The 72,089-nt window shown below is 42.1% G+C and overlaps 1 protein-coding gene across 2 annotated transcripts; it reads right to left on the bottom strand.

The window, feature by feature from the left end:
• Positions 1–25,208: 25,208 nt before the first annotated feature.
• Positions 25,209–62,973, bottom strand: LOC126162277 (uncharacterized). Of its 2 annotated transcripts, XR_007535048.1 has the most exons (4): positions 62,836–62,973; positions 58,499–58,723; positions 47,165–47,281; positions 25,209–25,290 (listed from the first exon to the last, which is right to left on the bottom strand). XR_007535048.1 is itself a non-coding variant. In XM_049918683.1 (3 exons), exons 1-3 carry the CDS (start codon positions 62,861–62,863, stop codon positions 47,220–47,222), a joined length of 315 nt encoding a protein of 104 aa, XP_049774640.1. In that variant the 5' UTR covers positions 62,864–62,973; the 3' UTR covers positions 46,862–47,219. The 2 variants fall into 2 exon arrangements, 1 of the variants encoding a protein (XP_049774640.1); XM_049918683.1 differs by lacking the exon at positions 25,209–25,290 and having other exon boundaries at positions 46,862–47,281.
• Between the last annotated feature and the right edge of the window lie 9,116 nt (positions 62,974–72,089).

Below are 72,089 nucleotides of genomic sequence, written 5' to 3'. Positions count from 1 at the left end.
GATCGTCGAGGGGACACTGAATAGTGCACGGTACATCCAAACCGTCATCGAACCCATCGTTCTACCATTCCTAGACCGGCAAGGGCACTTGCTGTTCCAACAGGACAATGCACGTCCGCATGTATCCCGTGCCACCCAACGTGCTCTATAAGGTGTAAGTCAACTACCCTGGCCGGCAAGATCTCCGGATCTGTCCCCCATTGAGCATGTTTGGGACTGGATGAAGCGTCGTCTCACGCGGTCTGCACGTCCAGCACGAACGCTGGTCCAACTGAGGCGCCAGGTGGAAATGGCATGGCAAGCCGTTCCACAGGACTACATCCAGCATCTCTACGATCGTCTCCATGGGAGAATAGCAGCCTGCATTGCTGCGAAAGGTCGATATACACTGTACTAGTGCCGACATTGTGCATGCTCTGTTGCCTGTGTCTATGTGCCTGTGGTTCTGTCAGTGTGATCATGTGATGTATCTGACCCCAGGAATGTGTCAATAAAGTTTCCCCTTCCTGGGACAATGAATTCACGGTGTTCTTATTTCAATTTCCAGGAGTGTATTTTTAAGCTTAATCTTCAAATGTTTATTCACATCCTCCTCTTTTAGCCTTTTCAGATCTACTCTTTGAGTTCTTTTACTACTGTTGTCCTTACTTGGTGATTTTGGTAGCGATTGTTTCATTTTTAATAGCACTAGACAATGGTCTGATCCTATCTCAGCCCCTCTCACTGTTGTAACATCTGTTACTGCCTTTTTATGTTTTTTCTCTATCAAAACATGGTCTGTTTGATTCCTAGTTAATCCATGTGGTGAGGTCCACGTTGCTTTATGTAGGTCTTTATGGGGGAATTATATACTTGCTATTTTCATGTTTCTAGCTGTGGCGAAGTTGATAAGCATTATACCATTACCATTGGTTTCAGTGCGAAGACTGAACATGCCTATATGTGGTTGCCATTTCTGTTCTTGTCCTATTTTGGTATTTCAGTCTCCCACCACATTTTTGATGTCATACTGTGGTAATCTGGAGTACATCTGGTCTAAGGTATCATAGAATTCGACTTTTATGTCTTCCTCCTTGTCCTCAGTTGGAGCATGGACACTTACTAATGAGATATTTCTATATTTTCCTTTGATTCTGATATGTCATATTATTTCACTGACATTTTCTAGGGCCATCACATTGGCCACTATTTTATTATGAAGCTCAGATCCTGTCCCAAATATGTGGTGATCATGCTTGTTTCCCCCCTGCGGGTTCGGGGGTTAGAATAGGCCCGCGGTATTCCTGCCTGTCGTAAGAGGCGACTAAAAGGAGTCTCACATGTTTCGGCCTTATGTGATGGTCCCCTCTCGGGTTTGACCTCCATCTTTCTAAATTATTCCGAAGAGCGAGCCAATTGGGGAAGGGCGCCTTACGTGGTGCACTGTATCCGTCGTGCATTGAGACCTTTAGCCGGCTTTTTCGTCGTTGCAATGGTGTCCCGCTCGTTTTCCAACTCTTGGGCGAGGATACGTCCCTGGGTGCGATTCCCACGCTGCACTATGCAGTGTTTCTTTTAACTGCGACGACGACCTTGGACAGTTTTGCACCTAATATCCAGCACGGTAGCCAGTCCGTTGTGGTGGGGCCGCCATGTACCCTCTTGGTTGTAGCCCCCTGACAACACAGGGATCGCTCTACTGATGCCTGCGCCGTTAACTCCCCACGTATGCCAAGGAGTAGATGCCCGTCTCCCTGGGGCATCAGGACTCCCGGCAATGGACATCCTGCCAGGTGGCTTTTGCTGCGGCTGGGTGGCGCCCGTGGGGAGGGCCCTTGGTCGGAGTAGGTGGCATCAGGGCGGATGACCCGCAATGAAGCGTGGTACATCATCTCTCGCTGGCGGCCAGCCGCCAGCAGTCTCTAAGCGTTCTCGGGCTCAATTTAATGCTGAAAAGTACAATCCGAAAACGTTCCCCTCTCTGGCCACGCCGTGGGAGGAGCGTAAGTCTCAGGATGGAGGTAATAGTTATTCGCCCCGATTCTTAGTTTGTACGAGAGCTGATGGGGAGTCTTTTCTCTCCACAAAGCCTCAGTTCTTCGTCGAGCATTTAGAGGACAAGTTTGGGGAGGTGGAGGGCTTGTCAAAAATGCGCTCTGGATCGGTCCTGATCCAAACGGCATCCTCTGCCCAGTCACGACGGTTGCTTGCTTGTGACAAGTTGGGGGATGTTGCTGTTACGATCACGCCGCATAAGAGTTTAAATATGGTTCAGGGAGTTATTTACCATAAGGACCTTCTTTTGCAGTCTGATGACGAGCTGCGCGCCAACTTAGAGCGCAGGGGTGTACATTTCGTCCGGCGCGTTCATCGGGGTCCGAAGGAAAATCAGATAGCTACCGGTGCCTTCATCTTGGCCTTCGAGGGTGATACGTTACCGGAAAAGGTCAAGGTGATGGTCTACCGATGTGACGTCAGGCCCTATATTCCTCCCCCGATGCGGTGCTTCAAGTGCTGGAAGTTCGGCCATATGTCTTCCCGCTGCACTTCCAGCCTCACATGTCCAGATTGCGGACGCCCGTCTCATCCCGATACTCCATGTGCCCCGCCTCCCATCTGTGTCAACTGCGGGGAGCACCATTCACCTTGCTCGCCTGACTGCAAAGTCTTTCAGAAAGAGCGCAAAATTATGGAATATAAGACCCTGGACCGGCTGAGCTATACTGAGGCCAAAAGGAAATATGACAGACTCCATCCTGTGAGAATGACATCTTCTTATGCAGCTGCTACGACAACTGTGCTAGCCCCATCAGTTTCGAGACTTCCAGCCAGCTCGATAAGCAGTACGACTCCTCCTGCCCCCTTGCCTGTGGGGGGCTCTACCCAACCGGTTGCTCCTGCACCACCTACCTCAGGAGCAACCTCCTCCCACCCGTCGGGGACGTCCGTCCCCGCTTCTCAGCCGGAGAAGCGTCTAACTTCTTCGGCTCCTCTCGCCCGTAAGAGTTCCCTTGGGACCCTCCCTTCCCAGGGTTCCACCAGCGGGAAGGATGACGGCCGCCAGTGGCATAAGTCCTCACCAGCGGCCGGGCGTAGGGCTTCACGATCCTCCTCTGTCCCGGAGACTGAATCGGTGAAGCCTTCCCAGCCGGTGCAACCCAAGGTTCAGCGAGAGAAGTTCAAGAGAAAGACCTCTAAGGCCAAAGAACTTGCGGTGGCGCCAACCCCACCGCACCTTTCGCGCTCTGCGTCTGAGGATGCAGTCGAGATTCTAGCGTCCGCTGAGGACCTTGATCTCGCTGGTCCCTCAGCCGCCATGGATGCCTCTCGTACGGGTACTGAATCAGTGGCAGTGAGTGAACAAGCGGCGTAAATTGCCTTCCCAGTCCTTTCACGCCTTTCTCAGCCATGGACAATATCATCCTCCAGTGGAACTGCGGCGGTTTTTTCCACCATCTAGCTGAGCTCCAACAACTTATCAGCCGTCACCCTTTCTTCTGCATTGCTCTTCAGGAAACTTGGTTTCCAGCAATGCGAACCCCCGCCCTCCGTGGCTATCGGGGTTATTATAAGAACAGGGCAGCATATGAAAGGGTGTCGGGTGGCGTCTGCCTCTATGTCCTTCACACTCTGCACAGCGAGTCTGTCCCTCTCCACACACCTTTAGAGGCTGTCGCTGTTCGGGTGTGGACGCCACAGGCTGTTACCGTCTGCAGTCTTTACCTTCCACCGGATGGTGATGTCTCGCAGCATGTCCTGGCTGCGCTGATAGCCCAATTGCCGCCACCTTTCTTGCTATTGGGCGACTTCAACGCCCATAACCCTCTGTGGGGTGGGTCAGTGGCAACAGGTCGAGGCGCCATCGTTGAGCATTTATTGTCGCAGCTCGATCTCTCGATTTTAAATGATGGTGCCTTCACACACTTCAGTGTGGCGCATGGCACATACTCCGCCATTGACCTTTCAATATGTAGCCCTAGCCTCTTACCGTCTCTCCAATGGAGTGTGCATGACGACCTGTGTGGTAGTGACCACTTTCCGATCTTTCTGTCACTACCACAGCGTCACTCTTCTGGGCGCCCTAGCAGATGGACTATGAATAAGGCTGACTGGGACTTGTTCTCCTCCACTGCCGCTCTTGAGTCTCTCTCTAATGACGACATTGATGCGGTGGTTCAATCGGTCACCACCGGCATCGTTACTGCCGCCGAATCTGCCATTCCCCGTTCTTCTGGGTCCCCTCGGCGGAATGCTGTGCCTTGGTGGTCGCCTGAGATCGCTGAAGCGATTAAAGATCGCCGGCGGGCGCTCCAGCGTCACAAGCGACATCCCTCCTTAGACCACCTTATCGCCTTCAAACGGCTGCGTGCGCGGGCCCGCCTCCTTATCCGCCAAGGCAAGAAGGAGTGCTGGGAGCGGTATGTGTCCACCATTGGCCTCCATGTCACTCCTTCGCAGGTCTGGGCCAAGATTCGACGAGTCTACGGCTATCGGACCCCTGCCAGCGTCCCTGCGCTCTCACTGAATGGAGCAGTTTGTACTGACTCCGACGTCATTGCCAATCGCTTAGCAGAGCATTTTGCTATGAGTTCCGCTTCTGCGAATTACCCCCAGGCCTTCCGCTCCATTAAAGAGCGGATGGAACGTCGGAGCCTTTCGTTTCGCACCAACCACCCAGAATCTTACAGTGCTCCATTCAGTGAGTGGGAATTTCGCAGTGCCCTAGCTGCTTGCCCTGATACCGCTCCTGGGCCAGATGGCATCCACTGTCAGATGCTGAAACACCTTTCAGTGGACTGCCAGCGGCGCCTTCTCGATCTTTACAACCGTCTTTGGGTCGAGGGGGTGTTTCCGTCGCAATGGCGGGAAGGCGTTGTCATCCCCGTTTTGAAACCTGGAAAGACCCCTCTGGAGGTGGACAGCTACCGCCCCATTAGCCTCACCGACGTTCTTTGTAAGCTTCTCGAACGGATGGTGAGCCGGTGCTTAAATTGGGTACTGGAGTCTCGGGGCCTTCTGGCTCCGTCTCAGGGTGGGTTCCGGAAAGGCCGCTCCGCCGCCGACAATCTGGTGAGCCTGGAGTCGGCCATCCGTACTGCCTTTGCCCGCCGTCAGCACCTGGTCGCTGTCTTTTTCGACATGCGGAAGGCGTACGATACGACATGGCGTCATCACATCCTTTCTACGCTTCATGGATGGGGTCTTCGGGGCCCTCTGCCGATCTTTATCCGCAATTTCCTGTCGTATCGTACCTTCCGCGTGCAAGTCGCAGGCCTCCTATAGTTCCACCCACGTCCAGGAGAACGGTGTGCCACAGGGTTCTGTTTTAAGTGTCTGCCTGTTTTTAATAGCCATTAACGGGCTCGCTGCGGCCGTGGGAAATTCTGTCTCTGCTTCCCTGTATGCTGACGACTTCTGCCTTTATTACAGCTCTACTGGCATTGCAGCTGTTGAACGTCAGCTACAGGGCGCTATCCGTAAGGCGCAGTCTTGGGCTGTAGCGCATGGGTTTCAGTTTTCGGCAGCCAAGACCCGCGTTATGCATTTCTGCCGGCGCCGAACAGTCCATCCTGAGCCGCGGCTTTATCTTGGCGACAAACTCCTTGCTGTGGTGGAAACCCACAGGTTTTTGGGGTGGTTTTCGATGCCCGGTTGACTTGGCTGCCTCATATCCGGCAGCTTAAACAGACGTGTTGGCGGCATCTAAACGCTCTGAGATGCTTGAGCCACACCCGCTGGGGCGCCGACCGCTCTACCCTGTTGCGGCTCTACCAGGCGTTAATCCAGTCCCGTCTGGATTATGGGAGCCTGGCTTATGGCTCAGCATCCCCATCTGCGTTACGGGTGCTGGACCCAATTCTCCACAGCGGGATACGCCTTGCCACTGGTGCTTTCCGCACCAGCCCTGTGGACAGTGTACTAGTGGAGGCAGGTGTACCTCCACTGCGGTTCCGGCGCCAACGTTTGCTGGCCGCTTATGCTGCCCATGTTCTAAGCTTGCCCGGGCATCCAAATTATCGTGTCCTGTTCCCGCAGTCAGTCGTCCATCTGCCAGACCGTCAGCCCCGGTCGGGTTGTCCGATCGCCGTACGCATCAAGGAGCTTCTCTGTGGGCTTGGGGTTTTCCCTGTTCCTCCTCCTTTCCGGGCGCCTCTGCGTACACCCCCGTGGTGTGTTCCTCGCCCTTGCCTTCGGCTCGACTTGGCACAGGGCTCGAAGGACTCGGTCCCTCCAGAGGCCTTCCGCCGCCGCTTTTATTCCATCCTGGCCACGTATCAGGGCTCTGGAATTGTTTACACCGACGGTTCGATGGTTGCTGGTCGTGTCGGGTATGCGCTAACTCTCGGGGACCATTCCGAACAACGGTCCTTGGCGGCTGGCTGCAGCGTTTACACTGCTGAGCTAGTCGCCATCTTTAGAGCCCTAGAGTATATCCGCTCCTGCTCAGGTGAGTCCTTCGTTCTCTGTAGCGATTCCCTGAGCGGTTTACGAGCTCTCGACCAGTGTTTTCCTCGTTCTCATCTGGTGATGGCTATCCATGAGTCCCTGCATACTCTTGCGCGTTGCGGCCGCTCTGTGGTCTTTGTGTGGACCCCCGGTCATGTCGGTATCCCGGGCAATGAACATGTTGACCGCCTGGCGAAAGAGGCCACGAGTAAACCATCTCTGGATGTTGGCCTCCCAGAGGCTGATTTGCGGGCAGTCCTCCTCCGAAAAGTTTTTGCGCTTTGGGACGCTGAATGGCGCGATCGGATTACACCCAATAAACTCCGTGCCATTAAGGAGACGACGACTGTGTGGCGGTCCTCCATGCGAGCCAACCGCAGGGACTCAGTCGTCCTTTGTCGGCTCCGCATTGGCCACTCCCGGCTAACACACGGTTATTTACTGCGCCGGGAGGACCCTCCTGTCTGTCGCTGCGGGGCGGCTTTGACGGTGGCCCACATTCTGTTGGCCTGCCCCCTTTTAGCTGTGGTCAGGCAGACATTTGCGCTGCCTGATACGCTCCCTGCCGTTTTATCCGATGACCCTGTTATGGCTGCCTTAGTTTTACGTTTTATTAGGGCAGGGAGTTTTTATTCTTTTATCTGAGTGTTTCTGTTTTATTTTATTTTTTGTTTTGATTCTGGCCTTTGGCCTATGATTTTAAACTGATCTTTTAATGTGTTTCTAAGTAGTTGGCTTTTCCTTTTTTATTTCTATGGTCGGCCAACCACTGTCACACTCTGTGTGGTTTTAGTTCGTTTTTGTCTTGTCCTTGTCTCCGTTTCTCTTGTTCTGTATCGTCTGTGATCTATTCTGTTCCTCGTTTTTATTCTCTGTGGGTGTTCTTTGTCTTTGGAAAAAGGGACCGATGACCGTAGCAGTTTGGTCCCTTTCATCCCCCAAACCAACCAACCAACCATGCTTGTTTCCGCTGTATATGATCGTGTAGCTTTTTCTCTGTGCATATCTTGTCCAGTCCATCTTATCTCCTGCAGAGCTGTAATATCCATCTTGTATTCTGTTACTTCTGCGTCAAGTATCTTTGTCTGTCCTGCAGTTTACAGTGTTTATACGTTCCATGTACCTATTCATAGTCCTAGGGTCATTTTCCGTTAGATCCATTCCAATCCGACGCTAGTTGTGAGAGTATAGGAATGCGTCAGTTTTTTTACAGTGTTGGATAGTTATCCCAACAAATTATGTTATGTAATTCCCCTGGAACGATTTCTGTCCTTGACACTACACTACCGATTTTATTTGACTGTATTGACCCACTATATTTTATTGTATTCTGTAGCCTGATAGATGTTATCTTCTTTTACACGTAGTTGCCCACTTTCTAATGAACCCAAGTTAATTATGGAAGTCTGCTGACTCGTCCAGCTGTTACATATTGTAGACCCCCTTTTTAGGTGCAAGGGTAGAAGACATGGTTCTTAACATTCCTGCAACTCTAAGCATCTTTCTTTACAATACTCCATAGAATGAGTAAGTCGCATGTTTTTATTACTTGGCAGCCTCTGATCATTTGTAAGCCTGTTCTCAACTAAGGTAGGATTTTCCTTATGATAGTGATGTCTATTTGAGATTTAAAACTGTGAAGTGGTTGTTGTTCCCCTACGCTTTGATTTGCGGTAATCAATTTCTTTGCATGCATTTTTTAGCCTGGTGCATTTTTAGATCTAAATTAACATATTTCCCAGTTCATAGTTGATGTATTTGGGTTTCTTTGTTTGCGTCTCATTAGTTGGGTTTCGATTTGTTTAGTATAGTTGTAGCTGTGTGACCCTTACTTCACCATATACGTTATGGAGAAATTTATGGTTGTGTTCTTACCATATACACTGAAAGGTGGCTACACTGAGCCACAGCGCCAGAGATCGCGCTAGAAAGTTTTGTTCCGCCACCTCCACTAGCAGTGATTATTGAGAAGTTGCGGTGGGCAGTGCTTGCTGAGATGTCGTAGTGAAGAGTTCTTGTCGAGAGGTCGTAGTATGGAGTGCCTGTGGAGATGATGTAGTAATGAGTGCTTGTTCCATGTTTTATGCAGTTGTTTGACGGGCTAGACAGCAGATGTTGTTCTAATGAAGATATTGTAATGATTAGAGTGCTTTTCATCAATATATATGAAGGTAACAAACTCGCTTTTTTTCATTATTTCAGTGTCTTGAATAATGCGTCATTACAGGTTCAGTCAACAAAGCATCTGGCTCGTGTTCTTGTATTAGAGTGTAATTCTGGTTTTCTTGCGTACCTATAGTATTTCTATTTTTTTTAATTACTTCAGTATAAATGGTATTTAAAATTTCTTGTCTTGTTGAAGAAGAAGCGTGCCATATGTGTACGTTGAGTCATACTTCACACACAGAACAGCTACACTTGTGTTTTGGTTTCGTAGGTTTTATAGTTGCTGGGGACTTAATTAATTAATTGTGTTAACGAAAATTTTCATTTCATTCTTTGTTGTTGTTCTATGCAGTCAGATTGCGTACAAAAACTAGTCAGGGCCAACCGTTTACGAGACTGCGTAACCGGACAGACAGTAAAAATATTTTCATAAAAATTTAAGTAAGCCCCCATGCACGTGGCGACCGCTGCTTCGGATCGTCCCTTGGAATCTTCTGATTGTAAAAATAGTAGACAGTAGTATTGTTATAGTAATTTGTAGTTTAGTAGTTGTAGTCTATATTGCATGTGTAGATTTGGTAATTGGGATTCTTCTAATGGTATTTTGCAAAATTTAATTTCTGTTGTCTTGTCTATGGGTTTGACAATTTAGTGCAATTATTTCAATAGTTCGATTAATCGTGTTTGAGGGAAACATTTCGTGTGAATGGTATTGTTGGAGATAGTCATTGTGTGTAATTATCATATAGTGACGAGTTTTGAATATTTTGTAAATGATTACGCGTTCGATGAAAAAGGCAAAAATGATGGATAGTCAGAATGACGAAATTGTTGACATGGCGAACTCGCCAACACAGGAGAACAGTATGTTGAATAATGAAGTGGAAAACAATTTAATAAGTCGGGAAAATAGTCCGGAACCATTTCAAAATTTTTCTCAATCAGAAAATTCACAGAATCCGAGATTAACGACAGAAGATTCTGGAATAGTATCGAACTCAGATAGCTTTACAGCTATGACGAAGGAAACTGGTTTTGCGGGAAATGTTAGGGGTGAAAAGAATTTCGAACCGGCTAATATGGAGCAGTTGATGGGTGCAATATTAAATCTGGGATCACAAATAGGAACAATTAAAACTGAAATGGGAACAATGGGAACACGGTTAAACTCACTGGGATTACAGATGGGAACAATGGAAACACAGTTAGACTCACTGGGATCACAGTTAGGATCTGAATTAAAAACAGTGGGATCACAGTTACGATCTGAATTAAAAACTGATATAGGAACAATGGAAATACGGTTGGACTCACAAATAGGAACAATCAGAACTGAGATGGGAACACTGGAAACACGGTTAGATTCACGAATAGGGACATGTTTCAAAAATATGAAAGATGAATTAAAGAAAGAAATCAGAGAAGAAGTACAACCGATTTTGAATTCTCACAATAATAGATTAATTGCAGTAGAGATTAGACAAAGGGAACAGGATAGAGAACAGGAAGAAAGAGATCGCGTGATAGTACAAAAATTTTCATAGTTAAATTTACAACGCGTACACGATACGGAGGAAATATTTGAGAGAATCGAGGAATCCGTACCAAATGACAGAATAAATAATCTAACACAACAATATGAACAGTTAACTAATAAATGCGTCAATACTGAAACGCGAGTTGCGACACTTACAGAAGACCTAAATAAACAGAAAGAACAAATAGGTGATTTATCGGAAAGAGTTGAGGAGATTGCAGATAAATTGACAAGTCTTAATTTAAATGGGGACAGAGATTCAGATGATACAGTTCCATTTGCCATTTTCAGAAACCGAAGAGTACCAGAACATAAATAAGCATGTCGAAAATCAGGGAAAATTTAATGATCGCGTTAAAAGGGAATTTGAGGCATTACGAAAGCAAGTCAAACATATTGAAGGCGAAATCGTAGGAAAAGACAGCAGAAGAAATTTAGAATCACAGATAGCAGAAGGGTTTGAAGAAAGTAATTTGTTTCATTTACGAGATGCAACAAGAGAGCGCCAGGCGCGCGAACTTGACAATAATCGACATTCGGACTGGGACAGACGCGGTAGGTCTTTGTCGCCATGAGGAGAAAACTTTGACTATAAACACTTTTTAACTGTTCGGAAATTTAAGATCTTTCGCAAATCTAAGAATGACATACATCCATGTTCACGGTTAGCTCAATTTCAGCATGCACTTCCGCAAAATTTGCCACTAGTCACAAACTGAAATTTATGTGCGGCTATTAAAGTCCTCAGGGGATTCGCTACACTAAGTGAATATGTGCCGTAGCGTGCACAGGGCCCCGAGCTGTAGTAGTACTATTTCCCTTTTAGTTTTCTGCACTGCTGCCTACTCTTTTACTATTCTTTGCATCTATCGAAACAACTCTTCAACTATCAATCTATCTAGAGAGCATGTAGAAAATAACCGGATATGACTATTTTACCCAAAAGTGATTTCGGAAATTACCGTTTGGACTTACTGTATCTTCAGCAGCATTCATTCGTAGTTTAAACGAAATTTTACCTGTTTATCTTCGTGACAATATTACTTCATATGTTGACGATATTCTTATTGCTAAACGTTCTTGGAGTGAGCATAACAAAATTTTGGATTCATTATTACGTATTTTTGCAAAAGTTGGCATTACAGTGAACTTGGAAAAATGTGAATTTGGTAGTTCTCAGGTGAAATTTCTTGGTCATATTATTTCTACAGAAGGTATTCTTCCTGATCCAGAGAAAGTAGACGCAATTCGTAATTATGCTATTCCTACTACAAAACGTGATGTTCGTAGTTTCCTTGGTGTCTGTAATTTTCTTAGACGCTTTGTTAGATTGGACGATTTGGCCACACCTCGTTTATGTGAACTATCTGGTAAGAATTCTAATTTGGTGTTGGGATGAGGAAGCTCAGTCAGAATTTGAACAACTTCGTGATGCTTTAGTTGCTGCTCCACTTCTTTCACACCCGGATTTATCTAAAGATTTTTGTCTGGCGACGGACTCAAGACAGCATTATTTAGTTCGCAATGATATTCTTTTTAAACGAAAATCGGTCGACAACTCTGTTTGGTTAGTTTGTATTCCTTATGAGTGGGTCAATAAATTGATTTGGTACACACATTTCAGTTATGCACACTTTGGTCCCAGAAAATGCTTTCATAAATTACGAGAAAATTGCTACTTCAGTAATATGGAAAAACGTATTCGATCTGTTCTTGCCAAATGCAAATTATGTCAAAAGGCTAAGCCGCCAACTATTTCTCACAGAGCACCGTTGTTTCCCATCATTCCAGCGAAATTAAAGGACATGGCTGCAGTCGATTTGTTCGGTCCAGTGGTTCGTTCTACTAATGGTTTTGCGTACATTTTCGTAGCAGTGGAACTGACATCAAAATATGTGTGTTTTACACCTTCACGCAAAGCAACAGCTCGTTCAGTATCTAACGCTTTCATCAAACATTTTCTTAAAGAAGTGGGTCATGTTGATAAGTTTATATCAGATAATGGATCACAGTTTCGTTCTAAAATTTGGCTTCGTGCTCTACGGCGTGGTAAGATTAATCCAATTTTCATTTCACTTTTTCACCCTCAATCTAACGCTTCAGAGAGATGGATGAAGGAAATCAATAAATTGTGTCGACTTTACTGTCATCAGAATCACAGAACGTGGGATCAGTATCTTCATATTTTTCAAAACATTCTGAATGAACTTCCTAATGACTCAACTTCTTTACCGCCTATACTGATACTAAAAAACAAAGCACCGACAAATCGCATTTCTGAAATCGTTCCTTTTCCGCCTACACGGAAACTGCGGAATTCTGAAGTTGTCAACCTGGCTCTACGAAATATTGCATCTGCGGCTGCTAGAAGAGAGAAATCAGCTAAGCGTCCTGGTCGTTTAAAAACCTTGTCAGTTGGTCAAAAGGTGTTAATTAAGTCTCATCGTTTGTCTCACAAAGGAAAAGGGCTTGTGTCGCAAATTTTTTCTGCTTTATAACGGTCCATATAGGGTTCGCAAAATCATTCATGATAACACAGTCGAAGTAGAAACTCTTAAATCTCGGCGCTCTAAGGGAATACATCACATATCTAACGTTAAAATTTTTGTGGAATGACATACTTTTGAGAGACTAAGTTACATGTAAACACGCAGAGAATGCAAGGATACCGCGCCGTGTTCCGGCGGCGGCAGATACTCAAAGCAACAGTGAAGTCTGCGCGCCGCACAAGGCAGTCGTTGACCGCAAAAATTACTTCCTACGTCACGCGCCTACAGCTGATCGAGCGCTCAGTACAAATACACTGACAGCCGTAAACAAATTCACAGTCTAATTTCTCCGATTAAATTCAGTATAAAGCTATAGTGACTTCATAAATTATGTTATTAACGTTCATTATTTTTCAGGATACGGTTGTGTAAAATATTTAAGACCTTCAGGTAAATTCTGTGTGTGTCCGACGTTAAGAGGACTTGCTATCGAGAAATTTTCAGGAAGAATGTAATTTCGAAGAAGAAACTAATAAACCAAAAAGGTAACTATTAACTGAATTTATTTTCAGGTAACATATTTCCATTTAGGTACGTACTTTAGACGTAATTTGCTGCTCCCGATTACGTGATTCATACTTTGTGCTAAATTTCATGTTCTATGAATTTACTTGTGAAGTGACGTGCTTGTGTACGTTAACTGATATTGACAATGATTGATTAATGAACAGGGTTGTTACTTGTGTATATTATGCATCACTTGGCTGCACTGCTTTTTTCACTGATGTGATATTTTTCTATTATGTGCCTGCTGTGCTTATTTATTTAAATTATAATTGTCACCTGATTAGTTGTGCTGATGTGGTTATGTATGTAGGTTACACTTTGTGATTTATATGCTTGCGCCTTCATGTTTACTTATTAAGATTACATATGAACACTTATTAGCTTATGCTGATATGATGACAATGATCTCTTTATTATGTAAGATACCTATTTGCTGCTTTTCGTATGGATTGCATATTAACACATTTCTGTTTTTTTGTTATAACTGCTCTTTAATTTGGTGTATAGAAATGCTGATATACTGTGTACGAACGTGGAGTTTAGGTTACACTGTGGTATTAATTATAGATTGTTCGCTTGGCAGAGCCTCGTTGTAGGAATTGTGCTGCATCCACTTGTTGACATTATGTTCTCTACTGGTATATTTACTCGCTGTTGCATGTTTTGCTTACGCTCAGTGCCTTATATTTTTAAGATAAGAAAATGAACTGCTATAATGCTACGAACGACATTAGAAGAAGAAACTTCATTGAAGTCACATGAGCTGGAGGTTTAATGGAAGCTGTATAAATTTATGCTAATAGGAAGGAAGCTAACGACATGACATACCAACACTATATTTAGACCATTGACAGCTATTACACTGCATTCTTCGTGAGCATTTGAAATAGCAAGTGACACTTGACACAAAAAATACTCCACAAGTTTGCTTCTGCCATGATTCTTGAAGTGGTGTACACACTGTGAAATATTACGATCATTAACACTTCGTACTCGTACTTACTTACTGAAAGTTATTCAAACTAAAGGCTGTTAGAGGTCATGTATGCATTTCTTTTATTTAATGATGGACAAGGTAACCAAAATGTATTTTATGATTCATAATGAGTAGAAGATTTGGGTCAGATGGATTACACAGAGGTTGTGTGTGGACATTGTGTCTTCGGATTGTATGGGATGATGAATTGAAGTTTGCACTAGGATTTTATCTGTACTTGTTCGAGGAGACTGACTAGAAGAAAGAGTTGTTATGGAAGTGAAATTATATTGGTGCTAAGGTTTTTATGTATCGACGTATTAAAGAGGTATTATTGAGGTATTGAGATTATGTAAAGTTGATGATTATTGGAATTTTTGTGGACAAGAGGTAAGGTAAATGATATTGGTGCTGAGGTTTATATGTATCGACGTAAGAAGTATTATTGAAATATTAAGTTTATGTGATGCTGATGATTATTGGAGTTTTGGTGGATAAGAGGTAAAGTAAGTGAGGCGCATATTTTTTTTTTTTGTTGGTTTATGTGGAACAAGGAGGATGAAGATGGCAGACTATATCACTTAAGTAGAAGGAAGATTGTCTACACACACACTTTGTTAAATCACTAAGCAGTATATACTTTTTTTGGAGAGAGAAAGCATTTGCATATCTTGGCACACTGACAGTTGTTCAGCAACTGTACATTTTGATCTGGCTTGGCAAACATTGGTCTTGACATGAAGACTATGACGTGGACTAACTATTATTGACTGTTACACATTGCTGCCACTACTACTTGATACACAAGTCGAACATAAAATTTTGACAGAATTGAATTTACACAGTTAACACTATTCACCTACACAGTAGCACTTAATGTGGATGAAAGATGAGTGAGTGTGTTTTGTGTGTTTTCCTTTCATAATCCCAGATAATTGGTACCAACCTATCTCCTAAATATTATTTTTCTTGTTTGTTGTGGCTTGCACTGACACCCATAAACATTATAGGTTTACTGTTATTCGTGTATTATAATAGTTAATAGGACAATTATCTGATATCATTTGTGTGTTTATTATGATTTGTATGTTTAGTGTAAGAGCATTGACAATAATTTTGTAAAAGCAATTGTGTGTGTATTCAAACTGTTGTTCATGCATGAACTGTCTGATTAGTGATGGTGAATATTATGGACTGTTACCTGCACTTATTCAACATGGTGGATGCCTCCTGGAAATGTTTAATTATTGCTGATGAACTGTCTAATTAGTGATAGTGAATATTATGGACTGTTACTTGCACTTTTTCTACGTGATTGGTGCCACTAGGACATGTTTAATTTCTGTTGATAAACTCTGATTAACAGTGTGATTAGTGATAGTGAATATTATGGACTGCTGTCTGCACCTGTTCAACATTGCTGGGTGCCACTGATAGAACTGCTTCTACTGAAATGGTGTCACTTGTTGCTGTAGCACCTGTTCAACATTGCTGGGTGCAACTGACGGAACTGATTCTACTGAGATGATGTCACTTGTTGCTGTCTGCACTTGCTCAACATTGCTGGGTGCCACTGATGGAACTGCTTCTACTGAAATGGTGTCACTTGTTGCTGTAGCACCTGTTCAACATTACTGGGTGCCACTGATGGAACTGCTTCTACTGACATAATGTCACTTGTTGCTGTCTGCATCTGCTCAACATTGCTGAGTGCCACCGATGGAACTGCTTATACTGAGATAATGTGACTTGTTGGTGTCTGCACCTGTTCAACAATGCTGGGTGCCACTGATGGACTGCTTCTACTGACATAATGTCACTTGTTGGTGTCTGCACCTATTCAACATTGCTGGGTGCCACTGATGGACTGCTTCTACTGAAATAGCGTCACTTGTTGGTGTCTGCACCTGCTCAACAGTGCTGGTGCCACTGATGGAACTGCTTCTACTGAAATGATGTCACTTGTTGCTGTCTGCACCTGATCAACATTGCTGGGTGCCACTAATTGACTGCTTCTACTGAAATAATGTCACTTGTTGGTGTCTGCACCTGTTCAACATTGCTGGGTGCCACTGATGGAACTGCTTCTACTGAAATGTCACTTGTTGGTCTCTGCACCTGGTCAACAATGCTGGGTGCCACTGATGGAACTGCTTCTATTGAAATAATGTCACTTGTTGGTGTCTGCACCTGCTCAACATTGCTGGGTGCCACTGATGGAACTGCTTCTACTAAAATGATGTCACTTGTTGGTATTTGCACCTGTTGGCCATTGCTGGGTGCTACTGCTGGAACTGTCAACTACTTGTTTCTTGAACTATGGAAATCATTTATGTGAATATTTGTATAAACTGATTTTTTGTGTATTACTGTTTGTGAAATGTTATGAGACTCTTACCTGCACATATTCGTTATTGCTGACGCTATTGATTATATTGTTTAACCACATAATACTTGTGTAAACTATTATGTAAAGTCACATGTATGAAAGAATTTGTATTCCTTACTGTATTTTATATATATTAGGTTATTGAAAGGTCAGTGCAAAGCCAGAATTTTATCTGATTATGTGATATTTACGTATTAATATAATCTTTTATTTTTGTCTGCATTTTTGTGAACGAATTTGGTGGTATTTTCACCACCAATGCTGGAAAAAATACCATCAAATTCTAGCTCGTGGAGGAAGGGCATATGAAAGGTGGCTACACTGAGCCACAGCGCCAGAGATCGCGCTAGAAAGTTTTGTTCCGCCGCCTCCACTAGCAGTGATTATTGAGAAGTTGCGGTGGGCAGTGCTTGCTGAGACGTCGTAGTGAAGAGTTCTTGTCGAGAGGTCGTAGTAGGGAGTGCTTGTGGAGATGTTGTAGTAATGAGTGCTTGTTCCATGTTTTATGCAGTTGTTTGATGGACTAGACAGCAGATGTTGTTCTAATGAAGATATTGTAATGATTAGAGTGCTTTTCATCAATATATATGAAGGTAACAAACTCGCTTTTTTTTCATTATTTCATTGTCTTGAATAATGCGTCATTACAGGTTCAGTCAACAAAGCATCTGGCTCGTGTTCTTGTATTAGAGTGTAATTATGGTTTTCTTGCGTACTTATAGTATTTCTATTTTTTTTAATTACTTCAGTATAAATGGTATTTAAAATTTCTTGTCTTGTTGAAGAAGCGTGCCATATGTGTACGTTGAGTCATACTTCACACACAGAACAGCTACACTTGTGTTTTGGTTTCGTAGGTTTTATAGTTGCTGGGGACTTAATTAATTAATTGTGTTAACGAAAATTTTCATTTCATTCTTTGTTGTTGTTCTATGCAGTCAGATTGCATACAAAAACTAGTCAGGGCCAACAGGTTACGAGACCTCGTAATCGTACATACAGCTACTAAAACTAAAAATATTTGCATTATATATAATTAAGCCCCCATGCAACACGAATTTTTTTACTATCAAGAGTTTTGACTGACGTGAAACTGATGACAGTTATGAGTTTTGAGTAAGTTATGATCCACTGTTTTGAGTCATAGGATCTATTATGTGGCTCGAAACTTCTGACATATGTAGTCTCATACTATTACATTGGTTGTAGTATTCACCTCATGTTCCTATTTACAACGCTCTATTGCTCCATTCGATGACTGGTTTATAGTGTGAGATCGTTTAACAACGCTTATTCCGCTCAAAAATATCACTCCTTTTTTTGTACCAGTATGTTCTTCATCTTTGTATTCTTGCTGGTTCTCACACACTCACCCCAATTTTAGCTTGGTCCATTCCCACAGCACCTTTCGCGAAACAGCTTGCTGTTTGTTAGTACATATGTGGCCGGGTTTAGTCATTCTGTAAATAGGTTGGTGATATAATACCTTACATTCGCAAAGGAAAAGTAATTACACAGGCGACTGAGATTTTCGGGGGACACAGCTTTGTTAATATCGTGTTTCGGGTGCGTTTCTGGTGCCTTGATGTTCAAGGGACTACAAGTATAATGTTTTTAGTTTTTTATTTTAAATATAGCGTCACGTCCTCTAGACATTTTATGGGCATTCTCCGTAAGGTCTTTTCTTACCGTTATTCACTTGGTACTTTGTAAGCCGTTCGGTTTCCTTCTGATTGTGGTTTTTTTTTTTGCATTTTCACAACTACTTCTGACATTTCAGAAGTGGTGATATTAACTGGTTGATAGATACGCACACTATTGTGTACTTCATATCTCAAATGACGACTTTTACTTGGAACGAGGACTTTTCTTCTAAGAAATATGATTATTTTCATCTATTCGAGATATGGCTTTTCTTTTTAAGAAAAAGAGACTACGCAAGCTATATTATTTTGTGTATCCGGGATTTATAGACTCTAAATTGTTGTTTGTAATGTCTGGCACGTTCTATCGTAACTCCGTTATGACAAAGTAGTTAGTTTCGATACTAACCAGTATGTGTCCATTCTATACGTTATTCTTTGTTTGCACAGGTGCTCTTATTTAAGCTGCCGTTGCATTTTGTGGGTTTTAGGTACTTCTAATATTACGCTTCATTTTCTGTAATGTCGACAAGTGGTATACCTTGACATATACACATTTTTTTTTTAACGTGCGGGGGCCTGAAGGTGACAGAATGAGATGCCGAAATAGGTGATGTAAATAAAATAACAACTTGTTAAGATACACGGCTGTTCGTTATTTGGTGATTTATCTTTGTTACATGTTAATAACTGAGTCTACCATGAGCAGATGCATGGGGAAAGCTTGACACGATTCGTCAAGGTTAGAACGTCAGTTAATGCATTATGTTTTAAGATGGTGACAAGAAGCGTGATCCTATTGTTCTTAACACTTGTTTAGTGGGTGGAAAACTCCCAATAAGCAACGTGCACTATGGTATAGACCAAGCAGGGCAGGGGGTGTTTCTGACGCAAGCTAGAATGATTTGCACGCCGATTACTGGGAGAAGGGGGTGGGGGCTTAACCGATTGAGCAAAAAAATAGGAATATCGGAGCGTGCTCCCAAACCAGTTTCTCATTTGTTTGTGTCACTATAGGCCCCCGAAAATATTTCGGGACCTATTTCTAGAGTTGTATCCTGGTATCGCACGTTTAGCTGTCGGAGCGTCAGTGGGGTCTCATTTCCGTTGTCTGGAAAGTGGTGCTTTACCTAAGAATTTAGCAGTGGTCACGGCCAATTGAGTTCACTGTGCGATTTATTTTCAACATACGGGGTGTCTTTTGAATGCTGTTGATCAGGAGATGCTATGTTTAAATTTTGAACTGAGCGGAAATATCATTCGTATGACCATAAGCATCATGGAGAAGTGTGTTCAGTTGTAGAGACAGGGTCTCTTATTCAGTTGCCTCACTTGAATTCGAAACAGGCTATTGCCTTATTACACATATTTTGAGAAATATCCCGAGGTTTTGACGAACATATCTGTTGTCACCAATAAAATGGAACGTAGTATTCAGTTGATAGACAGGCTACCGGTATGTCAGGCGCCTTCGCAACCATCACCCTTAAAATGAACACTTAGGAAGATAATACTCCATCAACTGGCGGACGGGGTAATAGATCCAGCCATACCGTAAATGGGCCCCAAAAAGCGCACGAAAGCCATCCAACAGTTTCCAGGACAAAGGAATAAGAATGAAACTGAGAGGTTTATCGACACGGCCAAATTTTTTTGGATACTCCTCTAGAACTTCACCGAGTGGTCAGCTCCCCTTAACTGAGCCAAAATGGAGAGACTGTTAACCATATACTGGGTGAATTAATTAATCTCTGAGACCACGTAATAACAATAACTATAAATTCCAAACGACTGCAAGATGGGAGAAGCCAGCAGTACACAATGTGTAATTTACTCAATTTGAACTATTTTAATGACGTGATGTGCGAGGGCGTGCGTAAAAGGTATGCCCACGAACTTTCTATTGTTTTCCCAATACCGGTTGATGTATTACTTGCCTATTACTCGGTCGTCTTTCAATGTTTCTGTGACAGCAGTTCCTATCAGAGTTCCTTAACTTCATCTACTTCGTGGTCTCCAAACCTGGTCTTAAGTTGCTCGTTGTTCTCATTTCTTTACTTCTATTACTTCCGTCCTTTCTCGGTTTACTCTCAAGCCAGCAATTCGTCGTTGGTCTTCGACTCGACTCTTATTTTTACCTCCTAGCACTTCTACATTTATATATTACCCGTCTTTACGTACAGCTTACCCTATTTTTCTCGTGACTTCAACCATCTGGCACCATCTGACACTGTCTAAATCTCCACCTCGGCAGATCTTGTGAAATTGTTTTGATTTTTCTGTACACTTACTTCCATTATTAACTGCACCGTCAGAACTGCCTCTCTCACGCTTTTACCTTTCTAAAGCCAAACCGGTCATCATCCAACACATCCACAATTTTCGTTTCCGTTTTTCTATATATTATTTTTGTCAGCAACTTTGGTGCGATAAGCTGTTAGCTGATTGTGCGATTATTCTGGCACTTGGCAACTCTTGCAAGCTTCGGAATTGTGTTTATGTTGTTTCTCTGAAAGTCTGATGATATATAGAAAGTCTAAGACATCCTACACCAACATTGACGGTCATCTTGTGCCCCCCAACGATTTTAGAATGTTATCTATAACTTCTGTCTTGTTTGATTTTAAGCCTTAGAAAGCTTTTTTAAATTCTGATTCCAATACTGGATTTTCTGTCTCTTCTATATCGTCTCCCGTTTCTCCTACTATCACCTCATTTGACACTTACTCATTTCAGTGTATTCTTTCGACCCATCCGCTTCCACCTCTGCATTTAGCAGTTGAATTCCCATAGCACTCGTAATAGTACCACTCCCTCCGAACTCCCTCCGTCCGAACAGGCCTTGCAAGGCCCAACGGTACCGACCCTCCGCGTGTCATCCTCAGCCCACAGGCGTCACTAGATGCAGATATGGAGGGCACGTGGTCAGCACACAGCTCTCCCGGTCGTATGTCAGTTTACGAGACCGGAGCCGCTACGTCTCAATCAAGAAACTCCTCGGATTGTCTCACAAGGGCTGAGTCCACCCTGCTTGCCAAAAGCGCTCGACAGACCGGATGGTGACCCATCCCAGAACTAGACCAGCCCGACAGCTAAAATCGCCTTGCAAATCAGACCTCCTGTGCACCACTATAATGTTGCCCGTTATTTGGTTATAATTCGGGGCGTTACCAGAACACGTCAACGATTTAAAACTACAAATAGGATAACAGATCCACTGTATCCTGGAAATAAAGTGATGGCCATAGCAGGACTGGAACCTTTAATAGCAGAGATATTTCCCATCACATCATTCAAGAAAACGAGGTGTACAACCGGGTGATTGGTCGGTCCTATTTCACATCAAATATGTCCATTGTTGTGAGGACCAGGAATCCCCGTAAAATAAATAAGTGTGAGTCTGACGCGGTGTGGTTTAAAGTCCAAGAAAATTGTGCAAAAATTAAAGTGCCTGGTGATCTTGCCTTTCATTATAGAATATCAAATAAATTATTTATCTCTTCATTACATCCTGTGAGATCTCCATGCTACTGTCTGAGCGTTATTACCTAGGGATTAAAGTGGAAATTGTTTCTTTTCCCTGAGTCCTACTCCAGAGCTTTTTAAGATTCACCTTTATGTAGCATAGCGATTGTCGGAATTGAATTGTAAGTTACATCACAAAAATATATACAATTACGACTTCATCCGCCGCCATTATCACTTAGCCAGATATTTGGCTGCCGACATTGAGATCTTCTTTGTTCCTGACATGAACAGCACGCTCTAGAGTAGGAAACATGTTCAAAGATATCGGAAACCCCTCTGCCTCACTCTCAGTTAACCGGTACTCGCCCGAAAATGTCCGTATTCTCCAGAGGCCTGAATCTCTGCCTTTCTGTACCCGTCAAGGTAAAAATTAAACCCTATTGAAAACCTGTGCGTTATTATGCCTCTACAAATAACTCTCCTGTGCATGAAAGGGCAGTTCGCGTCATTGTTATTTGTTTGGTTTTCTGAAGCAGTTGCAACAAACTTAAAGAGAACATCCTTTGGACTTCTCTTGTTAGGACGTTAAACATGTTATACCATTGAGGCATGCAGGCATCAGAGCTGCTCCATTGTCTACATTATGTCCATCACAGCAATACACATCAGCAAGTCAACACAGTGGTGCAATCTGCTATCGTGGTTTTGATCTTTGGCCTGCAGTTCACGACATCATTTTCTGCCGTTTACAGCGCAATGTCAGTGGGACATGCTGTCAATAATCGGTCACGTAGACAAAGCTTAACAAAAATCTGGTGGACCTGTATTTAAGGTGCTTTTATTGCACAACAACCCGTTCTTTCTAATGAAGATCATAACGTGACAGCGAAGACTCCCCAACAGTCCTCGTAACTACATCTCTCAAAATCGCAAAAATGTGTCTGTGTCATGACTCATGGTTGTCTAATCGCCACACATAACGCTAGAAGGAAAATTCTGGCCGCTCCTGGCCGAGTTCCAGAATGTAGCTTTTAGCGTTATGACGCGGGTGGACATATTTGATTCATTACAGCGATGCGTTTCCGCCATTTTGTGCGAATAACCTTTAGTTCTCTACGTTTAACCAACGGCTATTTAGAAAAGTTTTTCTGTCACTCTTGTGTTTCCTGAATGTTTCTGCACACTGTATGTGCTTCGACGACTTTTAAGCACCTAGCACAACGTTTCTGTATTCTTTTTGTGTTCAGACCCAGGTAAGTTCGATAAAAGATCCAAAAACACGCATTGTACTCATGTTAGTTGGACGATAACTGTATACGACGTTTCCCTCTCAGGCTACGCCATTTTTTCCGAATCTCAAGTAAACACCGAGGACTTCAATACGACTATGTTTCAGGATAGCACGCTATTCCATCGATAACGATTTAAATAACAAACGTTTTGCATCAAATTTACACAGGTGTATTCCAAAACGAAATGCGCCTCTGATCTAGGGTTGGAGTCTTCTATTAGTAATCTAAAAGTCGTCTGACCTGGTTTCGAAACACGGAAAACTTTACCAATAACGGAGCGAGATAACAACTACAATGGCAATGGTCTTGCTTACCTGGTAAATAAATTCCGATACAGTTAGGAGCATTTTAATGGACTGTATCGTCTTAGCGTGATTCACGAAGTTTTTCATCCCTGTTAGCGATCGTGTAGCCTTCCATTACCTGCATCAAGCGAAATTTCTACTTTCTAGCGTTCTTCGCCTCTAATTGCTGGTTATCAGAAATTATAAAACCCAAAATTGATCATTTTTAATTCCCAATTGTTTTTCTCTTCTCGTGGCTTGTCGACTTGATTTCCTCTTACCCAAATGTGTTTGCTTCACTGCGTACGACTGGGGTCGTGAAGAACCCAAGAAATTTACACGGAGTATATTAATAGTGTTTTAATGAACTAACATGGAAAGATACATTACAGTTGTTAAAACGTAAGTCACATTCCCAATGTCTGAGATGCTATATTCAAGATATGAAAAGAAACTGAGATTGGTGTCATATTGACCCCAGTGATCCTCAGTGGAAACACCACTCTTAAATATTGGTGTGCTGTAAATATAAAACTGAACGGAACTTCACTGGATAATAATGACTGCGAGGGACAAAGGCATGAGGTTCCAAAATAACAGGTTTCAAAACAAGTGTGATATGTTTCCAATTGCTTATGCGATCATATTGACCCAATGGTACAAGTAGGGTTACAGATGTATGCAATTGTTCACTAAATTAATGCTGTTACTAACTGATATTCATTAGCCAGTGTCTGTAAATCAAAAATCACTTCAATCAATGAAATTAACAGTTACTGTGCAAAATGGTTTCGTACTTGATAAGAAATAATATATTACTGATAAACAAGTGATGTGCGAAGGCGCGCTAAAAGGTAAGCTTTCGAACTTTATATTGTGTTCAGAGTACCAGTTGCTGTATTACATGCCATGCATGTTAGTTAGTCAACTTTTACGTTTCTCTGCCCCAAGTTGCAATCCTTTCCTGGTAGTGGTCCCCTAAACGCAGCGTGTAGAATGGCTGTGTGCTACATAGCTATGCCGGCGAGTGAGAAGCAGCGTTTTGGAATCCTCCATAAAACTGAAAACACGAATTGGAAGAGTTCTTCCAAACATGGAGCACGCTTTCTTTTGGCATGAGGATATCTGTGACAGTCGGACACCTTGGGCTCAATTCATCATTCATCCTCCATATACTTCCGGCTTGGCTTCATCCGATTTTCTTTTGCTTCCAGAGCTCTAAGAACCCTTTTAGCGATTTCACATTGACAGTGACGAGGCAGTGCAGGCAGAGGTAACGTTTTGGCTCTTTTAACAAAGTCAGGCATTCTACAATGGCGGTATCAAGAAACTGGTGTCTCGTTCGGAGATATTTGTTCGTCGCTATGGTGATAATGATGCGATATAAGTATGTAGATTGGAGAATGAAGATGAAAATTGATAATAAAGTTTATTGTATTTAAAAAGCTTTTAGATTTTTCACATGTATAATTCGTAGGCATTGGTTTTTAGCACGCCTTGGTATTTATATTTCAGTCTAGAAGAGCCAGAGACTGAGACGGTACACGATCACTTATTTTACAGCGATAATGCAAACTTGCATCTTGGCGTGGTATTTCACAGATTCCTTTGCGTCATATCTTGCAATAAAACTGTTTTGCTTTCCGCCTTGGGCCGCCATATATAACATCCACATGCGGATCAATTGCGTTTTGTATGATTAATATACAGTCATAATTTGCCTATAATTATGTGAAGCTGCAGGTAAGGAAATGTATTCAACGACAGAATGATAACAGGTGACGACATGAAACTACAGTTTATTTACGTCAGTATAAAGCTATTACAAGGCCAACAGAAAAAAACAGGGAAAACCATGTTTTTAAACACACGTTTCTGGAATCAGTTTCTCGCCTAAATATAATGCTGGTGTGGTTTATTGCTTTTCGTGAAGCAATCAGAAACAATGATGAAAGAGGATTAGTCGATTCCTCCAGTTTTTTTGCTAGAAAAAGAGGTAAGTTCTGACGCTCTTGGGATTTCTTGCTTTCTCAGAATATTGTAGATGTCTTCAGTCAGCAGGCCAACCATCTAGTCTTCACATAATCGCAGAGGAGTCAGTCTCTTCAAGCTGAACCAACAGACTTGCAATAGTCCTAGTTCTTGGGACAGTGTGACAGGGTTGGTTTACAGAGACACTTTGGTTTCACCGAGTAAACTACAACAAACAGAGGGAAATATGTTTTATTAGAGTTAGAAACTATGAACGGAATTCTATACTGTTTGATAGTTACTACTGATAACACTGTGATCACTGTGATATGTTATCACATTTTTTACATGGCGTAAGTTTCGTTTTCAGCACTGTGAAAAGATTATGTTACGGTCGCATAACAGTGAAAATATGAGAGACCTCTGGTAACAGATGCACTACAGAGAGTGTCGTTTCCACATGTACCAGTGACAGGTCGTCGGGATCTCGTATTCATTTTGCACCTCCCCAGAACAGTAACTACCTTTTTTTTTGTTCATGCGTTTTTAATTAGGCTTTCCTTCAATGGACTGTGAAGTACCCTGTCTGATCTGGATCCTATTTTTACAAAGACATGTTTTAATAGGCGGTGACTGTTGTTGCGATTACTGTGAAGCTGGAGCAAGCGACCTAACTGCTGACAAGCGCCCTGTGTTAGCGACTTCCTATCCTTACTGGCATTATAGTAGACGGCTATTTAGTAGATTGACCATGCGAGTAAATCTGAAGCTTGGTGCATTTCGAGAGAGTTAGGATGTCACTAGAAAGAAGTTCTTCAAAGTGGGTAATTGCTGCTCAGGAGCGCGGCATTCAATAATCCAGATATCTATCCTGTGACATGACAAATGATCACCACCTCAGGGCCTCAGTTTCGCATACAGGGAAAGGATTTGGCCAACCCGGCATTTGGGACTTGGGAAGTGCTGAGCACCGCCAGCCACAAATTATATCCCATGTCTGTCTGTGCTGCAAGTCTAAACTCGATTGCTTCCCTCGTCGGCTCAACCAGTAATGGCAGGGTAGGTGTATGACGGTCTCGGAGTTACCTAGCTGGATGTTCACCAGCGTCGCGAGTCGTCAGTTGCCATAACTTCTGAGCGTACCTCAACGACTACAGTTGTGATGAAGTAGGCACGTTGTATGTCACACAAGACGGACATCTCGGCTTAACGGCGCGGCTTGTGAGATGAGTCCTAACGATAAATTTAAACAAAGTAAGAATAAGCAGTCTACAGGCGTGGTTCGTTCCCAAGAGTCAGATGAAAGCTGAGGCGAGGCAATCGAACTTTAGAAAACTTATCATACGCGATATCCTCAGCAGAAAGGTATTTTGTCCTGATGGACTGTATCGACCCATCTGTACTTGAAAAAATAACGTTGCTTTCCGTTTCTCAATCTAGCAATTCTCAAAGTGGTTCTTTGACCAAAAGAGATGAAAATACCCAAATAAGAAATTTGAGGTAGATAGTGCTCCCGATCAAATGTCTCTGGGAGAACATTACATAAAACATCACTTAATACAGAAAATTTTTACAGTAACAATAGATACGTTTGATAATTTGTCAGTGTTATGTATACGTAAAGGATTTAACAGTTTGGATGGCACACGTAAATCTGTTAAACGGCAAAGAATGATACTCTTTTCGTCGACACGAAAATACGTCACCAAGTGCCAAACATGACAAAAAGTATAGAACTTCGAGAACATCCACTCCAGGTGGATCTGCACTTACAAAATTGTTCATTCAATTACAAATGTGGTGGCATAGTGCGACACAATGTACATATGCACAGAGAAATTGCAGAAAGAATGACTATAGTGCGAATGTACGCAATGTAATGACATAAGTTGACAGAGGAAACAGTCACATATGCGTCGACTTGGAGTATGCCGTTCGGCCATAGTCTTGTGAACCTGCATAGAGGAAGAAGCTGAGTTTTAAGCTGAACAAGAAAAGGAATACAGCCATCCATTCATATTGATGAATGAGAAACACGAGGAGCTTCCACCTTCTCGCATTGACCTTCCTGAACAGAAGTTATTTTCTCTGTAGCTTTGGAAACGTGCTGTGGGATGGTATTCTTCAAATAAAGGCTGTACTAAGAGGAAGTTTTTTATACGGCAATAACAGCATAATGTCCACAGCTATGATTTCAGGAATGCACCCTTGGTCTAGGTGTAGCGTCTTTCATTAATAGTCCAAACGTTTCTCGTTCCGTGTTCGATTCGTTTTCACTGCTTAAATTTAGAATAAAACTCTTCAGAAATAGTGGACGAAGACATCCGGCGTAAAGTCACCCTTACCCTGCCAACGGCTTTGTCAAAGAGAGCGGAGGTGCCGACAGAGCTTCAGATCTCTCTCTTTCCCTTAGAGTGGCAAACTGCTCCTACAAGGCGGAAGACTCAGTAATTTTGAGTGGCATGATGATGCAGAAGACAATGAGAACCACTGCATTAAGGACAGATAATGCGTATCTGCAAGACAGGTGACCTGTAACTGAGAAATTGCCCTGATGACCTCTCCAGTGGGAAAACATTCCTAAGAAGTACCGCATTCAGATCTCTGGGAGGGGATATATCAGATCTCTTAATCGGGCAGGTAGGTTAGAAAATTTAAAAAGGGAAATGGATAGGTTAAAGTTAGATATAGTGGGAATTAGTGAAGTTCGGTGGCAGGAGGAACAAGACTTTTGGTCAGGTGATTACAGGGTTATAAATACAAAATCAAATAGGGGTAATGCAGGAGTAGGTTTAATAATGAATAAAAAAATAGGAGTGCTGGTAAGCTACTACCAACAGCATAGTGAACGCATTATTGCGGCCAAGATAGACACGAAGCCCATGCCTACTACAGTAGTACAAGTTTATAATCCAACTAGCTCTGCAGATGATGAAAAAATTGATGAAATGTATGATGAGATAAAAGAAATTATTCAGGTAGTGGAGGGAGACGAAGATTTAATAGTCATAGGTGTCTGGAATTCGAGAGTAGGAAAAGGGAGAGAAGGAAACATAGTGGGTGAATAGGGATTGGGGGAGAGAAATGAAAGAGGAAGTTGTCTGGTAGAATTTTGCACAGAGCATAACTTAATCATAGCTAACACTTGATTCAAGAATCATAAAAGAAGGTTGCATACACGGAAGTATCGTGGAGATACTAGAAGGTATCAGATAGATTATATAATGGTAAGACAGAGATTTAGGAATCAGGTTTTAAATTGTAAAGCATTTCCAGGGGCAGATGTGGACTCTGACCACAATCTATTGGTTATGAACTGTAGATTGAAGAAACTGCAAAAAGGTGGGAATTTCAGGAGATGGGGCCTGGATAAACTGACTAAACCAGAGGTTGTACTGACTTTCAGGGAGAGCAAAAGGGAACAATTGACAAGAATGGGGGAAAGAAATACAGTAGAAGAAGAATGGGTAGCTCTGAGGGATGAAGTAGTGAAGGCAGCAGAGGATCAAATAGGTAAAAAGAAATATTGAATTTAATTGATGAAAGGAGAAAATATAAAAACGCAGTAAATGAAGCAGTCAAAAGGGGATACAAACGTCTCAAAAATGAAATCGACAGGAAGTGCAAAATGGCTAAGCAGGGATGGCTAGAGGACAAATGTAAGGATGCAGAGGCTTATCTCACTAGGGGTAAGATAGATACTGCCTACAGGAAAATTAAAGAGACCTTTGGAGAAAAGGTATGAATATCAAGAGCTCAGATCAAAACCCAGTTCTAAGCAAAGAAGGGAAAGCAGAAAGGTGGAAGGAGTATATAGAGGGTCTATACAAGGGCGATGCACTTGAGGACAATATTATGGAAATGGAAGAGGATGTAGATGAAGATGAAATGGGAGATACGATACTGCATGAAGAGTTTGACAGAGCACTGAAAGACCTGAATCGAAACAAGTGCCGGGAGTAGACAACATTCCATTGGAACTACTGACGGCCTTGGGAGAGCCAGTCCTGACAAAACTGTACCATCTGGTGAGCAAGATGTATGAGACTGCCGAAATACCCTTAGACTTCAAAGAGAATATAATTATTCCAATCCCAAAGAAAGCAGGAGTTGACAGATGTGAAAATTACCGAACTATCAGTTTAATAAGTCACAGCTGCAAAATAATAACACGAATTCTTTACAGACGAATGGAAAAACTGGTAGAAGCCGACCTCGGGGAAGATCAGTGTGGATTCCGCAGAAATGTTGGAACACGTGAGGCAATACCGACCCTACGACGTATCTTAGAAAATAGATTAAGGAAAGGCAAACCTCTATTTCTAGCATTTGTGGACTTAGAGAAAGCTTTTGACAATGTTGATTGGAATACTCTCTTTCAAATTCTAAAAGTGGCAGGGGTAAAATGCAGGGAGCGAAAGGCTACTTACAATTTGTACAGAAACCAGATTGCAGTTATAAGAGTCGAGGGGCATGAAAGGAAAGCAGCGGTTGGGAAGGGAGTGAGGCAGGGTTGTAGCCTGTCCCCGATGTTATTCATTCTGTATATTGAGCAAGCAGTAAAGGAAACAAAAGAAAAATTCGGATTAGGTATTAAAGTCCATGGAGAAGAAATAAAAACTTTGACTTTCGCCGATGATATTGTAATTCTGTCGGAGACACAAAGAACTTGGAAGAGCAGTTGAACGGAATGGACAGTGTCTTGAAAGGAGGATATAAGATGAACAACAACAAAAGCAAAACGAGGATAATGGAATGTAGTCGAATTAAGTCGGGTGATGCTGAGGGAATTAGATTACGAAATGAGACACTTAAAGTAGTAAAGGAGTTTTGCTGTTTGGGGAGCAAAATAACTGATGATGGTCGAAGTAGAGAGGATATAAAATGTAGACTAGCAATGGCAAGGAAAGCGTTTCTGAAGAAGAGAAATTTGTTAACATCGAGTATAGATTTAAGTGTCAGGAAGTCGTTTCTGAAAGTATTTGTATGGAGCGTAGCCATGTACGGAAGTGAAACATGGACGATAAATAGTTAGGACAAGAGGAGAATAGAAGCTTTCGAAATGTGGCGCTGCAGAAGAATTCTGAAGATTAGATGGGTAGATCACATAACTAATAGGGAGATATTGAATAGAATTGGGGAGAAGAGGAGTTTGTGGCACAACTTGACAAGAAGATGGGACTGGTTGGTGGGATATGTTCTGAGGCATCAAGGGATCACAAATTTAGCATTGGAGGGCAGCGTGGAGGGTAAAAATCGTAGAGGGAGACCAAGAGATGAATACACTAAGCAGATTCAGAAGGATGTATGTTGCAGTAAAGACTGGGAGATGAAGAAGCTTCCACAGGATAGAGTAGCATGGAGAACTGCATCAAACCAGTCTCAGGACTGAAGACAACAACAACAAGAAGTTACATCGACAGGCGAATCTATAAGCCATTAGAAGGATATACTTGCCTTCTTGGCTTACGCATAACCTTTACTTTCGTGCTAATCAACGCATTGCAGACACAATTTCTGACTCGATGGAAATCTCAACTAGTACTACGACTACGCTATTTTCCACTCCTTCAACCTCGATATTCTGGTCTGACATAATTAACTAGCTTTTACCAAGTTCTGCTTTCACGCTTCACTGGCTCCCAAATACTATGTGTGGGCTGCTGCTCTTTATAAATGCCTCAAATTCGGGGTAATTTTTCAATGCTTGTACGATTGATTACTAATATGGCGTATCATCGCCTGTCTTAGGCACACAGCACACTGTAGATATGTGTCGTTGCGCTTTCTGTGAGTTGTTCATGAATTTTAATGACAAAATGATCTATAGTACAAGGTGACGTCCGGTACATTAGCTTAGTATTGTCCGGTCCACCTAATTTCTCGGCTCTAGGTTCGTGGCCAAATTTGGAACTTTTACAATCTTGTACCCTATTTCTATTTTGTCATGAACGTACAACGAGTATTGTTGATGTACACTACTTCCTCCGTCGACCTTCAACGAAGTACAATGAAAAGTGTGCCCTGCCTATCATTTTACAATGTTTTACTCTATCTAGATCTAGGTACAGAGCTAGCAACATATTTATTTCAAAATAAACCACTCGGTTCTAGTGCTAACAACCGTCGCCCATTAAAGTATCTCTTCGCTAAATGTTGAGACTATAGCCCATGGAGAACTTCATGTCGCATTATACAACATAATCCAAATAAAAGAACTCAGTTTCTGAACTGTAGAAAGATAAAAAATTCAGAAGATTTAAGGGTATGACATGTAAATGGAAAAAGAGAATTAAATATGTGCAGGAAATTGCTTTGAATAGTTTTGGTGAAGATTTCGATGAGTTTGCAATTTCGTAAAGTGCAGAATCTTGCTTTGTTCACGGGGAGGTTACAATTTGCTGTTTCCCTAGATGGTTTGATTTAACACATATTCTCACATTCACTTTCGAACACTTCACGAAATATTATACTTAACAGTCCGTATTTATCTTGTCAATCACGAATAGAAAATCTTGTTATTTAAAGTAACGTACCCTTCGGTAGCAGGTTGTAGCAAGAATACAGCTTCAGTGAATTAGCATACAAGTAGAACTTGTTGTCTGCCTGGACACAAATGGTATCCTCGTCTTCTTCCGCGTACGACGCCGCCACCAATGTTCACACAGCCGCGATGGTGGCGGATGGCTGTTCCTCACCCTGGATGGCGGCAGTGGTCGACTCTTCTTGTTGTCCTTGGACCACCGCAACTGTGGCCAGTGCTGTACAATACGATGGACAGTATTACAGCTCGTAACTTTATCCACTGTCTGTTAGTGCAACTTCACCATCTAGCGCTCTGATACTACTGCCTGGTACTGCGACTCTGGCAGGTGTTAGCTTTACAATAGTCTGCTGACTGATGCCACACTCAGCCACTTGCTAATGTATTTTCTCTGGATGGTAATGGTTCTCCGTTGTCTGTTAGTCCCTAAGTTGTACATGAAACCCAATGTAACTGATATCAGCGAAGTTATGGTAGGAGGATACCTCATATTTGTAACATTTATGTAGAATGTTTTAAGACAACTGTACCAAAACAAGGGACTGTTCAAAAAAAAATGGCTCAAATGGCTCTGAGCACTATGAGACTCAACATCTTAGGTCATAAATCCCCTAGAACTTAGAACTACTTAAACCTAACTAACCTAAGGACATAACACACACCCATGCCCGAGGCAGGATTCGAACCTGCGACCGTAGCAGTCCCGCGGTTCCGGACTGCAGCGCCAGAACCGCTAGACCACCGCGGTCGGCGCGGAACCACCGGACTGTTTTCGGTACCTGACTGCAGATATAACTCAAGATATTGCTCTTAATGGGACAAAATCGATAATTGGAAAGATAATATGAAAGGTACGAAGAGGAAGTGTCGTATGCCCACTACTGCTCGCGATATACACGTTGTAAAAGAAAAAGTATTGCATATTTTGAGAGGATGCAGTTCGGATAAAACCATGAGAAATGCCCAGTACAAATGGGATCTAATACGCTTACCTTAAGAGCTTTGAGAAGTTGTTGAACCTGTAAACCGTATTCACAGTTCTGGGTAAGTGCACTTACATTAATTCTAACAGATCCACTATGTATTGTAAACAGCTTGTAGTTTTTTTCTGCAATTTCCAGCATAATGGAAGCCTGTCATTAGAGATGGTGAACAGCAAACACCATTTCGAGCACATCCTTTAGCGGCGCCTCACAATGTCAGGTCGTATGTAATACCCGCCGTCTCATGTATTTTTCAGCTACGGCCTGGGTTTATAATCATTTCTTGTTAGTGTATGTATTTATGAATTTTGTCATTATGTGGATTTTATCAAAAGGTAATATAAGCTGGATGAATAAATAAGACATAAAAGAATACTAATTGCATTAAATACGCTGGCAGTGTCAAGGGAATTATATTGACCTATTACGAAGAATATATTTCATGGAAAGATAACGATGCTGGTGCAAGAGCATTCAGTCCTAGAACTAAGTCAGAGATGAGTTGGGAAGCATCTGTTGTGTGATAGAGATGTGTGTGTTGGCGCGCATTCTCCAAACGGAAATTGTTATGGAAATTGTGATATAATATGTATGTGGCAAGGCGAAATATAAGTAAGCCAGCACATATATGGATACAGAACATGATCACAAGAAAATGTTGGAATTAATGAAGACTGCTGTGTGCATATATTTTATTCAGTCTGCTCACTCATCAATAAGAGTCTACCGCCAGTAATCAATTTCGTAATAAGCATTACATCGTGCCAGAAGCAACTCATCGCAAAGTATTTTTATTGCTGTGTAATAGGCACGCCAGCGTAATAGTAAATCTTTGGGACATTGTTCAATGCAAACTTTACAGATTCAGGCCGTTAACCACGAACAGCGTCTTGCCCTTAAACAATAGCTTCCGTGAAAATAGTGGGTAAAAGAAATAGTTAAAAGAAATTCGATTCAGTTAAAGTTACAACAGATTTTCAATTAAATAATCATTGTAATAAAAAGCAGTGGTATCTACATTTGTTCATAGAGTGGTGCACAACTATGGTAATGCAGGCAAGCAGTTCACTATGCAAGTGATTCGTATGCAACTTGTATTTTATTGACAAAAGTAAGCTGGTCATCTTACAGTCAAAGAAATTTTACTATTTTATTTTATGTTCTGTAAATGAGATTACGTGCATACGTCTACGTAACATTAGCATTCGCAAATAATAGTCGCCATAAATGACGGTTTCTACGGCATCATTTGCGAGTTAACCGGCAAAGAATATTTCCCTGTCCTAGACACGATTAAACATATTTTCAAACAGACAGAATTTTCATGAGTTACGTAGTACAGTGTTGTTTCTATGGAGGTTTGCTAGTCATTGCAGAATTATAATTAACGTTATTTCAGGCTAGATTGACGTCTTAAGTGTTCATGTTACACGTGTTCCTAACATTGAAGCTTGCGCGAATGCTTTTTTTTAATTTGCGCATTACTTTTCTTGCCAAATTTTTGGGTGATTGGCTATTTACCAAATTTAACTTTTGCCCGTTTTGGATCTTGTGACCTTTCTATTGTCCAATCGAAATTCATTCAGACGACACTGGCATACCAGATTACGGCTAACTACAGTAAAACATTATTTATTTCAATTCTCTTACATTTATATCGTTGCCTCACACTGTAAACAATCGTGTGATAACGATCAGGTCGTAACTCTCTATACTGTATCGGTAAGCAGCGATATTCGGATTAGAAGCCTTGTTTCCATTTACTATGGGAAAGCAGGTACATAAGTCACATAAAAATATTTTTGTGCTCCAGGCACAATACGTAGATAATATGCTGCTATACAACAACAAAATAATGTGATCTCATTTGATTACTCATTAGCTTATTGCATTCTTTGGATGATCGCGATAGCAGCTAGGTTAAGTAGACTTGATGTGTTTCACAGTAGAGAAGATGAACAAGCGCTCTTGCCTGTTAAGGTGTGCATTTCAAAGAACAAATCATCTCTCAAAAGATGGAATACATTCTTTTAACATCCTGTATATAAATGATCTAGTTATAATGACGGAAGCTCTAAGAAATATTTCGCAGTGACGCTTTAGTGTGTAGCGATTCTGCAACGTCACAAGACTGTAGGGCATTGGAAATCTGGAGGGGATTGACAGTTGGTGGAGGTTCTCTAAGCTAACCTTGTAGTAACCGAGTATAATGCATTGCACCTAAACACGTGACGCGATCCATTGCTGTTCAATTACACTATTAGCGACTCATCTCTGGAACCACAACATGTGTGGGAGTAACTTTGCGAAGCACCCTGAAATGGAAATGACCCCAGAAAACCGGTTGCAGTGACAGCGGTTGCCAGTCTCAGATCTTAGGAAACCTCTCACGGCAATAAAATTCTTCGCCGAGTAGTGTGGCCGAGCGGTTCTAAGCGCTTCAGTCTCGAACCGCGCGACAACTACGGTCACAGGTTTGAATCCTGCCTCGGGCATGGATGTGTATCAAGTCCTTACCATTCCATTCGTGGATGGAGCATAGACGGATGATTGCTCGTATGTACCTGTGCCAGAAGTTATGAGCTTAAATTTATGTTCATAGTGTCTGCCACGATGCTCAAAGGGATGAAAGGTTTTCTCAGATTCTTTAGGAATGTCTAGGCTTCCACGGAATATCTGGCGTCATTGTAACAATAATTGCTACTGGAGACTCGTCTATGACTTTTATTAATTCCCTGACTGTTAACACCACCCTTTCGTATATGTAGTGTATTCGTTAGACGTCGGCGGACAGGGGCCGGCCGGAGTGGTCGAGCGGCTCTAGGCGCTACAGTGTGGAGCCGCGCGAACGCTACGGTCGCAAGTTCGAATCCTGATTCGGGCATGGATGTATGTGATGTCCTTAGGTTAGTTAGATTTAAGTAGTTCTAAGTTCTAGGGGACTGATGACCTCAGCAGTAAAGTCACATAGTGCTCAGAGCCATTTGAACCATTTTTTGACGGTTAGGGCTTCGTGTTTTGAATTCGACAGGCTTGAGTAATATTATAGTACACACTGCACGAGATTTCTGTGAGCGATGAATAGCGTAGATAACATCGTTCCAGGAACTGTGGTTGCAGCAGGTTGACATTCGTTGTAGTTGGAAAGCTATATTACCGTTCGCTCTGTCATATATATAATCAACGCTATTTCAACAAACGTTGTCAAAATAGTGGTTATTATTCTACACCGTTAACTTCTTTCTCACTGTAATAGAGTCGAGGAAATGAAAAGACGGATGTCCACGTAAGTTAACTGCCATGGCTCACCAAAACACCTGAGTTTGTATGTCACATATGCCTTAGGTCAGTTATACTTAAATGTGCAGTGAGAAGAAAAAGCTCTAGTAAGAAAGTGAGTTCCTACAAATAGTATTGAAAACTTTTTTAAAATTATTACAACGTAATTTAGGCAGAGGCCCGAAATAAGATTCTTTTTCTATTAACAAAGCCTCTGACAAAGCAGTCACATTGTTCAGCGCATCAGAATGTTCATAGGAATGTGTATCACACCACAGAAACCGTACCAACCATCGTAGGTCACTGAATAGTATGGTGGAACATCAAACCAACATCCACCACACAGCTATGTTTCGAATCCACACCAGGTTGTTCTTCTTTTATTTTAGACTTTTATTTCCTAGTTCTTATTTCTAAAAAGCAGGACGTGGTTTGGCACTTTACAATAGCCTACTACTTCGTAGTGGGATCCATTAAAGTGTAAGTTTATGTCCACTAACCACGCAGTGTCCAACCATTACTGGTCCTGTCAAGTTCATGTAGAGCATCTCTAGATGCAATACACTAACGAAGAATACGTGAATATAATTTTTTCTCTGTGTCGACCTTGTGTACATTGGAAAGCTGGTAATCTTCGTCGATAACTAACGGACAAAGGTCGTCCAGGGACTAAACATACTCTAGAAACAGATGATGCATTTCTTGAATCCATTCACCAACCACCTGGACAACATACCCTTGTTACTGCAAGGCAGTTCTAGATGTGTCAAAGACTGAAGTGTTACATAACGAACTGCTTTCATATCTGATCACTGTAATTCAACACCCAGCGACCAGAAGACCACTTCGGCAAGTGCACTTTTGTGAATGACATTTGCAACAAGTGGAAGACGATTGACATTGTATTAATAGCGTGATATGCACTGTCATTACTGATCGGAATACAGCCTGCATGTCGCCTGTGAATGTGGTTTTCAGGCAGAAATCTATTGGCTATCGTCATGGGAGTATTTCTTTTGGGCCCTTACCTATTGATGGAGTAGTTGAATGTGCCCATCTAACGTACAACTTTTTAGACACACTGCCTGACGAATTTGAAATTTTTCCACTTGGTGTTCGATGACAGGTACGATTTCAGAATAATGACGCACTGCTGCACTTTGGAATGAATGTACATAACTACTTAAATGAAAGATTTCCAGGTGAATGTGCTGGTCAAGCAGATCCTATGTTCTGGACTCCACATTCATCGGATATTAATCCAGTAGATTTTTAGTAGTATGGACACTTACAGGAACACGTTTCTGGGTGTCGTAGGATCGAACGAAGTAAGATTCAGGGAGTGGTGAAGTGTACGTTATTGCGAGATGGTCGCGTTGAACGTTGCTCACATGTATACATACTGGCTCTGTGAAGATAAGTCTGGATGTCAAACGTACTGAATAGATTTATTGTGTGTATCAAATTAGCAGTCTACTGTAGCCTGCCTATTGTGATTCCTGAGCCTTATTAATACAGACGATGTTACTGTATCCGCTATTACTTTGTATTAACTTATTTTCATGGACGAAACAATGCGGTCGTTTTGCATTTGTAAGAAGTTCCTGTTATGTATTACCGTTTAAACAAAATTAACAGTGACAGCGAGTCCGCCCCTGGTAGCTGAGTGGTCAGCGAGACACAATGTCAATCCTAAGTGCACGGGTTCGATTCCCGGTTGTGTCGGAGATTTTCCGCTCAGGGACTGACTGTTGTGTTGTCCTAATCATCATCATTTCATCCCCATCGATGCCCAATCACCAAAGTGTCATCAAATCGAAAGACTTTCACCCGGCGAACGGCATACCCGGCGGGAGGCCCTAGTCACACGACATTTACATTTATTTTAGTGACAGCAAAAAATACACAAGATACCGCATTGTGAAGGTGTAAAATAGATACAGTTTAATGCTTTAACTGTGAAAAAAGAATGTTTCGATAGTCTGAATATCCATTCGCCACGGTACTGGCTTGTCTCATAGGGCTGGTGGGACAGCTGTGTCACAGTGTAGAGTCCATTGTGCCTGTTCTCGTCCACGCTGCTTGCACTTACAGCGTTGGTAGAGCCCTGTTTTCTGAATCGCATTCCTGTCAAACATATAGGGGCGACTATGTTTAAGTAGATACACTATTGTCTTGAAGTGTGATGAGGAATTGCATTCCGACAACCAAGTGTGGCTCTTTTTCTTCATTCTGTATGCTTTTTGGTACTCCTGTCAAGTAACAGACCAGTTTTGTAGCCGTATGAGATTTACGTTTAACACTAAGCTAAAGTCCAATCGATCCCAACAAACAATTTTCTGTAACCATTATCGAAGTATAAAACAGTGGTTCCTAACGGAGCATCGAAATTTTATCTCTATTAAAATAAAACTTTCATTAACGAACTTTCAGTTTTACCTGTAAAAGAAGGCTATATTACATAAACGACTGGATTCTCGTGAGGCTGGAGACATTTTCCCTCATTTGCCGTGGAACTTCACTGAATGGACAGGCAGAATAAGAAACTAATCCAGGGCGCAGTATCAAATCCAACCCCATGAACTGCAAGAGGAACATCAATGATGATGACACACATTGTTTACTGATAAAAACCAAACAGATTGTCGTTTTGTAATGTATTCGTGCTCTGAATGATTTTCTGTAAAAAATATTTTTGTTGTGTAATGTCGTCATTTTGTAAATTACGCTGACACTCAGTTTTGATGTGGTGATAAAGAGAAGCACCACTCTGTATTCCACGACAATCATATCACCAAATTCGTATATCAATCAAAGTAATAAAACACGCCTCTGAATCGAAATATAAAATATAACGCGTTAACGTGAAGTAAAAGGAAAGGAAAACTATGTCGAAAATGAAGCAAGAAAACTACAATCGCAGTGGTCTTGTTTACCTGAAAAAAAATTCCGAGGGAATTAGGGTCGTTATAACGCACTGTATCGTGTTAGCACGATTCACGAAGTTTTTCATCTCTGTTAGCGAACGTGTAGGATTCCATTTGCCCTATCAAGGGTAGTTTCTTCTCTGTACTTGATGCTTATCAGAAATTATAACATATAATTTTGGTCATTTTTAACTCCTCCAGTTCGCAATTCTTTTATTCTCGTAGCTTGTCGACCTGTGCTGCTCTTACACAGATATATTTGTTTCACAGCGTACTGTTGGGGCCATGAAGAACCAAAGAAATTTACATGGAGTATATTGAAAGTGTTTCAATGAACTAACATGAAAACATTCATTACAGTTGTACCAACATAACTCACATTTCCAATGTCAGAGATTCTACATTCAACATTCGAAAAGAAATTTAGACTGGAGTCATATTGACCCCAGTGGCCTTCAGAGGAAACACCACTCTTAAATATTGGTGTGGTGTAAATATAAAACTGAACAAAAATCCCCTGGATGAAAATGACTTAAAGGTACAAAGTTTGGTTGTTTGAAAATAATAGTTTTGAAAACAAGTGAGATATGTTTAAAATTCCTTATGTGATCATATTGACCATAGTGGTATTAGAAGGGTTAAAGGTGTATACAGGGTGGTCCATTAATAGCGATCGGGCCAAGTACCTCACGAAATAAGCATCAAACGAAAAAACTACAAAGAACGAAACTCGTCTAGCTTGAAGGGGGAAACCAGATGGCGCTATGGTTGGCCCGCTAGATGGCACTGCCATAGGTCAAACGGATATCAACTGCGTTTTTTTAAAATCGGAACCCCCCTTTTTTAGTAAATAGTCTTGTAATACGTAAAGAAGTATGAATGTTTTAGTTGGACCACTTATTTCGCTTTGTGATAGATGGCGCTGTAATAGTCACAAAGGTATATGTAGGTGGTACCACATAACATTCCGCCAGTGCGAACGGTATTTGCTTCGTGATACATTACCCTTGTTAAAATGGACCATTTACCAATTGCGGAAAAGGTCGATATCGTGCTGCTCTATGGCTATTGTAATCAAAATGCCCAATGGGCGTGTGCTATGTATGCTGCCTGGACGACATCATCCAAGGGTCCGGACCGTTGGCCGGATAGTTACGTTATTTAAGAAAACGGGAAGTGTTCAGCAACATGTGAAACGTCAACCACGACCTGCAACAAATGATGATGCCGAAGTAGGTGTTTTAGCTGCTGTCGCTGCAAATCCGCACATCACTAGCAAACATATTGCGCGAGAATCGGGAATCTCAAAAACGTCGGTGTTGCGAATGGTACATCAACATCGATTGCACCCGTACCATATTTCTATGCGCTTTGAACGTCGTGTTCAGTTCTGCCACTGGGCACATGAGAAATTACGGGACGATGACAGTTTTTTTGCGCGCGTTCTGTTTAGCGACGAAGCGTCATTCACCAACAGAAGTAACGTAAATCGCCATAATATTGGCCAACGGAAAATCCACGATGGCTGCGACCAGTGGAACATCAGCGACCTTAGCGGGTTAATGTATGGCGCGGCATTATGGGAGGATGGATAATTGGCCCCCATTTTATCGATGGCAATCTAAATGGTGCAGTGTATGCTGATTTCCTACGTAATGTTCTACCGATGTTACTACAAGATGTTTCACTGCATGATAGAATGGTGATGTACTTCCAACATGATGGATCTCCAGTACGGTTGAAGCGGTATTGAATAGCATATTTCATGACAGGTTGATTGGTCGCCGAAGCACCATACCATGGCCCGCACGTTCACCGGATCTGACGTCCCAGGATTTCTTTCTGGGGGGAAAGTTGAAGGATATTTGCTATCGTGATCCACCGACAACGCCTGACAACATGCGTCAGCGCATTGTCAATGCATGTGTGTACATTACGGAAGGCGAACTACTCGCTGTTGAGAGGAATATCGTTGCACGTATTGCCAAAATGATAAGTTAACAAAGGTTCATGTATGACATTAGAAGAACCGAAATAAAATGTTCAATCGTATCTACGTTCTGCTTTTTAATTTAAAAAACCTACCTGTTGCCAACGGTTCGTCTAAAATTGTGAGCCATATGTTTGTGACTATTACAGCGCCATCTATCACAAAGTGAAAAAAGTGGTCCAACTAAAACATTCATATTTCTTTACGTACTACACGAATATATAATAAAAAAATGGGGGTTCCTATTAAAAAAAAACGCAGTTGATATCCGTTTGACATAATGCAACGCCATCTAGCGGGCCAACCATAGCCCCATCTGGTTTCCTACTTCAGGCTTGACGAGTTTCGTTGTTTGTAGTTTTTTCGTTTGATGCTTATTTCGTGAGATATTTGGCCCAGTCACGATCAATGGGCCACCCTGTATACTTGTTCACTTGCTTAAAGCTGTTTGTAACTGAGATTCGTAAGTCAGAGTTTATTAATCGAAAAATCACTGTAACAAATCAAATTAATAGTTATTGTGGAAAATTGTTTCGCATTTGATAAGAAATAATATATTGCTGATAATGACGTGATGTGCGAGGGCGTGCGAAAAAGGCATGCCCACGGACTATTGTTTTCCCAATACCGGCTGCTGTATTCCATGCATGTTAGTCGGCCGACTTTCATGTTTCTCTGACACCAGTTGCAACCAGAGTTCCTTAACTTCGTTTACTTCGTGATCTCCAAACCTCGTCTTAAGTAGCTCGTTGTTCTCATTTCTTCTACTTCTATTACTTCCGTCCTTCTTCGATTTACTCTCAAGTCAGCAATTTGCGGTCTTCGACTCTTATTTTTACCTCCTGGCACTTCTACATTTATATATTACCTGTCTTTACGTACAGCTTACCCTTATTTTTCTCGTAACCTCCAACATCTAGCACCAACTGATATGTCGAACACATCTCCACCTCGGCAGATCTTGTGAAAGTGTTCTGATTTTTCTCTAGACTTGTTTCCATTATTAACTGCGTCAGAACTGTCCCTTCCACGCTTTTATCTTTCTAAAGTCAAACCGGTCGTCATTCAACGCATCCACAATTTTCTTTCCCGTTTCTCTACATATAATTTTTGTCAGCAACTTTGGTGCGATTACCTGTTAGCTGATTGTGCGATTATTCTGGCACTTGGCAACTCTTGCGACGTTCGGAATTGTGTTTATGTTGTTTCTCTGAAAGTCTGATGATATATAGAAAGTCTAAGACATCCTACACCAACATTGACGGTCATCTTGTGCCCCCAACGATTTTAGAATGTTATCTATAACCTCTGTCTTATTTGATTTTAAGACTTAGAAAGCTTTTTTAAATTCTGATTCCAATACTGGATTCTCTGTCTCTTCTATATCGTCTCCCGTTTCTCCTACTATCACCTCATTTGACACTTACTCATTTCAGTGTACTCTTTCGACCCATCCGCTTCCACCTCTGCATTTAACAGTTGAATTCCCATAGCACTCGTAATAGTACCACTCCCTCCGAACTCCCTCCGTCCGAACAGGCCTTGCAAGGCCCAACGATACCGACCGGCCGCGTGTGATCCTCAGCCCACAGGCGCCACTGGATGCGGATATGGAGGGCACGTGGTCAGCACACAGCTCTCCCGGTCGTATGTCAGTTTACGAGACCGGAGCCGCCACTTCTCAATCAAGTAACTCCTCGGATTGTCTCACAAGGGCTGAGTCCACCCTGCTTGCCAGCACCGCTCGGCAGACCGATGGTCACCCATCCAAGAACTAGAGCAGCCCGACAGCTAAAATCGCCTTGCAAATCAGACTTCCTATTCACCACTATCATGTTACCCGGTATTTGACTGTAGCCGCCTGTAGTGGCCGCGCGGCTCTAGGCACTTCAGTCTGGAACCACGTGACTGCTACGGTCGCAGGTTCGAATCCTGCCTCAGGCATGAATGGGTGTGATGTCTTTAGGTTAGTTAGGTTTAAGTAGTTCTAAGTTCTAGGGGACCGATGACCTCAAATGTTAGGTCCCATAGTGCCATTTGAAGCAGTTGAACCAATTTGGCTGTATCATGGGGGGTTACCAGAACACGTCAACCATCTAAAATTACAAATAGGTAAACAGATACACCGTATCCTGGAAATACAGTGTAGGCCAATGCAGGACTGGAGCCTTTAATAGCAGAGATATTATTGCTTATCACATCTTTCAAGAAAACGAGGTGTACAACCGGATCATGGGTCAGTCCTATTTCACATAAAATATGTCCATTGTTGTTAGGACCAGGAATCCCCGTAAAATAAATAAGTGTGAGTCTGTCGCGGTATGGTTAAAGTCCAAGGAAATTGTGCAAAAATTAAAGTGACTGGTGATCTTGTCTTTCATTATAGAATCTCAAATAAAGTATCTATCCCTTCCTTATATCCCGTGAGATTTCCGTGCCTCTGTCTGAGCGTTATTATCTAGGGATTAAAGTGGAAATTGTTTCTTTTCCCTGCGTCCTGCTCCAGATATTCTTAAAATTCACCTTTGTGTAGCAGAGCGATTGTCGGAATTGTAAGTTACATCCCAAAAATATATGCAGTTAATAATTCCTCCGGTCCATTACCACTTTGCCTGATATTTGGCTGCCGACTTTGACATCTTCGTTGTTTCTTATATGAGCAGCACGCTTTAGAGCATTAAACGTGTTCAAAAATATTGGAAACCCCTCTGTCTGACTCTCAGTTAACTGGTACTCGCCCGAAAATGTCCGTATTCTCCAGAGGGCTGAATCTCTGCCTTTCTGTATCCTTCAAGGTAAAAAAAAAAATATTGAAAAATAACTCTCCTGTGCATGAAAAGGGCAGTTCGCACCATTGTTATTTGTTTGGTTTTCTGAATCAGTGGCAACAAACTTAAAGAGAATATGCTTTGGACTTACCGTTTCTCTTCTCTTGTTAGGATCTTAAACATGTTATACCATGGAGGCATGCAGGAATCGGAGTTATTCCATTGTCTACATTACGTCCATCACAGCAATACACATCAGCAAGTCAGTACGGTGGCGCATTCTGCTATCGCGCTTTAGACCTTTGGTCTGCAGATCACTACTTCATTTTCACCCGTTTGCAGTGCAATTCCAGTGGGACATAGTGTCAATAATCAGTCACCGAGACAAAGCTTAGCAAAAAACTGGTGGCCATGTATTTAAGGTGCGTTTATTGCACAACAACACGTTCTTTTCAATGAAGATCATAACGTGACTTCGAAGATTCCCCAACAGTCCTCGTAACTACATCTCTCAAAATCGCAAAAATTTGTCGGTGACATGACTCATGGTTGTCTAATCGCCACACATAACGCTAGAAGGAAAATTCTGGCCCCTCCTGGCCGAGTTCCAGATTGTAGCTTTTAGCGTTATGACGTGGGTGGACATACTTGATTCATTACAGCGATGCGTTTCCGCCATTTTGTACGAATAACCTTTTATTTCCCTACGTTTAACCAACGGCTATTTAGAAAAATTTTCTGTGACTCTTAAGTTTCCTTAATATTTCTGCACACTTTGTATGGGCTTCGACGACTTTTACGCAGCTAGCACAACGTTTCTGAATTCTTCTGGTGATCAGACCCAGGTGAGTTCGATAAAAGATCCAAAAACACGCATTGTACTCATGTTAGTTGGACATAACTGTATACGACATTTTCCTCTCAATCTATGCCATTTTTTCCGAATCTCAAGTAAACATCGAGGACTTCTTTACGACTATGTTTCTGGATAGCATGCTATTCCATCGATAACGATTTAAATAACAAACTTTTGCATCAGGTTTACACAAGTGTATTCGAAAACGAAAATGCACCTCTGATCTAGGGGTGGCGTCTTCAATTAGTAATCTAAATGTCATCCGACCTGGGTTCGATACCCGGTATGTGAAAAAAAGGAAGGAAAACTTTACCAATAACGAATCGAGAAGAACTACAATGGCAATGGTCTTTCTTACCCAATAAATAAATTCCGGTACAGTTAGGGGCATTGTAATAGACTGTATCGTGTTAGCGCCATTCACGAAGTTTTTCCTTCCTGTTAGCGATGGTGTAGCCTTCCATTTGCTCTGTCAAGCGAAATAACTGTTCTCTTGCGTTCTTCGTCTCTAATTGCTGGTTATCAGAAATTATAAAACATAAAACTGATCATTTTTAATTCCCAATTGTTTTTATTTTGTGGTGGCTTGTCGACTTGAGCTCGTTTTACCCAGATATGTTTGTTTCACTGCGTACTACTGGGGTCGTGAAGAACCCAAGAAATTTACACGGAGTATATTAATAATATTTAATGAACTAACATGAAAACATACATTACAGCTGTTCCAACGTAAGTCACATTCCCAATGTCTGGCGTGCTACATTGAAGATATGAGAAGAAATTGAGATTGGTGTAATATTTACCCCAGTGATTCTCAGTGGAATCACCACTCTTAAATAGTGGTTTGGTGTATATATAAAACCGAACGAAACTTCACTGGATAATATGACTGCGAGGGACAAAGGCATGAGGTTGCAAACAGTAGGTTTGAAAACAAGTGTGATATGTTTCCAGTTGCTTATGGTACATGTAGGGTTATAGGTTTATGTGTTTGTTCACTAAATTTATGCTGTTAATAACTGATATTCATAAGTCAGTGTCTGTAAATCGAAAAATCACTTCAATCAATGAAATTAACAGTTACTGTGCAAAATGGTTCCGCACTTGATAAGAAATAATATATTACTGATAAAGAAGTGATGTACGATGGCGTGTTAAAAGGTATGCTTACGGACTTTATATTGTGTTCAGAGTACCAGTTGCTGTATTACATGCCACGCATGTTAGTTAGTCGACTTTTACGTTTCTCTGCCCCAAGTTGCAATCCTTTCCTGGTAGTGGTCCCCTAAACGCAGCGTGTAGAATGGCTGTGTGCTACATAGCTATGCCGGCGAGTGAGAAGCAGCGTTTTGTAATCCTCCATAAAACTGAAAACACGAATTGGAAGAGTTCTTCCAAACATGGAGCACACTTTCTTTTGGCATGAGGATATCTGTGACAGTCGGACACCTTGGAGCACACTTTCTTTTACCATGAGGATATCTGTAACAGTCGGACACCTTAGACTCAAATCATCGTTCATCCTCCATACGCTCCCGGCTTGGCCCCATTCGATTTTCATTTGGTTCCAGAGCTTGAAGAACACTTTCAGTGATTTCACATTGACAATGACGAAGCAGTGCAGGCAGAGGTAACATTGTGGCTCTTTTAACGAAGTCAGGCATTCTACAATGGCGGTATCAAGAAACCGGTCTCTTGTTCAGAGAAATTTGTTCGTCGCTATGGTGATAATGATGAGATATAAGTATGTAGACTGGAGAATGAAGATGAAAATTGATAATAAAGTTTATTCTATTTCGAAAGCTTTTAGATTTCTCACATGCATAATTCCTGGCATAAATATTTAGCACACCTTGTGATTTATGTTTCAGTCTAGAAGAGAGAGCGATTGAGACGGTACATGATCACTTTTTTTACAGCGATAATGCAAACTTGCATCTTAGCATGGTATTTCACAGACCCATTTGCATAATAGCTTGCAATAAAACTGTTTTGCTTTTCGCTTTGAGCCGCCAGACAGAGCTGACAGAGAAGACACCATGTATTCTGTGCTGCAAGTATTTCACGCTTTATCCAGGAAAGACAAGGACAAGCCACAGTGTCAGTTGTTAAGTCTCTGCTGTGTCTACCGGTGTCGTATTTCCAGTCAACGTTTCAGGGCGGGAATTGGGTATTGGCATGGTACGAGATTAGCATGAATGAATGATTTGCGTTTTGTATGATTAATATACAGTCATAATTTGCCAAAAATTATGTGAAGCTGCAGATAAGGAAATGTATTCAACGACAGAATGATAACAGTTGACGACATGAAACTACAGTTTTATTGCGTCAGTATAAAAGTATTACAAGGCCAACAGAAAGATAAAAAATAGGGAAAACCATGTTTTTAAATACATGTTTTTGGGGTCAGTTTCTCGCCTAAATGAAATGCTGGTGTGATTTATTGCATGTCGTGAAGCAATCAGAAACTATCATGAAACAGGATTAGTCGATTCCTCCAGTTCTTGTTGCTAGAAAAAGTGGTAAGTTCTGTCGCTCTTGGGATTTCTTGCTTTCTCAGAATATTGTAGATGTCTTCAGTCAGCAGGCCAGCCATCTGGTCTTCACCCAATCGTAGACGAGTCAGTCTCCTCAAGCTGGGACAACGGACTTGCAATAGTCCTAGTTCTTGGGACAGTCTGACAGATTTGTGCTACATAGACTCTTTGGTTTCACCACGTAAACTACAACAAACAGAAGGAAATATGTTTTATTAGAGTCAGAAACTATGAATAGACTTATACACTATTTGAGATTTACTGCTGATAACACTGTGATAGGTTTTCGCCTTTTTTACATTTCATGACTTTCATTTTCATCACTATGAAAAGGTTATGTTACGGTCACATAACAGTGAGAATGTGGGAGACCTCTGGTAACAGATGCGCTACAGAGTGTCGTTTCCACGTGTAGGAGTGATAGGTCGTCGGGGTGTCGTATTCATTTAGCACCTCCCCAGAACAGGAACTACCTTTTTTTGTCCATGCGTTTTGAATAAGCTTTCCTTCAATGACCTGTGAAGTCCCTTGTCCGATCTCGACACTATTTTTACGAAGACATGTTTTAACAGGCGGTGACTGTTGTTACGAGTACGTGAAACTGGACCAAGTGTCCTAACTGCTGATAAGTGCCCTGTGTTAGCGATATCCTATCCTTACTGGCATTATAGTAGACGGCTCTTTAGCAGATGGACCACGCAAGTAAATCAAGCTTGGTGCATTTAGAGAGAGTTACGATGTTACTGGAACGAAGTTCTTCAAAGTGGGTAATTGCTGCTCATGTGCGCGGCATTCAATAACCCAGATATCTGTCCTGTGACATGACAAATCATCACCTCAGCGCATTAGTTTCGGATACAGGGAAAGGATTTGGCGAACCCGGCATTTGGGACTTGGGGAGTTTTGAGCGCCGACAGTCCCTTATAACCGTAACGCCTTTCCGAACGTGAAAGATCTGATGCGAGAGCGACAGTCTTAGACCGCCCTGAAATGATCCAACGTGAAGCAATGCGAAGCGGATACTCTGTTCTACGCGTGCAGCGCAGCCACGATATTCCCCCGTCCGCACGCTCGCCCACCCAGTTCAGTATATTCACTGTGGACGGACGAAAACATTTGATGATAAATTTGTAAGAATTTTTGAAAAAAATTAGTTACTGAACGGATACGTACTTAAAGAGGATATATTATATTTGACATATGAAATACAGAGGTGTATATGTGTGTGTGCGTGTGTATGTGTGTGTGTGTGTGTGTGTGTGTGTGTGTGTGTGTGTGAGTGTGTGCGTGTGTGTGTGTGTGTGTGTGTTTGTGTGTGTGTACGTCTTGATCTTAAGACTTCTCATTGTTTTCTAACTTACGTGACCTGCAACTGATGGACACAGTCTTACATTTCAAATGTTCCGTGGAGTTTTTGGGCCCCATATTTGATTCAAAGTAATCGTGCTGGCCAAAAATGAGCCTATGCTACTGCCACAAAGTATTTCCCTAGTCTGTCTGTGCTGCAAGTCTAAACTCGATTGCTTCCCTCGGTGGCTCAACCAGTAATGGCAGGGTACGGGTGTGACGGTCTCGGGGTTACCCAGGTGGTTGCTCGCTAGCGCCGCGAGTCATCAGTTGACATAAGTTCTGAGCGTGCCTCAACGACTACAATTGTGCTGCAGGAGACACGTTGTATGTCACACAAGACGGACATCTCGGCTTAACTGCGCAGCTTGCAAGATGGGCCCTAACCATAAATTTGAACAAAGTAAGAATAAGCAGTCTACAGGCGTGGTACGTTCCCAAGAGTCTGATGAAAGCTGAGGCGACCTCTGAAAACTTGTCATACGCGAGACCTTCAGCAGAAAATCGGTATTTTGTCCTGATGGACTGTATCGACCCATCGGTGATTGAGAAAATAACGTTGTTTTCCGTTTCTCAATCTAGCAATTCTCAAAGCGGGTTGTTTGAGCAGAAGAGATAAAAATACCCAAATAAGAAAGGAGAGGTAGATAGTAATCCCAGTCAAGCGTCTCTGGGAGAATATAATATAAAACGACACTTAATACAGAAAATTTTTACAGTAATATAAGATTCGTTTGATAATTTGTCAGTATTATGTGTACGTAAAGGTTCTAACAGTTTGGATAGAACACGTAAATCTGTTAATCGACGAAGAAAAATATCCTTCTCGTCGACTCGAAAATAGGTCACCAAGTGCCAAACATGACAAAAAGTACAGAACTGCGAGAACGTCCACTATAGGTGGATCTGCACTTAAAAAATTGTTCATTCAATTACAAATGTGGTGGCATAGTGCGACACAATGAACATAGGCACAGAGATATAGCAGAAAGAATGACTATATTGCGAATGTACACAATGTAATGACATAAGTTGATGGAGTTCTAGAGGAAAAGTCACATATGCTTTGAGTTGGGGGTATGTCTTTCAGTCATAGACTTGTGAAGCTGCAGAGAAGAAGAAGCTGAGTTTTAAGTTGAATAAGGAAAGGAATACAGCCATCCATTCATACTCATGAGTGAGAAATACGCGGAGCTTTCACCTTCTCGCATTGCTCTTAATGAACAGAAGTTATTTTCTCTGTAGCTTCTGACGCGTGCTGTGGGATAGTTTTCTTAAAATAAAAGCTGTACCAAGTGGAAGCTTTTGACATCGCCATTAACATCATAAAGTCCACAACTATAATTTCAGGTATGCACCCATGGACTAGGTGTATCATCTTTCATTAATATTCCAAAATTTCCTCGTTCGGTATTCGATCTGCTTAAATTTGGATTAAAAATCTTCAGCAATAGCGGCCGAAGACTTCCAGCGTAAAGTCACCCTCACCTTCCCGAACGGCTTTGTCAAACAGAGCGGAGGTCCCGACAGAACTTCAGAACTCTCCCTTTCCCTTAGAGTGCCAAACTGCCCCTACAAGGCGGAAGGCTCAGTAACGTTGAGTGGCATGATGATGCAGAAGACAATAGTAACCTCTGCATTAAGAACTGATAATGCGTATCAGCAAGACATGTGGCCTGTAACTGAGAAAGATTGGGAAAAGATTCCTAACAAGTACCGCGCTCAGATCTCTGGGAGGGGACTCCGAAATGAGAGGAGACCTTGACAAGTGATTGAAAAACCAAAGAAAGAATAACGTTCCACGAATCTGGACGTGGAATGGCAGAAGATTCAACGTGGTAAAGAAGCTAGAAAATCTGGAAACGGAAATGCTAAGGCGCGTTAATGAACAGTGGGCGTCACTGATGTGAAATTGGAAGAGGACATACGCTTTCTGGTCAGATGAGTGTACAGTAATATGAAAAGATGCAGAAAATAGTATTGCTGGATTAGAATTTATTATGAATGGGATGGTAGGACAATGAGTGAGTTACTGCGAACATTTCACTGATAGGATTGCTCTCATCAGATTCAACAGCAAACCAACGCTGATAACAATAGTTTCGATATGCATGCTTCATCGCAAGCAGATGAAGAGGTAGAGAAAGTATATTAGGATTTATCTGGTAATTCAGTATGTAAAGGTATATGAAAATCTTATAGTCATGGGGGATTGGAAAGTGGTTGTGCAGGAAGGCGGTTAAAAATGAGCTTGGTAGTAGGAACGAGACCGGAGAAAGACTAATATGTTCTGCAGTAGGTTTAATAACGTAAAGACTGTACAAGAATCACACAAGGAGGAGTTAAACTTTGAGAAGGCTGCGAGATACATGAAAATTTCAGTTAAATTAGGTCATGATCAGGCAGATATTTCGAATTCAAATATTGGATTGTAAAGCGTAATAATGTCGATGAGTTGGCTAAATTTGAAGAGACAGGTCAGGAGGAATCAGTGCACAAGTAAGTGACATTCAGAAGTAGTAAGGAGTGAAGGGACACCTCTGAAGTTGTTTGAGGCTATAGATACAGCCATAATGAATATCTCACTAGGTAGTGCAGCTGAAGAGTAATGGACACCTCTGAAAGGGGCAGTCGCAAAATTTGAAGAGAGAAACGTAGGTAAAAGGAAGATAAATGCGAAGAAACAGTGGATAAGAAGAGAAATACTTCCGCTGATCGACGAAAGAAAGAATTAAAAATCCTTTCAGTGAAACTGAGAAATACAAGTCACTTAGGAATGAGCCAAATAGAGTATGCACGCAAGCTAAGGCAAAATGCCTAAGAAAAAGGTGAAGAAATCAAAAAATGTAAAGTTTGTCGGAACGATTGACTCAACTTTGACGGAAGGATTGACTCAATCTATAGAAAAGTAAAAACAACTTTCCCTGAAATAAAAGAAACGCGGCAACAATACGAGTGCAACAGGAATTCTACTGTTAAATGAAGAGGAGACAGCGGGTAGATGGAAAGAGTACGCAAAGGGCATCTATGAGCAGGACGACTCACGTGATAACGGAACAGGAAAAGGAACAGAAGTCGATAGGGAAGGCTTAGGGGATAGAATACTAGAAATTATAATGGCCTTGGAAGACGTAAATCAGATGAGGCAGAAGGGATAGATAAAATTATATCAGAATCTAGTTGATATGTACTAGTATTATAAGGAGACTGGTGATATACCGTCAGACTTTCCGAAAAAAAAAAGTCCGAACAGTTCCCAAGATTGTTACAGTCGACAAGTGCTGCAATTGTCACACAATCAGCATATATGCTCATACACTCAAGTAGCTGACAGGAGTAATATACAGAAGAGTGTAAAAGTAGACTGAAAGTACACTCCTGGAAATGGAAAAAAGAACACATTGACACCGGTGTGTCAGACCCACCATACTTGCTCCGGACACTGCGAGAGGACTGTACAAGCAATGATCACACGCACGGCACAGCGGACACACCAGGAACCGCGGTGTTGGCCGTCGAATGGCTCTAGCTGCGCAGCATTTGTGCACCGCCGCCGTCAGTGTCAGCCAGTTTGCCGTGGCATACGGAGCTCCATAGCAGTCTTTAACACTGGTAGCATGCCGCGACAGCGTGCACGTGAACCGTATGTGCAGTTGACGGACTTTGAGCGAGGGCGTATAGTGGGCATGCGGGAGGCCGGGTGGACGTACCGCCGAATTGCTCAACACGTGGGGCGTGAGGTCTCCACAGTACATCGATGTTGTCGCCAGTGGTCGGCGGAAGGTGCACGTGCCCGTCGACCTGGGACTGGACCGCAGCGACGCACGGATGCACGCCAAGACCGTAGGATCCTACGCAATGCCGTAGGGGACCGCACCGCCACTTCCCAGCAAATTAGGGACACTGTTGCTCCTGGGGTATCGGCGAGGACCATTCGCAACCGTCTCCATGACGCTGGGCTACGGTCCCGCACACCGTTAGGCCATCTTCCGCTCACGCCCCAACATCTTGCAGCCCGCCTCCAGTGGTGTCGCGACAGGCGTGAATGGAGGGACGAATGGAGACGTGTCGTCTTCAGCGATGAGAGTCGCTTCTGCCTTGGTGCCAATGATGGTCGTACGCATGTTTGGCGCCGTGCAGGTGAGCGCCACAATCAGGACTGCATACGACCGAGGCACACAGGGCCAACACCCAGCATCATGGTGTGGGGAGCGATCTCCTACACTGGCCGTACACCACTGGTGATCGTCGAGGGGACACTGAATAGTGCACGGTACATCCAAACCGTCATCGAACCCATCGTTCTACCATTCCTAGACCGGCAAGGGAACGTGCTGTTCCAACAGGACAATGCACGTCCGCATGTATCCCGTGCCACCCAACGTGCTGGAGAAGGTGTAAGTCAACCATCCTGGCCAGCAAGATCTCCGGATCTGTCCCCCATTGAGCATGTTTGGGACTGGATGAAGCGTCGTCTCACGCGGTCTGCACGTCCAGCACGAACGCTGGTCCAACTGAGGCGCCAGGTGGAAATGGCATGGCAAGCCGTTCCACAGGACTACATCCAGCATCTCTACGATCGTCTCCATGGGAGAATAGCAGCCTGCATTGCTGCGAAAGGTGGATATACACTGTACTAGTGCCGACATTGTGCATGCTCTGTTGCCTGTGTCTATGTGCCTGTGGTTCTGTCAGTGTGATCATGTGATGTATCTGACCCCAGGAATGTGTCAATAAAGTTTCCCCTTCCTGGGACAATGAATTCACGGTGTTCTTATTTCAATTTCCAGGAGTGTATGTTAGATTACGGTCAGTGTGCATTTAGGAATGGTAAATATGACAGTTCTGAGATTGTGGTTGACAACAGAGGCAAGCTCGAAGAAAAATTAAGACATGTTCGTAGGATTTGTCAACGTGGTAAAAGCGTTCGACATGTTAAACGCTGGAAGATGCTTCAAATCCTGAGAAAGAAAGGGTTAAGCTACAAGGAAATATGGTAATATACAATTACAAGAACAGTAAGAATGGTAGACGAGGAACAAAACTCTGTGATTGAAGAGGCTGTAAGAGGAAGGGGTAATCTTTCATACCATCTGTTCAAGACGCAAAACGGAAATAAAAGGAAGGTTCATGCGTGGGATTAAAATTTATGCTGACAGGATATAAATAATAAGATTACCTGACGACATTGCTATCCTCATTTAAAATGATGAAGAATTATAGGAACTGTTGAATGGAACCAACGGTCTAATGAATGCAGAATATGGATTGACAGTAAGTCGCAGAGAGGCGAAAGTAAAAAGAAGTAGCAGAAAAGAGAACAGTCGGAAACTTAACTGGCTATCACGATTGAGATGGAGTGAAGGAATTTTGCTAATCAATCAGCAAAAAACACATGACGGACTAGAGAATGGGGACATAAGAAGGAGACTAGCGCTGATAAAAGGGCATTCTTAGCCAAAAATCTCCCAGTTTCAGGTGTTAGTTTAGGGAAGAAATTTCTGAGAAAGTACGGTTGGAGCACAGCATTATGTAGCAGTGAGAGCTGGACTGTGAGAAAACCGGAACAGAAGGGAATGTAAGCATTTGTGATGTGGTGCTACTGAAGAATGTTGAAAATTAGGTGGTCTGATAAAGTAAGACATTATGGGGTTCTCCCCAGAATATGCGAATAAAGGAATGTATGGGAAACACTGAAAATAAAAACAACGATATGATAGAACATCTGCTAAGACATCAGAGAATAACTCTTATGTTATTGGAGGGAGCTGTAGAAGGTATAAAATGTAGGTGGAGACAAAGTTTGGGATACGTTCAGCAAATAACTGAGGACATAGGTTGAAAGTGCTACTCTGTGATGAAAAGTTGGACAAAGGAGAGGAAATGGTGGTGGATCACAACGAACCAGTCAGAAGACAGACGAGTCAAAAGAAATCCAGTTTAGTGCTCCCTGTTCGTGGCTTATTTCTCAATTTTCTGTTCGTCATGAAGTCTCAGCTTGACACTATGTCTAAATGTTTGTAGAGAAACAATTTTATAGACTATAATTCTTCATATTGTCTTTTTAACTGAACTGAAACATTTTTTCTCTAGATTACTGTAGCAAATCAGTTACATAACTGTGCCAGCTTTTTGGTGATAAATGGAGATGTCTGGAACATGTCAGGGAAGTGAAAGCAAGGTGCCAGGAAGCACATAAAATCATAAAGTGCCTTAGTGCCTACAGCTCTCAAGTCCTGCAGCTTTACATTGCATTTCTTCGGTTCTGTCTTGGACGCGACTGCCCTGTATATGGACTAGCAAGGCAGACATACATAAAGTTAGACGTTGTCCACAATGAGATAATGAGATCATCATGATGTATCTAAAGAACCAGCTTGATTTCTAACATACGCTACAAGGCTGAGGATCCGTGCTCTCGACAAGTCTGCTTTTTCTCATAGCGAGACATGCCGTGTAGATAACGGAAACATTACCATTGGATAAAGGAGTTAATTCACATTTTGATCGTCTGTGCAGAAACTGGCAGCACACAAAAGTATTCGCAGTGCTTGAGTAAGAGGAACCGTGTTCAATCGGCTCTTTTAAATATACAGCTTTATTTGCCTTCTTATAGTGTAGTCTACAGCGTTCACAATACACCTCTTCTGGGAATGGCATGCTGAATAACAACCGCCAATTTGTGCCCTCTAAAAATACCATCATCGTATTCCTCATCATGTCAGCTTATGCACCGACCGGTACTCTGTCCAGACGTGATTGAATATCAGCTGTATTTTGCAATGGCATGGCACATACTAATCGAAAGCTTCGGCGTCTGTGTTAGCCTGTTGTTCAGTTACAGACTCTGAGAAGTATATAAACAATGAATGCTCCGTAACCTCAATCCATTGCGCACGATACTATTTGTGAAAAGCACAAGGTATCCAAAATTTTAGTAGTTTGGAGAGAGAGAGTCAAAGATATGTAATGGTGAGCCCTCTCATCTTCATCTGGTCTAGAAGATTCCGATTTTACTAGAGTTTTAGGAATTATTATCTGTGTCTTGTGCCACTATTGCTCTGTACGATCCCTGTCGAAGTTGACTGACAGTTTTGTGATGTGAGGTGACCTTAGTCGACGGTAACATTATTGTTCCTAGGAGTGATGGCGCTTCGGTCTGCTTATCGCGAGATTTTATCGTAATATTTCAAGAGGACATTACGAACCACTTGACAGTATACGCACAGCTGTGCTGAAATGCGTTTTCCTTAGCCATCCCTGTTCTTGTTTACTGTAAGGTCACCGCCTCTTTCCGGTGGCGGCCACGTTAAGCTAAGTGCAATAATATCGTGGTTGTGTTGTAACAAATTCACTACATATGTAAATTTCTTCGCTTGATTTGTACACACATCCATCTTCATATTCATTATGCTACGAGCACTTCAGGAACGGTAAGGCAATGGTACAGCTCAATATGTGCTCATATCTGTTTGTCTACATCTGCCACTTGTTAGTTCAATAGTATCTGTTCTACGATGCTTTTACACAAACGATTACTAAGGAAGATTGTTGGTATTCTTATGACTACTTAGGTCTCTAAATACTCGACACAACTTCGAAGAACACGTACACATGAATTAATTTTTCATTTGAAGTTACTTCTACAGGCGAGTCTATAAGCCATTGGAAGGATATACACTCCTGGAAATGGAAAAAAGAACACATTGACACCGGTGTGTCAGACCAACCGTACTTGCTCCGGACACTGCAAGAGGGCTGTACAAGCAATGATCACACGCACGGCACAGCGGACACACCAGGAACCGCGGTGTTGCCCGTCGAATGGCGCTAGCTGCGCAGCATTTGTGCATCGCCGCCGTCAGTGTCAGCCAGTTTGCCGTGGCATACGGACCTCCATCGCAGTCTTTAACACTGGTAGCATGCCGCGACAGCGTGCACGTGAACCGTATGTGCAGTTGACGGACTTTGAGCGAGGGCGTATAGTGGGCATGCGGGAGGCCGGGTGGACGTACCGCCGAATTGCTCAACACGTGGGGCGTGAGGTCTCCACAGCACATCGATGTTGTCGCCAGTGGTCGGCGGAAGGTGCATGTGCCCGTCGACGTGGGACCGGACCGCAGCGACGCACGGATGCACGCCAAGACCGTAGGATCCTACGCAGTGCCGTAGGGGACCGCACCGCCACTTCCCAGCAAATTAGGGACACTGTTGCTCCTGGGGTATCGGCGAGGACCATTCGCAACCGTCTCCATGAAGCTGGGCTACGGTCCCGCACACCATTAGGCCGTCTTCCGCTCACGCCCCAACATCGTGCAGCCCGCCTCCAGTGGTGTCGCGACAGACGTGAATGGAGGGACGAATGGAGACGTGTCGTCTTCAGCGATGAGAGTCGCTTCTGCCTTGGTGCCAATGATGGTCGTATGCGTGTTTGGCGCCGTGCAGGTGAGCGCCACAATCAGGACTGCATACGACCGAGGCACACAGGGCCAACACCCGGCATCATGGTGTGGGGAGCGATCTCCTACACTGGCCGTACACCACTGGTGATCGTCGAGGGGACACTGAATAGTGCACGATACATCCAAACCGTCATCGAACCCATCGTTCTACCATTCCTAGACCGGCAAGGGAACTTGCTGTTCCAACAGGACAATGCACGTCCGCATGTATCCCGTGCCACCCAACGTGCTCTATAAGGTGTAAGTCAACTACCCTGGCCAGCAAGATCTCCGGATCTGTCCCCCATTGAGCATGTTTGGGACTGGATGAAGCGTCGTCTCACGCGGTCTGCACGTCCAGCACGAACGCTGGTCCAACTGAGGCGCCAGGTGGAAATGGCATGGCAAGCCATTCCACAGGACTACATCCAGCATCTCTACAATCGTCTCCATGGGAGAATAGCAGCCTGCATTGCTGCGAAAGGTGGATATACACTGTACTAGTGCCGACATTGTGCATGCTCTGTTGCCTGTGTCTATGTGCCTGTGGTTCTGTCAGTGTGATCATGTGATGTATCTGAGCCCAAGAATGTGTCAATAAAGTTTCCCCTTCCAGGGACAATGAATTCACGGTGTTCTTATTTCAATTTCCAGGAGTGTACTTGCGCTTTTTGGCTTACGCATAAGGTTTACTTTCGTGCTAATCAACGCATTACAGACACAATTTCTGACTTGAAGGAAATCTCAACTAGTACTACGACTACGCTATTTTTCACTCCTTCTACCTCGATATTCTGGTCTGACATAATTAACTCGCTTTTACCAAGTTCTGCTTTCACGCTTCACTGGCTCCCAAATACTATGTGTGGGCTGCTGCTCTTTATAAATGCCTCAAATACGGGTAATATTTTACAATGCTTGTGCGGTTTATTACTAATATGGCGTATCATCGCCTGTCTTAGGCACACAGGTTGGTGTCTAAATTTTGAACTTTGCCAATCTTGTATCCTATTTCTATTTTTTTCATGAACGTATAACAAGTATTGTTGATGTACACTAGTTCCTCTGTTGGCCTTCAACAAAATGAAATGAAAAGTGTGCCGTGCCTATCATTTTACAATGCTTTACTGTATCTAGATCTAGGTAGAAAGCTAGCAACATATTTACTTCAAAGTAAACCACGTGGTACTCGTGCTAACATACGTCGCCCATTAAAATATCTCTTTGCTAAATGTTGAGACTATAACCTATGGAAAACTTCATGTCGCGTTATACAACATAATCCAAACAAAAGAACTTAGTTTCTAAACTGCAGAAAGTTAAAAAATTCAGAAGATTTAAGAGTATAACATGTAAATGGAATAAGAGAATTAAATATGTGCAGGAAATTGCTTGGAATAGTTCTGGTGAAGATTTCGATGAGATTGCAAATTTCGTAAAGTGCAGAATCTTGCATTGTTCACAGGGAGGTAACAATATGCTGTTTCCCTAGATGGTTTGATGTAACGCATATTCTCACATTCACTTTGGAACAATTCACGAAATATTATACTAAACAGTCCGTGGAAATCATGTCAATTATGAATAGAAAATCTTGTTATTTAAAGTAACGTACCCTTCGGTAGCAGGTTGTAGCAAGAATACAGTTTCACTGAATTAGCATACAAGTAGAACTTCTTGTCTGCCTGGACACAAATGGTTTCCCTGTCTTCTTCCGTGTACGGCGGCGCCGCCTGTCTGCTCACACCCGAGAAGGTGGCGGACGGCTCTGCCAAAACCTGGAGGGTGGCATTGGTCGACTCTTCTTGTTGTCCTTGGACCACTGCAACTGCGACCAGTGCTGTAGAAAACGATGAACAGTATTACAGCTCGTAACTTTGTCCACTTCACCATCTAGCGCTCTGATACTACTGCCTGGTACTGCGACTCTGGCAGATGCTAGCTTTACAATACGAAGATGCAATGCAACTCTGGTGACTCATGCCACAACTCAGCGACTTGCTAATGTATTTTTTCTGGATGTTAATGGTACTCTATTGTCTCGTAGTCTGTTGTACATGAAATCCAATGTAGCTGATATTGGGGAAGCTATAGTAGGAGAATACCTCATATTTGTTACATTTATGTAGAATGTTTTAAGACAACTGTACCAAAACAAGGGACTGTTTTCGGTACCTGACTGCAGATATAACTCAAGATATCGCTGTTAATGGAACAAAATCGATAATTGGAAAGATAATATGAAAGGTACGACGAGGAAGTGTCACATGCCCACTACTGCTCGCGATGTACACGGTGTAAAACAAAAAGTATTGCATATTTTGAGAGGTTGCAGTTCTGATAAAACCATGAGAAATGTCCAGTACAAATGGGATCTAATACGCTCACCTTAAGAGCTGTGAGAAGTTGTTGAAACCGTATTCACAGTTCCGGGTAAGTGCACTTACATTAATTCTAACAGATCCACTATGTATTGTAAACAGCTTGTAGTTTTTTTCTGCAATTTCCAGCATAATGGAAGCCTGTTATTACAGACGGTGAATAGCAAACACCATTTCGAGCACGTCCTTTAGCGACGACTCACAAAATCAGGTCGTATGTAATACCCGATGTCTCATGTATTTTTCAGCTACCGTCCGAGTTTATTATCATTTCTTGTATCTGTATGTATTTATGAATTTTGTCATTAATTAGAATGTATCAAAAGGTGATGTATTCTGAGTGAATAAATAAGGAATAAAAAAATATTAATTGCATTAAATACGCTGGCAGTGTCAAGGGAATTATGTTGAACTATTACAAAGAATATATTTCATGGAAAGATAAAGACGTTGGCGCGAGAGCATGCAGTCCTAGAACTAAGGGCATAGATGAGTTGCGAAGCATCTCTTATGTGGTACAGACGTGTGTGTTGGCTCGCAAATGCCAAACGGAAATTGTTGTGGAAATTGTGTTATAATACGTATGTGGCAAGGCGAAATATAAGTAAGCCAGCACATATATGTACACAGAACACGATTACAAGAAAATGTTGGAATTAATGAAGGATTTTATTCAAGCTGCTCTCTCATCAAGAAGAGTCTACCGCCAGTAACGAATTTCGTAATAAGCATTTCATCGTGCCAGAAGCAACACATCGCAAAGTAAGATCTAGCAAGTATTTTGATTGCTCTATGATAGGCATGCCAGTGTAATAGTAAAGTTTTGGGACATTGTTCAACACAAACTTTACAGACTCAGGTCTTTAACCAGGAACAGCGTACTGCCCTCAAACCATGGCTTCGCAGAAGTAGTAAGTAAAAGAAATAGTTAAAGGAAATTCGATTCAGTTCAACTGATTTTCAATAAAACAATCATTGTAATAAAAAATAGTTGTATCTACATTTGTTCATACAGTGATGCACAATTATGGTAAGGCAGAAAAGCAGTTCAAATTACAAGTGATTCATATGCAACTTGTAATTTATTGACAAAAGTAAGCTGGTTATGTCACAGTCACAGAAATTTTACAATTTTATGTTATGTTCTGTAAATGACGTTACGTGCATACGTCAACGTAACATTAGGATTCGCATATAATAGTTGCCATAAATGACGGTTTTTACGGCATCATTTGCGAGGCAACCGGCAAAGAATATTTCCCTGTCCTATGCAAGATTTAACATATTTTCAAACAGACAGCATTTTCATGAGTTACGTAATACAGTGTAGTTTCTATATAGTGTTGCTAGTCATTGAAAAATTGTAATTAACATCATTGCCGGCTAGATTGACGTCTTCAGTGTTCATGTCACACGTGTTCTCTACATTTAAGATCACGAGAATGCATTTTATTTATTTGCCGCATTACTTTTCTTGTCCAATTTTTGGGTGATTGGCTATTTACCAAATTTATGTGACCATTCTATTCGGCAATCGAAATTCGTTCAGACAACACTCGCATACCAAATTGCGGCTAACTACAGTAAAACTTTAATTATTCCAGGTCTTTTACATTTATATCGTTGCTGCACCCAGTAAACACTCGTGTGGTACACTCGTGTGGTAACGATCTGTTGTAACTCTCTATACTGTATCGGTAAGCAGTGATATTCTGATTAGAAGCCTTGTTTCCATATACTATGGAAAAGTAAGTACATAAGTCAAACAAAATATTTTTTTTAGTCAAGCCGCAATATGAGGATTATATGCTGCTATTCAACAACAAAATAATGTGGTCTTATTTTTCTACTTATTAGTTTATTGCATTCTGTGGATGATTCGAGATAGCAACCAGCTTAAGTAGACTTGATGTGTTTCACGGTAGTGAAGAAGAACAAGTGCTCATCCCTTTTAAGGCAGACATTTGCCGGCCGCGGTGGTCTAGCGGTTCTGGCGCTGCAGTCCGGAGCCGCGGGACTGCTACGGTCGCAGGTTCGAATCCTGCCTCGGGCATGGGTGTGTGTGATGTCCTTAGGTTAGTTAGGTTTAAGTTGTTCTAAGTTCTAGGGGACTTATGACCTAAGCTGTTGAGTCCCATAGTGCTCAGAGCCATTTGAACCATTTTTGCAGACATTTCAAAGACCATGTGCAAAGGATATTTTCTTGTTTTTGTGCTCAAATCATCTCTCAAAACAAGGACTACTTTCTTTTAACATGCTGTATGTAAGTGATGTAGTGGTAATGATGGTAGCTCCATGAGATTTTGTGCAGTGGCGCTGTAGTCTGTAGCGATGCTGCAACGTCACAAGACTGTAGGGCATTTGAAATCTGCAGGGGATCGACAGTTGGTGGAGGTGTTGGAAGTTGACCTTGAAGTAACTGAGTATAATCCAAATCGCATAAAAACTTGAAGATATCCCCTACTGTTCAATTACACTATTAGGGACCCATCACTGGAACCAGAACATACGTGGCAGTAACTTTCCGAAGCGGCCTGAAATGGAAAGGACCCCAGAAAACCGGTTGCAGTGAAAGTGGTTGCCAGTCTCAGATCTTAGGAAACCTCTCACGTTAACAGAATTCTTCCACGAAAGAATTGTCTTAGCGATACTCACTCAACAGTTTCGCGAGTTCAGCTCGTCCGTCTGGCGTCGAAAGAAAAGGCAAAGAAAACAGAGAAGACATAAGGAACAGCGGGGCGTTTGGTTAGTAAGTGCGAGAGCTTAAGAAGAACTGGAGAAACTTCACCTCCTTATCGTCAATCCGATAAATAGCAACTGAAACAAGATTACTACGATTATAACTAACTCTGTGATATAACAGGATGGGTGTCGTTTCCCTCACTGCCTTTACGTTTACTCTTTTTAAGACTAGATGGTATTTCGTCCATGAAGTGAATTTTTCTTTATGTGGAACGGAATTCCTCTAGAGTTATCGATGGTATAGGCGAGTAATTGCTGAGTATACAGTAAGAGATTATTTCTGTCATCGTCGTTCGTTAATTCCTGTATTCAAAGCTCAGTCATTCCATTGGTTTGGTATCCTTCATCTCTCCGTATCTTGTGTTATCCTTTTCGCCGAGCAATCCTGTAAAATGCGGGATAGTCTGTTTCGCATTATTTTTATCTTCACGTGGCAATACTAGTCCACCCGTCTATTGCTCGTTACAATTCCTAGTTAGCTAGTCATGTGTGTATAAGTACTAAGCAGTGACGCTTAACATTCGTAATCACTTGAGACATACTCTCAGACGACTGAAATTGTTGATGTAGACAACACGAACACTTTCGTCGAGTATCTATGCGCTAACACTGATCGAGACCACAAGAAAATGGAAAAATCTTCCTAGAACCATCTCAACACTCAAAACTGTTTCCCATTTTTATTACGTCGTTAATTGCGGCAGTGAAAAATTCTCCGCCAAGAATAGAAATAGATTTTCACACGAATTACTACCTCAGGAATTATACAAAGAAAAGGTAAAAAAAAGTTAATCGTGAACGAAAATTTGTAAATTCTACCAATACTTACCAACAACAAACAACAGAGCAGCCTTCATTGTACTCGCTAAGAAATACTACTGCTCTCGGTCTTACATTTTCATTTATATATTTTTAAACCCCCGATGACATCATCGAATGTTATCGTACCTTTCCTTTCTGATTTTCCGTTCCAGGAACTGTGGTTGCAGCAACAAGTAGCAGATTGACTTTCCTTGTCCTTGTCAAGCTGCATTATCGTTCGATGTGTCATATTTATTGCCAACGCTATTTCAACAACCTTGTTAGGAGGACGGGTTATCATACTTCTCATTCGATGTAGCATCACGTGGTAGGCGCGCGGTCTCATTCTCCTTCTCAGGGTCCGTGCGGCTCCCCCCGTCGGAGGTTCGAGTCCTTCCTCGAACAAGAGTGTGTATGTTGTCCATAGCGTAAGTTAGTTTAAGTAGTGTGTAGGCTTCGGGACCGGTGACCGCAGTAGTTTGGTCCCATAAGACCTTACCACAAATTTCCCAATTTTATTAGATCTCATTGTAAAAAGACGAGTGCACTTCACTTTCTTCTCATTCGGCGTCGTTGTAGTAGAGCCGAGAAAACAAAAGGCAGACCTCGTGGTAAGTTAACTGCCACGGCTCACCAACACAGCTGAGTTGTCACGTCACACACATCTGAGGGGTAGTATTTGTTAAATTTACCGAACAAAAGAGAAAGTGCGAGAAAAAACTGTGAGTTCCTACAAATAGCTAATAACCTTCTTTAAAATTAGAACAACACTATTTAGACGCAGGCTCGAAATAAAGATTATTTTTCTATAAAAAAAGCCTCTGATAAAGAAGTACGGCTCAAATCCTGATGCAAGGGGATCTAGTCATGCCATTGATAATTTCTACTACTCATCCTGAATGGAAACTTATACGTGATTTGTTGATTCGACTCGACGTGCTGCCATTAATGAACAGCATTGCAGTGTGTGATTTCCAACAGAATAACGCTTGCCTACATACCGCTTTTGCACCCTAGCATACTAGCCTTGGCCTGCTCTATCAACAGATCTGTCTCCAATCGAGCAACATCGGACGACAACTCCAGCTTCATCCACAGCCAGCATTAGCTGTCCTTGTGATGACGGACCAAGTGGAACAGGCATTGAACTCCATCGCACATACTCACATACGGCACCTGTACAACAAAATTTTTGGCAGTTTGCATGGTCGCATTCAACATTCTCGAGGCTACACCGGTTATTAATGTACCAGCATTTCTTATTTGCAGTGCCTTACGTCGCACTTGTGTTAATCTGTGATCTTACAAAGACAATTGCTTACATATGATGCCTAATCAAATGTAGTCCCGAAATTTTATGAGTCTGAGGTTAATTATTTTTGGTGATGCGATTTCTTTCCCTTAATGTATATTAGAAGCTAGTCCAACAGTAGATCACTGTCTTGTATTTACATTGGAAGAGCGCGGATTTTGTTATTCTCTTAAATACAAGTATTTACCATTCCATTCATGGATGGAGCATAGGCGGATGATCGCTCGTATGTACTTGCGCCAGAAGTCATGAGCTTAATTTTATGTTCATAGTGTCTACCAAGATGCATAAAGGGATCAAAGGTTTTCTCAGATTCTGTAGGTATGTCTAGGCTGCCACGGAATATCTGGCGTCCTTTTAACAACATCTGCGACTGGAGACTTGTCTATGACGATTAGGAATTCCCTGACTATGTACACTACCCTTTGGTTTATGTAGTGTATTCGTTAGACGTCGTTGGGTAGGACGACCTGTTCTGAATTCCACAGGCTTCAGCAATGTTATAGAACACACTGCACGAGTTTCCTGTGAGCAATGAACAGCTTAGATAACATCGTTCGAGGAACTGTGGTTGCAGGCGATTGACATTCCTTGTACTTGGAAAGCTGTATTATCTTTCGCTCTGTCATATTATCCACACTATTTCAACAAACGTTGTCAAAAAGACTGGTTACTAAGAGTGGTTATTACAATATACCGTTCACTTGTTTCTCACGGTAGTACAGCCGAGGAAGCAAAAACAGGGGACATGACTCACCAAAACAGTTGAGTTGATATCTCACATACGTCTTAGGTCAGTACTAGTTAAATGTGCATTGAGAAGAGAAAACTCTAGTAAGAAAGTGAGAAGCTACAAATAGTACATAAGGCTTTTTGTAAAAAATTAGTTGAACATAATTTAGGCATAGGCTGAAATAAAGTTTCTCTTTCTATTAAGAAAGCCTCTGATAATGCAGTACGGCTCAAATCCTGATGAATGAAAATGTATAGATGCCACTGATCGTTTATACAACTCACTCTGCAGTCCAAAAAACTTTCGAGTTCGAAGAGGACAGTCCTGTTCCTAGAGGTCAGTACGTCTAGGACCTAGGTGGGGTGAAAGTTAAATACATCGACTGAATCGCCGAAGAAATTGGCATAGGCATATTCAAATACAGAGATTTGTTAACAGGCAGAATACAGCACAACGCCTATGTAAGAAAACAAGAGTCTGACGCAGTTGTTAGATCGATTAGTGCTGTTAAAATGGAAGGTTATCAAGAATTAAGTGAGTTTGTGCTTGGTGTTATAGTCGGCGCATGAACGATGGGACACAGCTTCTCCAAGGTAAGAACATTTCAAGAGTGTACCGTGCATGTCAGGAATCGGGTAAAACATCAAATCTCCGACATCGCGGCAGCCGTAAAAGGATCCTGCAATAACGGAACCAATGACGACTGAAGAGACTCTTTCAACGTGACAGAATTGCTAAACTTCCACAAATTTCTATGAAGAGCGAGCGAACCATTCACGCAGCAATATCAATATGGACTTTCGTAGCGTGAGGCCCATTCGTGTACCGTGATGGCTGCATTACACAAAGCTTTACGCCTCACCTGGGGCCATCAACACCGAATTTGGGCTACTGGTTATTAGAAACATGTAGCCTGGATGGACCACTCTCGTTAAAATTGTATCAGGCGTATGGACGTGTATGGGTATGGAGACCACCTCCTGCATACATAGACCCTGCATGTCAGCATGGGACTGTTCAGGCTGTATCTAATATATTCTGGGTCTCATAAACAAATAAAGCAAGTTGGGTCTCACACGATCGCTGTTTCCGGAATCCATGTTGATTCCTACAGAATAGATTCTGGGTTTCCAGAAATGGCATGACACGCGAGAGAAATCATGTTCTAAAACTCGACAACAGATAGATGTCAGAGATATAGGCCTATAGTTTTGCGCATCTGCTTGACGAACGTTCTTGAAAACTGGAACTATCCGTGCTAATATCTAATCATTTGGGACATTCCGTTCCTCTAGAGACTTGCGTTACACAGCTGTTAGAAGGGGGCAACTTCTTTCGCGTACTCTGTGTAGAATCCAATTGGTATCCCGTCAGGTCCAGTGGACTTCCCACTATTGAGTGATTTCAGTTGCTTTTCTATTCCTTGGACAGTTATTTCGATGTCAGCCTTTTTTCGTTCGTGCGAGGATTTAGAGAAGGAACTGCAGTGCGGTCCTCCTCTGTGAAACAGCTTTGGAAAAAGGTGTTTAGTATTTCAGCTTTAATCGTGTCATCCGCTATTTCAATGCCATTATCATCCTAGAGTGTCTGGATATGCTGTTTGACCCACTTACTGATTTAACGTAAGACCAGAACTTCCAAGGATGTTCTGTCAAGTCGGTACATAGAATTTTACTTTCGAATTTACTGAACGCTGAAGATGCTGAATTTAGCAAAACGATGTGCAGAAAAAGTAGTTTTTTCCGTGTTCGCGCTTCGATTGGTCTCTGTTTGGCAAGCCCATCTCCATGTAGTGAACCCAACCTCGAGCATTAGCCATCATCAGCACACTGTCTTGTGCTCACACTAAGGTAATAGACACAGATTCTGTCTGTGGAGTTTCATTTGACTTTTCAGCAGCCCAAAATTCGATCTGAGGTTTCTCAGTGGTAGCACCCGTAGAACTACTTTGACTCCTTAGATAAAATCATGGTACTGCATCCCAGTAATTAATTGTTTATCAATATTACGTTTTTGTCCTTTTCGCTCTGCTCCCCCTTCTCGTAATAGAGAAGCGCTATAATTCCAAACAGTCTCGTTGTACTACGTACTTGCGAAAACTTCGTATACATTAGTATACATGATTGTTACTTGTACAAATTCATAATCAATTTCGTGTTTCTCATAAAGGATATAAACGTAAATGAAACATGGGACTCAGGGAAGGCAGGATTCGGTGTGGATGGGGCCTTACTCAGTTACCGTTGGTTGCCAAGATTTTTATTTTAAATCACTCAACTTAAACGTCCTGTGACCGGTGGACAACAAGGTTGTGGCCCTCGCAACTACAGCCCCTCGATCCGGCAATGCCTACATGCCGCCAGCGGTCCTGGCATGTCCTCACCCTGCTGGACCTACCTGCTGCTTCGTCCCAACCGAACTGGTCACCCCCGAGTCGGAAATCACTCACGTCCTTCCAAAGATACTACCACAGTACTAGATATTGATAAACGCTGCTGCTGCCACTACTGGAGAGACAACGCTGGAAAACATAGTTGCATCAGTAAACGCAAGAAGAAAACGAGACACCACAATCCTTATTACACGATGCCAATCTACCAACGGCACTAACGCCAGCCACACATGGCTCATAATTGTAAATTGTTAGGATAGCATTTGTCAGTTAAACAGTCACACAAACAGAATCATATCCCTTCATCGTTTTTGAAGGGGAACTTTGAACATTAATTTGACGAATCACACATATCAAATATACGGCCAGTTTCCAAATATACTTATAGGTTTGTGAAGTCTGCATGGATCGATGGTAAGGTACTATTACATGTTTGTAATGATTGACTTAAATACTCAATATATACGATTGGCTACTACCTTCCCTCCTCCCATACAGCCATGTAAAATATAGATGTTGTTGTTGGTGGGGTGGCTTCCGATTCCAGCAGTACAGATAGCTGTAAACAGGTGCAAAAACAATTGGTCGTTATCTGTTAAAAGGTCAAACGAACCTGCGGTTCCTGGAGAGCTGAAGCTACCTGTTGTATTTTGCAGAGAAAGGGACACTGGGAAAATACTTTAAATTGGAACACGTTTTCAGTGGCAAATGAGGACTCCGGCCACTATTTGTTAGTTATGAACTGTAGATTAAAGTGAAGGAAATTGCAAAAAATGTAGAAATTTAAGGAGATGGCACCTCGAAATTTCTGAAAGAACCATAGGTTGTTCACAGGTTCAGAGGGAGCGTTATATTGAGCATTAGGCAACGATTGACTAGAACAGAGGAAAGGAATACAGGAGAAGACGAATGGTTAAGCGTTGAGAGATGAAATAATGAAGCTCAGGATACAATAAGTAAAAAGACAATACCTAGCAGAAATCCTTAGATAACGAAGAAGTTGCTGAATTTATTTGATGAAAGGAGGAAATAAAAAAATGCAGCAAGTGAAGCAGGCGAATTGGAATACAAATGCCTAAAAAAGAGCATGACAGGAAGTGCAAAATAACTAAGTAGGAATCTCTAGAGGAAAAATGTAAGGATGTATTAGTATGTTTCACTTGGGAGGCACAGATATCGCCTGCAGAAAAATTAAGGGGTGTAGGACGTCAAACTGGCCGACTGGGAGCTGGTGAGGCACCACAGGACATTTTAATTTCCACTGTCTGTACTTTTACAAATAAATTCATAAAACTTTGTCAGGATGACCAGGAAGGATTCAGGATTCCCACTCATAGCAGTGGAAGTTCAAAAATATAACAAAATATATTTTTTACATGTGAAACGTCATCATTTTTTCACTTACTATTGGCTGTATTCGTTGCTATAGGTATACTTTTCTTCCTAAGTAAGGGAGATTCTTCGATGAATTTTGCACAGCATACAAACCATACTTTCAGGTGTATGAAACTCTAGAATTTTCCAAATCTATTAAAAACTGTGCTAAAAATTGAGATAATTAACCATAAAATTTGAGTTTTTTCTAAATATGAAGTTTAAAATGTAACAGCTCATTCATTTTTTCATTAATTAAATAAATTCTAGAGTTTCATATACCTGTAAATATTGTTTGTATGCTGTGCAAAACTTCTTCTAGCCAAATTGTGACACAAATTTCTTTTTTCCCCAATTCTGTTCATCAACTCCTCATAGTTACGTGTTCTATCTATCAAATTTTCAGCGTTCTTCTGTAGTGCCATGCTTCAAAAGCTTCAGTTGTCTTATTGTCTAGACTGTTTATGGTACATGTTTTACTTCAATACACAAGCTGACTAGAGGAAGGGATAATTGACAGGACACATTTGGAGGCATGAAGGGATTACCAATATAGTACTGGAGGGACTTGTGGAATTAAAATTGTAGATGGGGACGAATAAAGTAAGCAGATTTAGATTGATGTAAGTTGCAGTAGTTGTTGAGATATGAAGAGGCTGGCACAGGATTGGATAGCATGGAGAGCTGCACCAAACCAGTCTCCGGAGTGACTACCACAACTACAACAGCTTCCACTGAGCAACCCTCTTTTTTGTAAGCTTTTGGACTACACACTTACTGTTATTACATACTCACACTGGTTAACTTCCTTAGTTAATATACAGATTGAAGAAAAAATGTCAGCATCAGCATGTGTGTCCTCATCCAGATTCAAATAAAAAGTGTGTCTATCAGAATCAGACTGGATGCATTTACAAATCGTATGTATGAAAATGATGAGCTGGCAATACAGTCACATTGTTCAGCGCATCAGAATGTTCATAAGAATGTGTATCATACCACAGAAACCGTACCAACCATCGCAGGTCACTGAATAGTATGCTGGAACATCAAACCAACATCCACCACAGAGCTATGGTTAGAATCAACACCAGGTTGTTCTTCTCTTATCTTAGACATCTTGTGGCGACGCAACTAGTGCGCAATCACCCATTTTTCTATTAAAAGCTTTACTTCTGAATGTATGTGGACCGTAGTGTAAGCTGGTAGAGTATTATACGGTCAGTAACGGACGAGTTGTGTCCTGCAGACTGACGTCACGACCATCTGTTGCAGCTGCGCGTGTGAAAGCAGTGGAGTAGCACAGGCAGGCCACTTACATTATACGAAACTAAAAATGTTAATAACTAATAAAGGAATACCCGGTTGAACGTCATATTTGATGTACAACCTTCTGTTGTGAAAACAAACAATATGTCAAAGTCTGAGATCAAAAATAGTTGTATTTTGGAAGTTGGTAAAATTCCAAAAAAAAGGTAATTTTCCGACAGTCAAGAATTTAAATAAATACAGTGATGTAATAATTCACCTTCAGTGACTATGTACGATGATCTGATAACACTTTCAGTGTTCATATATAAATTTGGAAAGTTTTTAGTTTCAGAAACCCTCTGTGACTTTTCTATAATAATAATTTCAAGAATTCTAAGTAAATATGTGCATTGTGTGTTAGGGTGCATGTGAATGAGAATGCGTGCGTGAGAGTATGTGGGATGTTCAGCATTATTAAAAATCATTCATGTAATTCTCTACAGGAACTGGCAAGTGTTCCAACTGTGTAACGTGGGAACGAATCCACTAGTGGTTCCTCTACTAGTGAATGTCGGATGTCCAAGTATGTATGCTTATGTATAAGACAGCCAGAACATTCGCGACTACATAATAAATTTCCAGATGTAGAATAAAGCTTATAGTTCATTTTGTTTTGTTTATTTAATTAGAGAGTTTTATGTTACTTATTTGATGACGTCAATGGGCCTAGAGAAGTGGTTGAACGCCGCCACGATGCCGTACAGGAGAATTCGTCGCCGTTCTAAACAGACAGTGTATAAAACCATCGAGAACACAAGGTCCGTCGACAAGTGCAGTAGCAGCAACACACTTCACTGGAATGCGATTCTTCTTGTCGCCTGCTGTTGTGGCGAACTCGATGTTCTCGATGGTTTTATATACTGTCTGTTTAGAACGGTGACGAATTCTCCTGTAAGGCATCGTGGCGGCGTTCAAAGCAATTACCTGTGCAGCAGCAGCAGCGCGAATGAGCCTCTGCGCGGCTTTCGCTCGCTTTTATAGTATATGCGGTAGCTTGGACTTGGAATATTTTCACAGTGCCAGCGGAGTGTTATCCCGGACGCGCACACTGGGTGTTCTAGAGTGTGCGCGTCCGCTGGCGCGCCACCAAGATTGTGTCAGCCGGCCGCAGCTGCGAGAGGTCAATAAGGTCAAGCGATGTCATTTAATAGAACAAAGCTGTTGCATCCTTGAGCCCCCCGGTTCGTGATGTACCAGTGTCCGGTTAATGGCTGACGCTACAGATCAGTTTGCATGGAGATGAATTTATTTATGAAAATACAAAGTACAGTTTGGTTTTCTGAAGCAGCTGCAACAAACTTAAAGAGAATATGCTTTAGACTTACCATTTCTCTTCTCTTGTTAGGTTCTTTAACACTTTATACCATGGAGGCATGCAGGCATCAGAGCTGTTCCATAGACTGCATTAAGTCCATCACAGCAATACACATCAGCAAGTCAGTAAGGTGGCGCATTCTGCTATCGCGCTTTAGACCTTTGGCCTACAGATCGCTGCATCATTTGATGCCGTTTACAGTGCAATGTCAGTGATACACGGTGTCAATAATCGGTCACCGAGACAAATCTGAACAAAAATCTGGTGGCCCTGTATTTAAGGTGCGTTTATTGCACAACAACCCGTTCTTTCTAACGAAGATCATAACGTGACATCGAAGATTCCCCAACAGTCCTCTCAAAATCGCAAAAATGTATCTGTGTCATGACCCACGATTGTCTAATCGGCGCACATATCGCTAGAAGGAAAATTCTGGCCCCTCCTTGCCCAGTTCCAGAATGTAGCTTTTAGCGTTATGACGCGGGTGGACGTATTTGATTCATTACAGCGATGCGTTTCCGCCATTTTGTGCGAATAACCTTTGTTTCTCTACGTTTAACCAACGGCTATTTAGAAAAGTTTTTCTGTCACTCTTATTGTTCCTGAATGTTTCTGCACACTTTGTATGGGCTTCGACGACTTTTAAGCACCAAGCACAACGTTTCTGTATTCTCTTGGTGTCCAGACTCGGGTGGGTTCGATAAAAGATCAAAAACACGCATTGTACTCACATTATTTGGACGAGAACTGTATTCGACGTTTTCCTCTCAGGCTATGTAATTTTTTCCAAATCACAAGTAAGCATCGAGGACTTGATTACAACTATGTTTCTGGGTAACATGCTA

This window comes from Schistocerca cancellata, chromosome 2 (assembly GCF_023864275.1).
Source record: "Schistocerca cancellata isolate TAMUIC-IGC-003103 chromosome 2, iqSchCanc2.1, whole genome shotgun sequence".
NCBI lineage: Eukaryota > Metazoa > Arthropoda > Insecta > Orthoptera > Acrididae > Schistocerca > Schistocerca cancellata.
The sequence above is the reverse complement of the archived record's forward strand: the minus strand, read 5'-3'. Positions and strand labels throughout refer to the sequence as shown.

Excerpts from the sequence above, each read along its gene's own strand:
- LOC126162277 (XM_049918683.1), bottom strand. The coding sequence starts at position 62,863 with ATGAAGGCTGCTCTGTTGTTTGTTGTTG. Across the intron at positions 58,724-62,835 it reads TGCTCTGTTGTTTGTTGTTG|CACTGGTCGCAGTTGCAGTG; the intron begins GTAAGTATTGGT and ends CGTTTTCTACAG. Across the intron at positions 47,282-58,498 it reads CTACAACCTGCTACCGAAGG|TTTACGTGGTGAAACCAAAG; the intron begins GTACGTTACTTT and ends TGTTTGTTGTAG.